The sequence below is a fragment of the Neomonachus schauinslandi genome, chromosome 11 (assembly GCF_002201575.2).
Source record: "Neomonachus schauinslandi chromosome 11, ASM220157v2, whole genome shotgun sequence".
NCBI classification, from domain to species: domain Eukaryota; kingdom Metazoa; phylum Chordata; class Mammalia; order Carnivora; family Phocidae; genus Neomonachus; species Neomonachus schauinslandi.
The window spans coordinates 67496944-67569032 of record NC_058413.1 but is presented as its reverse complement, the minus strand read 5'-3'; the positions used below and the strand labels follow the sequence as shown (position 1 = coordinate 67569032).

The following is a 72089-nucleotide window of genomic DNA, read 5'->3' as shown; positions in this document are numbered from 1 at the left end:
TATCAAGTCTAAAAATCTCTGACTGGGATCTCTTTTAGTTGAGATGTTTGAACTATTTATAATTAATGTAATTATCAATATCTTTAGGTTTAAATGTACTGTCTTTCTGTTTGTTTCATTCCTGGGCCTTCAAGTATTGGGGAATGTATGTAAAAGTGGCTACGGGGATTGCATGTGTAATTTTGCTCTAACATTCTGCGAATGACAGTACACAGAGAGAAAGTTCACCCTGAGAACTTCATTTTGTTGATGCTTTAGAGGGGCAGGATTTTATATTCTTATTTATGTTCCCTGCAGTACCTAGCATAGCATTCTACATATTTGAACAGCTCAGTAATATCTGTTGATTCGATTTGTTAGTTTCCTTTTGATTACACATTGCTGTCTCCCTCTAACCCTTTAAAAAGGGCAAATTACTTTATTTGATATGGTGAATAATAATATTAGAACCTTGAAACAATAAAATGACCACACACTTAAGATAGGAAACTTTGGTTGGGTTCCATTGTGGAGAATATGAGCTAATCATTTCACCTCTTCGGAGCTTAGTTTTGTCCTCAGGAAAACAAGGGGGTTGGTCAAGGTGATCCCATAATCTCATTCAATCATTAAAATGACGCCTTTTTTTTAATCAGCTATTCTGTTACAGGCACTGAGCTAGGTAGTTCCTGCCATTATGAATCTTTATGAAACTAGCTTTACTTATATGTATTTTTATTATTTCAACATTATGTCATCAGAAATCTCATTACCTCGCAATGTAATTAATATAGGCAGAGAGTAAACAGAAATGGTGAAATGTCTCAACATCTGGGAGAAAACAGAAATCTTTCAACATCCATTCTAATCATCGAGTATTGCATAGGCTGGAAAGTTGAAAATGGCATTTTCCAGATTTCCTTGAGGCAAAGACTCTGGATATATTTATGTTTCACCAATCAGATGCACAAGTGTGAAACCTGAATTTAAATTAGATTAAGTGGAGGGAAAGGCCAGGTGTGGCGCATTTATTTTGCTGTTGTTGATCGCAGCAGAGCAGAGTGGTTATGGAATTGTTTTGCAGGTACTGATGCTTTAAGTGGATAAGATCATGATTGAATCAGCTCTTTTAATACTTCTTTTCAAGTAGACTCAGGAGAAATAGGTAGGTTCCAGAACCCACGGTGGGATTATATGTGACTCCCGGGGCCTGGATGAGAAGACTCTACTTACTGCTCAGAGTTATGTGAGTTTTATGCCAGAAAAGAGCAGTTACAGCTTCAGCAAAACAGACCTTTGTGGGGAAGAACTTAAAACTCAATTTTAGGATTTAAATTTAAAAACTGATAGAGGGGCGCCTGGGTGGCTCATTCGTTAAGCGTCTGCCTTTGGCTCAGGTCATGATCCCAGGGTCCTGGGATCGAGCCCCGCATCGGGCTCCCTGCTCGGCGGGAGGCCTGCTTCTCCCTCTCCCTCTCCCCCTGCTTGTGTTCCCTCTCTCGCTGTCTCTCTCTGTCAAATAAATAAATAAAATCTTAAAAAAAAACCTGATAGAAATATATGTCTTCATCATGATGTGTATATGCATAGTGGTAGGGAGACACTGGAGTACTAGACTGTAAGATCTACCCTCTTCATCTCTAAGAGTGCTCCTGGGAAATGGATGGGCTTCCTCATGATTCCTTGTTTGGGGAGATCACAACTAAACATGATTAATGTGATAAATACATATCTACCTCCTGACTAAACCAAAGTTTTACTAAACAGTTTTGCTTTTGAACTCCATGTACCTTCGATGCTCCATACTGACTGTTTCATGAATATCATGCATGGTTATATATACAATAAAATCCCAGCAAAGGGAGTCATACTCATTATAGAACAACTTGGTTCTATAAGGCCTGCTGTCTTCTCACTCATGATGTTTTTCTGAGTTAGTTCCCTTTGTCTGAAATTCTCCCCCATTTTCCCAATCTCCCCCCCTTTTTTTTTTTATGTAATTCTTATCTTTGGTTATCTTATCTTATCTTTGGATATCAACCTAAATATCACTTCCTCAAATAAGTATTTCTTAACTCTTCTGATGAAATTAGAGTCTTTTTTATAAGCATTCCTAATACCCTTTGATTTTCCTACATCACAGATAACAAGTTTTAATTATATAAACTTTTGTTGAATGTTTATATTTTCTGCTAGATGCTGAAGTTTCATGAGGGCAGGAATAATTTTCATTGTATCTACTTCTATATTCCCAGTGCCTAGTAAACTCTCTGGTTCAAATAGGTGTTCAGTACATGTTTCTATAAGAAATGAACAAATTAAATTAAGATATAAAGACAAGGAGAAATATGGTAATCTAAAACCAGGGAAGATCAGAAAATTTTAGGATTCACAGAAGCATAGGTGAGCAATCTAACAGTACTATTTTAACTAGGGTTTAGATGATAGACAACTCATTCAAGTAGTGCTATGAGAAATTCGCTAATTCAAGCAAAATCAACTAAATATGAAATCTGTAATACACATTTGAGGAGGCACTAAGAATATACACAACAAGATAATAACTCCATATATCAGGGGCTTACACTCTGTCAAGTTATGTATGCATTAACTCATACAGAGATGAATGAGACATGCTAGCAGCCTGAGGAATTCATCATTGAGATGGGAAAATGGTAATGAGTAACGCAAATAATTATCTCTAATTTAATATGTAAACATCTCTAATTTAGGATAGAGGTAATTACAGAGAGTTTCAGAAAACAGAGAGCATGAGGGAGATTAGTTCTGCCTAGGGGCATTGAGGAGAGACTCAAAGAGGTGACATTAAGCTAGGTCTTGAGTTCAGCAGGTAGATAAGAACAGAAGGGTATAATTAAGGTTATTACTGAGAAAAATTGCGTGGAAAGGGACATAAAGGTTTGGGTAGCTTATTTCAGGAATGAATGAGTAGTCTGTTGCAAAAGGGAAGAGAATGGGTAAGCAGTTGTATACACACACACACACACACACACACACACTTATACACACACACACTGGAATATTATACCGCCATAAAAAAAAATGAAATCTTACCATTTGCCATGACATGGATGGAGCTAGAGGGTATTATGCTAAGTGAAATAAGTCAGTCAGAGAAAGACAAATACCATATGATCTCATTCATATGTTGAATTTAGGGAACAAAACAAATGAGCAAAGGGAAAAAAGAGAGAGAGATCAACCAAGAAATAGACTCTTAACTATAGAGAACAAACTAATGGTTGGGGGGTGGGGGAAGGTAGGTGGGGGGATGGGTAAAGTAGGTGATGGGGATTAAGGAGTGCACTTGCTGTGATGAAAATAAAATAAAAATACTCATAATAAATTATAAATTATATCTATTCAGCAAAATAATTTTCTAAAGATCCTAGTTTGCCAACACTTGATTAAGAAGCTTGGGATTATGAATAGAAACTAATTAAACTGATTTTCTTGATAAAAAATTAAGCACATCTGGTTCATTTTACATAAGCCCAACTTTATTCCTAGGTTTGCACAGCTAAAGAGGCGTTACTGAATTCAAAGACAGATTGCACAGGTCCTTAAATGTCTGGAAAAGGAACCTACACTAAAGATGATGTTGTAAAATCTTCTCCCTCAAAATATAAGTAAAAATGTATGTCTGTCTGCTTTAGATATAAAAGTATAGAAGAAATCAAAATGTGAATGAGATTTTTTTTTTTTACAAGATTTTATTTATTTATTTGACACAGAGAGACACAGCGAGAGAGGGAACACAAGCAGGGGGAGTGGGAGAGGGAGAAGCAGGCTTCCTGTGGAGCAGGGAGCCCGATGCGGGGCTCGATCCCAGGACCCTGGGATCATGACCTGAGCCGAAGGCAGACGCTTAATGACTGAGCCACCCAGACGCCCCATGAATGAGATTTTTAATGCTTTAGTTTTAATGACTGGAATTTTGTGCTAAGAATTACTAACAGCTGGCCAGAAGACAAGCAATAACATTTTCAACATTTCTATAGCACTTTTTAATTTCCAAAGCATTTTCACATAAATCACTCCTGAGTCAGAAAAAACTAAAGGCAACAGTTAAAGTTTGGGGAAAGCTTGAAAGTATAGAATTAGAAGGTTGAAAGTTTAGCACACAGAAAATAGAAAAACGTTTCTTGGAAACTTATCCTGGCCAATATGCAAGAAATAGAGGCTTGTTCTCATCGGTCCACATTCAACTCAGCAGAGGCACTGCCATCCAGGTGTCAAGGGACAACGAGAAAACAAGGCAGTCTGCAGGCTGGAGAAAGACCAAGAGACCTGGGGTACACCCAAGGAAGTCAGGGAGGTAAGAAATGAGTCAAGGTTTGAGAGAAAAGTCTGAGCCTGGGGACCAGAAAGAATGGACAGTATAAGACAACATGGAAGCTATAAAGGTTTTTAGACCTATAAAATCATGATCGAAACAATGATGATGACAGTGATGATGATGATAGCCATCACCACTAGGTAGCTAAATTTACTCTCCACAATAATCTTATGAAAAACATAACATTGGCTTTGTCATTTTACAAAAACCAGCTCAGAGAGGTGTCATAAATTGCCAAAATCTAGTCAGGAACAGACTGGTCATTCTAATCAAAATTTTTTAACTTGAAGTTTTATGCTCATAACCACAACTCTCCTGACTTTGGGGTAGTAAAATAGCCTGAGGACCTGTCTGTATCCTTAGGCACAACTGAAATGATTGACAAGTCTGTCATTTGAATAAGGGAGTAGCTGCAGTTTGAACTCCAGGATTCGCGTCACTGTGGGGAGGCAGTCTGAGCTCTCTTGGTGGACTGGGAAACACGGGGGTTCTGCAGAAGAGAAAAAGACCACACATTCTAGGCTATGGCCTCCAGCAGGGAGAAACCCTGTCCTTTATCTTATCTTTTCAGAGGCAGAATACGTGATGCTTGTTGTAACAGCAGCAGCTTTTATTTAGAGGTGATCTTATCACCGTGCAATGTCAAGGATACATTTATTTTCAGCCTCTCCGTTAAATCACCTCGCCTTTGCCTTTGCTCCCTGCGCATCAAGTACCTCAGCTGTGCCTGACCCTGCTTTCTTTTCATCCTTCTGATTTCAACCAAAATGGAACGGGAAAATTGGGGACATACTGTGGAAAAAGAATAACTTGAATCTACCTAGGAATAGCTTGAGATGGCCAGTGTTGTGGTAACAACAATTGAGAAAAACTTGGAACAGAGAGTCCCCCTACCCCGCGCCATGCTTGGGATGTGATATGAGAATCTACTCCCACTATGAGATGTCATCACTTACTACTGTTGCTCGACACTCTTACTAGCAGTCTGCCAATTCAGTCCCTGACAAACCGAGGCTTTATTTTTTTTTAATTCCCTCAAATGTAAATTTAAGATAAAGATACATATCTTGCTGGAGTTTTTGGAGGATTAAACATAATTATGTAAGCATTAATCAATATCCTCCTTTGAAAGAGGCAATTTAAAAAGTGTTTTTTAAAGTGGTGGTAGGGGCGCCTGTGTGGTTCAGTCACTTAAGTGACCAGCTTTTGATTTTGGCTCAGGTCATGATCTCAGGGTCATGGGATCAGAGCCCCTAGTCAGGCTCTGTGCTCAGCGGGGAGTCTGCTTGGGATTCTCTCTCCCACTCGCTCTCCCCCTCCTCCCTGCAGTCTTTCTCTCTCTCTCAAATAAATAAATAAATAAATCCTTAAAAATAAATAAAGTGGTGGTAAATCATACCCTCCTCACAAAATCTCTCTGAACTCAATTTTCTCATTGGTAAAATAAAGATACTAATACTATAGTCTTATTGTGAGAATTAAGAGGTGTACAGGAAAGTGCTTGGCTCATAGTAAGTGCACAAGAAGTAAAAGGTATCAACATAATTGTTTCCGCTCTAGGGTCACCCTGTGCAATAAGAATGATACTGGGCAACATCTCTTGGACCCCATCTGTAATTTTCTTCTTAGCACTCTCAAAAATTTATATGTAGATACTAACAACTTATTAGATGGCAGACCCCTTAACTGAGAAAGGGTGTATATATATCCTAAATATCTAATATTAGGAGAATAATTATGTATATTTCAGGGCTTGTGTTTGATGGAATATTCAAAATAATAACTATTGTGTTCAGGAATAGATATAATGTTAAGCAAAATAATAGCAGGCATAACTTCTATGCCACAGTGAAGATAAACATGTATGCACATAGATAAAGTCTGTTAGCTCTGTAAGAACAGGAACCTGAGTGCATGTGTGCATGAACACGTGTAAGTGTGAGCAAGTAGACTGGCATACTCACTATAGTTGTCCATCAAACCACAGGGCACAACGTACTCAAATAACACATGCAGGAGGGCAAAAAGGAACACAGAAACATAAAAACAATTGTCTTCAATAAATTAACGTTGAAATTTGCTTTACAAATTCTATTGAGTTTACAATTAAAAATGTAGGTGACAAAAAATCCTTGCCTCCTAGAATGTTAGAAATAGTCCTCATGGATCACTACAGTGCATATATCTCAGCCCCCTACATATGCACACCTTTCCACCTCAGAGTTCCGATTGCCAAGAATTTTCTGATTATCCCACACAGTTTATTTCTTTGTAAATACAAACATGAAGTTACACATATTCTTTTACCATGTAACTTGTTTTTATACCATGTATTATGGCCATCTTTCCATGTCTATATTGAAAGCTCTATCTTATTCTTTTTCACAGCTCCAAAAATATTCCATACTATGGATTTTCCTTAATTGACTTAGCTCACCACTCCACTTTTATAAACAATGCTATAATGGACCCATATCCCACGGAACTGCAAAGTTAAAGCACTGCATTTTATCGATATTGTCAAATTGCTCTTGAGAAGGGCTATTTCCATTGTTGAGCCCATCAATAATACAGCAAAGTACCTATTTCCCCACATCTTTACCCAAAGTGGGTATTTTTATCACTTCTAGGCAAAAATAACTCAGTTTAATTTGCATATTGAATTAACTGGTAAGAATCTAAATATTTTTATTTCACTTAAACTGCTAATTCATATCCCTGGTCCATTTTTCTATTGGATTTTCTTTCATTATTAATGAAGAATGTATATTTGTTCAAAAGGAAAATTGAAATGCAATCACCAAAGAGCCTTGTTAAATTTATGTCTTTTCCCTGGAAGAAATAAATCATTTACAGCTGTGCAGAGAAGAAAAACCCTGAGGGGAGCAGAAAGAGTGAGTATTCAAACTTGACAATTATAGTGAGAGCTGGTTTTGCCCTTATTCCTTCCCCATAAGCAGGGGAAACTTTCTATTCATGAAGCCCCAAAGCAGGAAGTTGAGGATTAGAAGGGCTCTCAGTTTTCCACTGGGGAGGGAAGCTTCTATGGGTGCTTCACATGCTTCAGCTTGAAGGGATATCAGTTCATCCCTTCGATAGGTGATTGCTAGCTAATGGGGATACAGCAGTATAAAATAGACATGGTCACTGCCCTCACTAAACTGATGGTAAACCTGGAGAGAAAAATAACTCATATTCTTCTTCCTTTTCTTCAGTGGAGGTTGAGGAGTAAGGACAGGGGGATGAATGAGGGGCAAAGGTGGACAGGGATGAGTATACAGGTTGATACATTTGGGGAAACTCTTGTCAGAATGGGGAGAGACAAAAGATGCAGGGTTGGTGAACATGTGTTTGGGCTATTATTTACCGAATATAACAATGAAAAACTCTAACATATTATCATTTACTGAAGTAATTATTTATTATTAATTATTTAGCAAAGTTCACCAAAAACAGTCCCTGTGTTTTTTCTCTCTCATCTGGTTCAGTTTTCTGTGGGTTAAACCTCCCTAGCTCTCCTCACCCCATTCCAGAGGTGTTGATGTTTGCATTCAAGGGAGAGACAGTTCTTATAGCAGTATTCATCTATTTAGCTGTATTAACTTGTCAGAAAAGCCAATAGATCCTTGGTGCTTTCCATGTTTGAAGAATTAAGCCTATTTCTGTCTATCCCTAAAAATGGGAAATGTTTTAAAATGTTTTATAAATCCCCACCTAAAATAAATTTCTAAATTTGAAACTGTGATTTCAGCATGTCAAAACTAAAAGAATAAACTTAGTCGAATTCTCTACTTTTAGAAGCAAGACTCAAAAGATTTAAAACTCTTTTCAATTGAAAATATTCTACACCCTTTCTTTCAAACCTTTTGTTTGAGTAAGATAAAAAATGAAGCAAGGAATAAAAATAGGTAAAGGGGAAATTGGTACAGGGTTTCAATATCATATGTTTTCTTTTTTTGGTTTTTTGTTTTTGTTTGTCTGTTTTTTAGAAAGAGAGAGTGGGGAAGGGGCAGAGGCAGTGGCAGAGAGAATCTCAAGCAGGCTCCAAGCCAAGCGATCAGACACTGCTAATGTTAATCTATGATTTGCCACTTATAAGATGAGAGACCTTGAGTAAGTCTTGTAAATTCTTGGAATCTAATTTGTAAGATGAGCATAATCTTATCTGCCTAATAAGGTTTTTTTTTTTAAGATTTTATTTATTTATTTGACAGAGAGAGACACAGCGAGAGAAGGAACACAGCAGGGGGAATGGGAGAGGGAGAAGCAGGCTTCCCGCTGAGCAGGGAGCCCAATATGGGGCTTGATCCCAGGAGCTGGGATCATGACTTGAGCCGAAGGCAGATGCTTAACGACTGAGCCACCCAGGTGCCCCTAGAAATACTTTTTTGACATTCTTATTTCATATTACCAAAATGCTTTCCAAAAGTTAAATCAATTTATGTTCTCACTAGCCATGTCACGGTGTGTTTTCATAATTATTATCTTTCACTTCTTCCCCATCATTCTTTGTGTTTGCTGTTCTGCACTTTGCACACTTCCTCAAATTCTTCTAGCCTCTATATATGTTCTTCCCTCTACTTAGAATGCTAATAACCTATACAACCCCTACCCTGCACACCTCACCTTAAATGTCATTTTCCTCAAAAAATCTTTCCCTGACTTCCCAAACTACCATACATTGCTGTTACCTCTGATGCTTAACTTCATGGTACTCATCTTCATGTAACTGTGTAATTTTATGCTTGGCTTGAATTTAAGCTCTGTGAAAGCAGGGATCTCATTTGGCATGTTCTTCACTGAACTCCAGATGTTAGAACAGAGCTTGACACACAGTAAACACTTAATAAATACTACTGGAATGAATGCATCTTTTTCTTTCTTTTTTTTTTTTCATCTTTTTCAAAATTCATAACAACAAAGTAAGGTTGGCAGGGCAATTGTTCCTAATTTGACAAGGGAAGAATCACAGGGATAGTTAGAATTGATCTCCTCAAACTCCCCAAGTGAATTAGTGGCAGTGATATAATTATAACCCAGCTTTCCTGGCCCTTGGAAGATACTTTTTTTTTCCTTAAATACTGTCAATGCTTTGGGGGAAATTCTGATTATTTTTATTATTAAAAATAACATTTTCATGCAAATTGGTTTCTCAGGGATAATTATAGTGATTCTCTAAATACATCACTTTCTCTGTCTGTAGAGATATAATACCTCTATATCACTTATTTCCTATTAATGGATTCAGCTGAACCAAATCAGAAATGATATGAAGTTGTTTTTCTGGTCTTTATGGAGCCATGTTGAATTTCACATTGTACAGAAAATGAAATACTTATTTTTGACTTTCAGAGATGTCATGTGAATTATGTGCAGATGAATTTTTTCATTAGCTCTTGCAATAATGCAATAGGTCTGTTGACTAAACTTAAGTTTTTCCAAAAAATATCAATAAAGAAATTGAGACAGGGGCACCTGGGTGGCTCAGTCATCAAGCATCTGCCTTCGGCTCAGGTCATGATCCCAGGGTCCTGGGATCGAGCCCTACATCGGGCTCCCTGCTTGGTGGGAAGCCTGCTTCTCCCTCTTCCACTCCCCCTGCTTGTGTTCCTTCTCTCGCTGTGTCTCTATCAAATAAATAAATAAAATCTTTAAAAAAAAAAAAAAGAAATTGAAACATATCACAATAATTCCTATTTATTCCTATTTATTCAGGTCCTAAGAAACTAGGAAATTCAAATTATGGTAATGTATCTATATCCTTTTATAAGGAGAGGCCAATGATAAATAAGTTCATATGTGAAATTTACTTTTTAAAGCAATTGTCAGTATGTGCCGTATTGCGGTATGATGGTATAATGGAACTGAGCAGGTTCAAGATGCTACTCAATCTGTATATCATAGAACCACAAAATATGAACCAATGCTTTTGGTAATGTCCATCAGGAGTAGCCATGCTACAGTTTCAGGAAGCCTTCCATTTTGTAGAGGATTTTGGGACTATCAACTCCAGGTTTCTGATCAGTTTCCCAAAGAGCTGGGAATCTTTGCCCTGAGTCCAAGAAATGGAGCACCAACTTGGCATATGGTCCTGGAAGAGGAAGACACAGTTGATCATGACTTAGGGATAGCTGAAGCAAAATTCCACTCATTAAAGTTTAGACTCAAAAGTGGTTCTTCCTGACTTTCAAAATATTATTATTTTTCTTGGTCCTCATTCTGATTCTCTTAATTTTTCCTTCATGAATTTTTTTTCTTGAGCTTATCTCTTAAATTGTGGTAATTATTATAACAGCTGTCTTCAGCCTCTCCCTGATCACTATCCCTGCACACCCTGCATTCTATTGACTTGCTTTGAATGATCTTCTCTTCTCCTATTAAGAGTCAACTTTCATTTATTTGGTGATGAGTAATAAAAACTGTGTTCAGTGAATACCTACGGTAGTCTTAACGCCTATAGCTATTCTCATTGCCTACCTATGCCATGAAGAGATTAGATGCCCAATACATATTTGTTGAATGACTGAATGGCCTCTCCCCTGAGTCCTACACCAATATTTCCAGCTTATCAGTAGACATCTCCACTGTGATATTCCACAGATACTTCAAATACATGTTTCCATTTGTCTTTCTTCCCCAAACACCTACTCCACCATCATTTCCTCTTGCTTTTAGTGGCTGCAACACTAGTCCCATGCTGAACAAATATTTACTGGATAAATGTAATTTTTGTGGTTAAGTATTAGACTTCTTCTATTATCTATGGATGACCATTTATTCAGAATATCCTCTTAATCTTCATACAAGTAAGGCAGTTGGTATGGTGGAAGGAAATGGCGTTGAGATTCATACTTTGGGACATACTTTGGGAATCAGCCAAACTTTTCTAGTTCAGCCACTTATTAACTTGCATGGCATTTAGCAAGATACCTGATCTCTCTGTTCTAAAGACTCTTTCATTTCTAAATGAAGTGAATAATGCCTACATTATATTACAGCTATGGGGATTAAACACTGTGCAAGTGTACACAGTGTCTACACATAGTAGACATCCAATAAATGGTAATTGTTATCATAAAAAGGAATTATACCTGGACATTTTTGCCTCTCCCCATGCTCTCACTTTTAATTTGATTTCTCTGTTCCTCTTAGTTTACTACTAATAACTCTTATCAATATTCTGTACCCTACAAGGGTGAGAAGGCCTGTTAAAATCATAAGAGCCAATTAGGAAAAAGTATAAATTAAAACCCCAAAGCATCGAATAGCAGTGTGAATTTGCATCCCAAGCATTCTCTCCCTCTTTGCTCAAAGTTAACTAAGTCTTGGAGCAAGACAACATCCAGGACTGGCAAGCTACCAAGTTTTAGAAGGTACTGTTGAGGCTGCAGGTTTAGGTAGAATTTCCAGAGGTGAGAGCTATTGTGGAACATCTATGAATAGGCAAAAAGTATAGGTTTCAAAGAAGATATAAGATACTTACATGGAAATGTACCAGATAACAAACCAATTAAAATATTAATAATTAGATAACTAAGAACTCTATTAGAATGAAGTTACATTGAGATATTTCAATCACTCTTTCAGAATTGAAAGATGTAAGAGACAATAAATAACAATCATAACCACAGAAAGACTTAATCACTTTGTGTATCAGTTGCCTTGAGTAAAGGAAATGTAATTTTTAATGTTTATTTTATAAATCTCAGCCATAAATTTTGCCACAAAGAAACTAATAAAATTTTAAATGCTGATATTTTACAGAACATAATAAAATAAAATAAAATAAAATAAGTTAAATTTGAACTTAGCTACTTAAAACAAGAGACTCCTAAATAACCTATGGAAGGCACCTGGAAACTAAATCTAAATTACAAGCTTTTTAAATTACAAAGGGAAGAAAAAAAGGACTTCATACTGTAACTTGTGGGATACAGTTAAAGCTTGTCTTAGAAAAAAGTGTGAGCCTAATACACCTTAATTATTAAAGGAAAAGAGTGAAAATGAGCTGCTAAGTACTCATGCTAATAAATTAAGGAAAAAAAGACAAAATGAACCAAATGAAGTTGGAAGGAAAAATTCTTACAAATAAAATATGAAATCAATTCATTAAAAAATGTGACAATTAATCACGGGAAGCCTCACTAAAATGGAGTCAGGAGGTTTTCGCTGTAGCTTGTCTGTCCCAGATGGCAATTTTCTGCTATTTCCCAAAACAACCATTTTTTGCCAGTAAGATAACTGGCAGTTTTATTTGTAAGGTTAATAGTACTTGGTGATCAGAAGTGGGATCCGTAGAAGACCTTCGACAACTCCAAGGCTGGGGAGCAAACAGTTGATGGTACCCACAGAGCCGATTGGACTCACTGCTTTTTCACTGACCCTGGAGTTGGAGGGTAAGTTTTCTCCTGGGGTTCGAGCTCCATGCTTTGTGTTTTAGCTCATCAGGCTTTGTTTGGGGTCTGTTTTAAGGTCTTGGTTTTTGTTTTTGTTTTTATCTCAGAGTAATTGTTTGGCCCAATTCCTTTTCAGAATTGGATTGTTCCTGATGGAACCATGCTGGCCTTTAGTCTGACTCATTTTCAGAATGGGACTGTTCCTGATGGAACTGGGCCAACCTTTGGTTTACTTTCTTCAGAACTGGGCTATTCCTACTGGAACTGGTCTGGTATTTGGTCTGATTTCTTCTGGAACCAGGCTGTTTCTATTGAAACTGGTATTTAGGAATTTTTGTCTTTTCTCCAGAAAAACCTCTAAAAAATGGGATCTCAGTCACCAAGTGCTTTGAGGGTGCCCCCCGCAACTCAGACTTGGGCTGGTTTTATGCTTAAAACTATGGTCCCTCCTCATGTGAATTTCTCACTAAGTGGACTGACTTAGCCAAAAGTAATTTAGAACTTCAATGGCCATTATGGGGAACTTTGGATCTCCCCAAACTTATTCTACTCAAATTAGAAAGTTGTGGTTGGGGGAAGCCCGGGGCAGGGGGGTGGACAACTGAATGGGATGCCTGTTTTTAAATGGTACCTTGAAACTTACAGATGTTTTCAGGATTCTGTTTGTGTTTTTGCAAAATACTATTTCTATATTACTGAGCCAAACCATTGCAATAAGTCAAAATGATTTCTGAGACCTCTTTTTCCTCCCCATCTTCTCTGTCTGCAGACACATGGTGGCCATCTTGTGCTCGGGCTCCACCTCCAGCATTATTTTCCTCTATTCTCTCTGCTGAACTTCCCTTTTCTTCTGAATTTCTCCCACTCACTCCTCTTCTGAACCTACTGAAACTTGCCTCTTTAAAGTTGAGTTTTCTGAAGATCTAAATAAACCTCAATTTTTTTATGTTCCCTGGACTAAGGCTAAATTGTAAGACATAGTTAAGGAGTTTCTTCAAGTGACTGAGAACCCACATAAGTTTGCTGAAGAATTTAGCACAGTTATTGAAATTTATCAATCTAATATCTCAGGTTTATATCAAGCAGTCTGCATACCTGTTGGTGAGAATCAGGCAAGCATTATATGATACTATCCAGAAGGGAACATCCTGAAAAGGAATTAGACAAACGGACTCCTAGCTTTTGGGCAACATGCTAGAAAACTCACTGGAAATCTCCACTGAGCTAATATAATAGCTTTTCCTAAGCCTGTTGATAGGAACAAAATTCAGGCTTACACAGAAGCCTTGTGAACCTGTCTATTCATGACTATTACGATCAATTCCAAATTGTCTTTTAAAAATATTCTGGTATTCTTTTGGATGTTGACTCTACCTGCTAGCATATAATTCTATTTATTAATGAGCTGAACTAGAATCTTTCACTCTTAGTCAAAAGGACCAGGATGGAATGGGAAGCTGCCCTCTCCAGATTTAGTTACTATGGCAAACCAGCTTACTTGCATCCTAGATGAGCCACCTAAAAGAAAGACTGCTAAAATTATTTTTTCAACTTTGGCAAATGGATGCCACTAAATAAACACCCAAACCTTCTAGTTTCTGCTATTATTCCAAAGAGACAGGGCATTGGAAAAAGGATTGTTACAAATTTAAGTGCTCCAGGTACCTTCTAACCAGCCTTTCCTCGTGTCCTCCTAATTCCAAGTGGTGGGGCTTTGAGGAACTGCTCTCAGGAACTCCACTAGGAACTGAGGATTTTTTCCCAATTCTCTCTCTTAATCAGCTTGGAAAAATCACTCCTCAGATTGGGAATGAATCTCTGTCCATATCGGCACTGGGAGCTACACTCCCAGTGCTTAACCCCCCTGCTATAAAGCAGCACCTGCATTAGAGTACTAAAACAGTTCTAATAGTGGGAGTCTAATCAACTTCAACAGGTCCCTGTCTCTGAACCTATTCCCTTTGTCTAGGTCCTTCAAGAGATACTCACTCTTTTTCTCCTTAGTTCCTCTGTCCCTATCCATTTATTGGGCTGAGATTTCTTAAAAAGTATCATACCAGAATTTCTCCCAAAAGGGGAAAATAATTCTATAATTTGAAAGTAGTAATCAAAATAGCCAACCAGGGGAATTAAGTGACCATTTGACATCTTTCTATGCTCTAATGACACTATAGTTGAATCTGGGGACAATAATCATTTGTTCCTATTGAATCAGCTACCATCCTCTTTAAGGGCAAAATCTTCAATTGATGTTGGCAGAATCCACAGTGCACTTCCCATGAATATTCAAATAGATCCCCCAAAATCTCTTTCTATAATTAATCAATACCCTATAAATAAAGAAGATCTTCAGGACGTCAAGCCCATAACAGAAGATTACAAGACCCAGGGCCTCAATATCCCATGCACTAGCCCCTCTATTACCCCTATTTTACCTGTGAGAAAACGAAATGACTGAGGATGAAGATTTGTGCAGGACCTCTGAGCAATAAATAACACTGTTATCCCTAGGCACCCTATCATTCCTAACCCCCACATGCTACTAACATCCATTCCCACTGAAAGCAAATTTGTCTCTGTAATTGATCTAGGCAGTACATTCTTAGTATTCCAGTAGAGGATAGCCAATATCTTTTTTGCTTTCACTTGGGAAAAAGAGAAATACACCTGGACAATAAGTAATGACCTAGGGTTACAGAGAGAGTCCTTATTACTTTTCACAAACCTTAAAAGCTGATTTGGATGATATAAAGTTTCCTATAGGCTCTACCTTGCTTTAATACATAGACGATTTGCTTCCCTACCCCCTTTTTCAAACCTCTTCAAGGAAGACAGCATGTACCTTTTGGCCTTAAAGGGACATAAAGTCTCCAAAGAAAAATTCTAGTTTGCTCAAACTCGGGTTAGATACATAAGGCATCTGATCTCAAAACAAGGACTACATTTGGATTCAGACAAAACCCCTCATGACTGCTTAATACTGACAGATTAACTTTTGACTTTCTAAGACAATTTACAGTGAAACTCCTCTAACTAATGCAGATCTTTCATGCTTTACTGATGCTTCTTATTTAAAGGACAAGAAAGGTAAATATTGTACTGGGTATGCTATTGCAACTCTTTTGATGTCATTGAGACAGCTCCTTTACCTTTGGTACTTCAGCCCAAAAGGCTGAATTATACACCCAAGGGTAAAATAGCAAACATATATACTGGTAGTTGGTATGCCTTTGGGGTAGCTCCTGACACTGCATTATTAGGGAAACAGCAAGATGCCCTTACCTCCATGGAGGATAAAATTCAAAATGGCTCCTATATACAAAATACATTAGATGCCATAATCTTGTTGGCTTCTCTGGTTATTAAGGTTGCCAGGCATTCCCTGGAGACCTAATCCACCTCAGTGATACTTCCAACAGAAATGCTGTTGTCAAGGAAACCAACAGCCAAACTTCTGTCATGGCCCAAAGGGATCTTCTCTCAAATGAGAATTTGGAAAAATTGACAACAGACATTGAACAATAGGCCCCAGAGAGGGAGAAACAATATTGGCAATCTAGTAACTGTTGCCTCAATAAAAAGAGAGAACTCGGGTTTGGACCAAATAATAATCCAGCCCTATCAGAAATTCTAAAATTCTCACTACTTACCACTGTACATACATTAAACCATTATTCTACTGAAAAATGATAGTTCTTATGAACCAGTATTGGTGGAGAAATATTAAGAAGGCCACAAAAAGTGCCTATCTTGCTTGTCCCACTTAATCAGAATATAATACTGGGAACCACTTGTGAACATTTTAAATTAAACAACAGATCAGGGGCACCTGGGTGACTCAGTCAGCTAAACGTCTGCCTTCGGCTCAGGTCATGGTCCCGGGGTCCTGGGATCAATCCCTGCATCAGGCTCCCTGCTTAGCAGGGAGCCTGCTTCTCCCTCTCCCACTCCCCCTGCTTGTGTTCCCTCTCTCGCTGTGTCTCTCTCTGTCAAATAAGTAAATAAAATCTTAAAAAAAAAAAATGGATCATTTTAGGTTTGGTAAATGGATTTCATATACCTTCCCCCATATCGTGAATATAAATATGTTTTAGTCATTGTGGTTTTTTTTTTTTTACTGGACCAAAGCTTTCCCTTGTAGACAGATCAACACTTCCTGTGGCTAAAATTCTGTTTGAAAAGATTATCCTTACCTAGGAAATGCCTCTCAAAACATAGTGAGTGGGGAACCCCCTTTACCAGTCAAGTTCTTCAAGAAATCTGGGCTGTTTGGCAAGTTTTTATAATACTTCATCATGCATAACATCCTTAATCCTCAGAGTTAGGTGTACTCATTAATGACACTATTAAGACTCCATTGGCAACATTCTCTCATTAGTCCTTCTTAGTTTCAGATCCACCCCTTTGGGAACTCATAGACTCCCACCCTTTGAGATAGTCACAGGGCATCCAATGCATTTGGCCCCTGCTTCCTTTGACCCACAGTTGTTAAAAGGAGCTATACTTCCACAGTGCAAAGGCCTCATTGTTTCTATTAGAAACAGCTGTGCTTTGGTTGAGCGGTCTTTTCCCAGTGTACTGCCTGGGGACAATGACTCTAAGCATCACATCTGGCAACCTGGAGATTTCATCTATTGGAATAGACACTTCCAGAAACATTCTCTGCAGCCTCACCGAAAAGGCCCTTATGAGCAACTGCAAACCAACCCCCGTGCTTCCAAACTCCAGGAAATAGACTCTTGGGTTCACGTGGCACATCTAAAGAAAGCACCAAACCCTGATTGGAGCTGCCCACCAGCTCGTGACCTGAAAGTGAAGATTCCCTAGAATCGAAGCAGAGGACATCTGACGAGACGTTTCCCAAAATGTTCAGAGCAGGTCTGGATACCTTCTTCTCATTGTTGCTGCTTCTCTCTGTTTCTTTGAAAGATAAGGCCCTTGTCTGCTTTTCCCAAACCCTTGTGAAAGTGGGGGGAACCTCTTCTTTTCAAATAGCCTCAATCATGATCTCTGGACAAGTTAATTTTTTACTTGCTTTTTATGAAGGGTTAGAAGGTTCAGAATTCACCCAAGTCTTCTTTCATCTGAACTATTAACTGACTTTGGAAGCTTATCCAAATTCATGGTCTCTAAATTTGCAATCTTACAGGCTGTATTATCAATAACACATTTGGTTCCAAACAGTTCTTCTAAGGTAACAATACTGTTTTATTTTTTAAACATTTTATTTATTTATTTACAGCATGAGCAGGGGGAGGGGCAGAGGGCAAGAGAGAGAATCTCAAGCAGACTCTGCAGAGCCTGACACGGGGCTTGATCTCACAACCCTGAGATCATGACCTGAGCTGAAATCAAGAGTCAGACATTTAACTGACTGAGCCACACAGGCACCCCTGAGATAGCAATATTGTTTTAAAAGATTCTTTGAAGTTTTGCTATTTTCCATCAAGGTTTATCAGCTACTGCTTCATGTTTATACCTGCACTGTATCTTCCCAAATACACTCCGTTAATTCTTTCCATGTGCTCCTGCTGTATCTACTCATCTGCTTTTATGGTTGCTTTAAGGAGAGACTTCTAAAAATAGAGACCCCAGGTTTGCCTTTATAAGGAGATCCTTTCTCCTCTAAGTTGGAATAAGTGTCAATAAATACTTGAGCTGGCTACTTTCAGACCATCATACAATTTGGAATTGTTATGTTACTTCTTCTATTTTGTATAATAATTTTAAATTTTGTATTTTGTTGACTGTTGAACTAAAAAAATAAATAAATAAAAAGATGTACCCAACGAGGTGAGGTTGGCTCAAGGCTTCAAGATGATCTCCAACACTTATAACCTTGAGAAGATGTACACTTTAGACTGGAATGCCTCAGAGTTTCTCCCTCCTAACCTTTCTGGTTATTCAAATGTGGCCTTAACTGGTTTTCAGTTACAAATACTTTCCCTCTGACAGAGGATATAACAACCAGAAAAGGTCCTTCCTGGAACTGAGGGGCAAAATCATTAAATAAAAAGAACCCAGCTATTAATCAGCAATGCTTTTAAAGAAAGATCTTGATCAAAAGGGGGAAACATGAAAATTAAGGGAAACCTCATCAAAATGGAGTAGGGAGGTTGGCAGGGAAACTAGCTCTCATGCCCTACCACTCTTCATGAATGGCAAATCTAACAGGAAGATAGGGACCTGGCTCATGAATACTACTACTTTACTATCCCAGCAGGAAGAAGAAAGTCCTACCTCCTCCCCTGGCTGCAGACTTGCCTCTGGTTTTTGCCGTAGCTTGCTTATGTCACATCGCAGTTCTCTTTTAGTCCCAAATAAACCCATCTTTTGCTGGTAAAATAACAGTTTTATTTGAAGGTTAACAAAAGCAAACAAAAATCTTGCCTGGAACAATCTTTTTCTTTTGCTAATAATTTCTTGCCCCACCCTCCTTTATAAGAACCTTCCATTTTGTACAGCTTCTAAGAGCGCACATCTACTGGCTAGATGCGATGCTCCCCAATTTGTATACCATTTAATAAACCAATTAGATCCTCAAATTTAAAAAAATAATAAAAATGAAACCCAAAGAATGTATGGTACAAAGTTAATTCTTTTAAAACTCAAGGTTGCCTGGGTAGCTCAGTCAGTTAAGCATCCACTCTTGATTTAGGCTCAGGTCATGATCTCAGGGTCATGAGATCATGCCCCAAGTTGGGCATGGAGCATGTTTAAGATTCTCTCTCTCCCTACCCCTCTGCACCCCCATCCCCACTCTCTCTCTCTCTAAATAAAAAATGAAATAAAATAATACTCAAAGAGAAAGAGAGAAATCAAGAAGCAGACTCAACTATAGAGAACATACTAATGGTTACTGGGGGCGTGGATAGTGGAAATAGGTGTTGGTGATTAACAAGTGCACTTGTCCTCATGAACACAGGGTGATGTATGGAATTGTTGAATCATGATATTGAGTACCTGAAACTAATATAACACTATATGTTAACTAACTGGAATTAAAATAAAAACTTAAAAAATAAAATAAAACCCATTGAATGCTCATTGCTTAACATTTCTTAATGTTCATTAAGAAAACAAACAAGTAAACCAACAGTGATGGGTAGCAAAACATACAATTTTGAAGGTGATAAAAAATTTTAAGACAAATAAAGTGCCCTTAACATTCATTATGGAGGAAGGAAAATGCCTGAGAAAGCTGAGAAAAATATGAAAAAGAAGAATAAGGATCAAACTTGCTTTAAAGTCAATCAGTAAGACAAAACAAAATAAAGCATTCCATTTTTAATGGGAATTGAATATATTCAAATTTGGTGTTTAAATTTAGAGGGAAATAAGATTTAATAAATGGTGTTGGTACCATTGCCTGAATGAAAAGACAACTGGACCCATCTATCACACAAGATACAAAAACAGACCTTAGATGCCTCAGAGATACAAAGTTAAAATTAAATAATCATTATTTTAAATATTTCAACCAATTTAAAACAGCTTAATATATTTAAATTTAAATAATTTAAAAGATTTGTAACTCAGGGAGAAGAGGAGGTTTGCAAGGAGCGGGCAAGGCAGGGGTGGCGGAGGGTTCCCTGATGTTGCTGGTGTCATTGAATTAATGTGAGTTTGCTCCTTGGTGAGTCACAGAAACTATGCCAGGTGGGATTGTCACACAAAGTAAACTTTATTTGCAGCAAATAAAGAGATCACAGGAATAACTTCCAAAGCCATGACTCCCCATTTATGGGTTCCTTTTATTTAGGATTAGGATGGATATTTAGAATGGGAAGCCTTGTCATCATATGTAGAGGCAGGCATAAAGTGGTACATGCATCTCATCTTAAGGAAACATGGCTATACATGCAGAAGGAAGGAAGGAAGGAAGGAAGGAAGAAAGAAAAAAAGAAAGAAAGAAAGAAAGAAAGAAAGAGAAAAGAAAGAAAGAAAGAAAGAGAAAAGAAAGAAAGAAAGAAAGAAAGAAAGAAAGAAAAGAAAGAAAGAAAGAAAGAAAAAGAAAAGAAAGAAAGAAAGAAAAGCAGCTGTAGGAAGGATATATGTTCAAAAATTCTTATTGCAACATGGCTTGCAGGGGCAAAAAAGGAGTAATGCTAAAATACCTAGAAACAACCCAAATGCCATTTAACTATTAAATAATAGTTAAATAGATTTGTTATATGCCTTAAGTACCATGCACCTATTTTCCTTAAACAAATGCAATTTCTTGATGTGAAGAGATTTCTGTAGTTTAAGAATGAAAAAAATTTTTTTGAAAGCATGTACATGCGTGAGCAAGTGGGAGAAGGGGAGGAGAGAGACTCTTAAGCAGGCTCCACACCCAGCCCAGAGACCAAATCAGGGCTCAAGAATGAAAAATTTTTATTAAAAATGAAATTGGATGGAGGAGAAATGTATAGCATCTGCTCCCATTTCATAAAAATAAACCTCAAAATCCATACCCACATAGCACTTCTATAGTGCTTATTCTGTGACAGCATTATTAAAAGCATTTCACATATTCACTCATTCAACCCTGTGATGTTGGTACTACTATTATCCCAGTTTTACTAGGGTAGAAACTGAGTCAGAGAAGATAGCTTCCCGAAAATCACAGATAGTGAGAGGTGGTGCCAGGATTCAAACCATGGCATTCATGATCTAGAATCTGTGCCTTTATACATCATGTGCCCTGCTTCTTATGCATGTTTGTAAATGGCTGGTAAGTTTAGTAAAATATCTGGAAGTAGATACACCAGGAAGTGAACACAGATTACCTTGCTTGGCAGGGTGCAAATGAGAAGGAAAAGGAAAAGGGGTGTGTGTGTAGGGGGGGGGACTTTGTAGCACAATGGCAAAATGTACTTGGCATAATTTTAAATAAAATTTATTGAATTTTATATCTCATTACATAACAGCATAAGTATGGTTAAGTATAAGGAACAAAAATCAGCAGTAGCAACTGAAGGAGAACAAATTATACCTCCCCAAAATATGCCTCTTTGGCATATTATTTTAAGCTGGTCATTTTTAAGAAACAGGTGAAGCTCTGAAAACCCGGTAGAAGTTAAAAGAGAGCTTAACAAGGGAAATCTCCATAGAAAGCACAATAATTCTTTTTCTAACTTCTTCAGCTCATATTCCATCAAATGCAAGGATGTCCTCCTCCAATTTTCATATCTTAACTGAGTAAACCTAGAATATTACCATCCCTCATATATAAAAATGACACTTATGACCCCCAATCAGTAGGGAACATGGCTTAAGCAGTTTTTCCATTCTTGCAGTTGTGTTTGTGGTCGGAAAACCACACTTTCTGCTCATCTCTATTCACCCCATGACAAAGGACATACATTTTTGAGAGAATCTCAGGGTGTACAATTATTCTAGTGAAGAAGTTCTCAGCACGTGCTCTGAGAACCCATGGGAACCCATGGAACTTTTTCAAGAGTTCATAAGGTTCTTTTTTTCAATATCTGTATAATGCTGGGTGTTCTTCATATTCTTCAACCAAAACAACATATCAATCACAACATATGCAATGTGGGAGCAGATAATACAGCACTTTTCCATTAGCCCAGGCATTCGAGTTTGCAAAATGGTAAAACAATGTTACTCTTATATTTTTTTCTTGTTTTTGAAAATATAGCTACATTTTTTAGAAGTGTGTTACTTTTACTTTATTGTTATTATTCAATAAGTCAATACTTTTTACTTCCAATTTCTAATAGGGTAAATATTGCAGATATAACCCATATACACAAAAGCTCTTTGGAGTCTTCATAATCTTTAAGAATGCAAAGGGGTCCTAAGAACAAAAAGTATGAGAAACACTATAGTGCAATCAGCCAACCTGGGCAGCATTCCTAAGCAACCCTCTTATTTCAGCCAGGGTAAGCTCTAATTAGCTTGTTTTCATGTACAGAAAGCTAATTAATCACTTACTCCTTCTGCTTCCTTCCTGCATAGGATCCGCCCTTTCATAAATTTCATGGAGAGGATGAATGAGTGAATATTGGCCAGGCTCTGTCTCAAACTTTGAGGTACAAAAATAATAGAGGTGGCGCCTGGGTGGCTCAGTCGTTGAACGTCTGCCTTCGGCTCAGGTCATGATCCCGGGGTCCTCGGATTGAGCCTCACATCGGGCTCCCTGCTCCGCGGGAAGCCTGCTTCTCCCTCTCCCTCTCCCCCTGCTTGTGATCCTGCTCTCACTGTGCCTCTCTCTCTGTCAAATAAATAAATAAAATCTTTAAAAAAAAAAAAAAATTAAAAAAAAATGCCACATAACCAGTGTGTTACCTTTTAGGGGCGCCTGGGTGGCTCAGTCGTTAAGCGTCTGCCTTCGGCTCAGGTCATGATCCCAGGGGCCTGGGATCGAGCCCCGCATCGGGCTCCCTGCTCCGCGGGAAGCCTGCTTCTCCCTCTCCCACTCCCCCTGCTTGTGTTCCCTCTCTCACTGTGTCTCTCTCTCTGTCAAATAAATAAACAAAATCTTTAAAAAAAAAAAAAAACAAAAACAAAAACAAAAATAATAGAGTCCTGCTATCAAGGAGCGTGGATCCAGTGGAAAAAGCAGTCAGTCAGATAATTACAATGAATCACGAACATAGGAACATGGGGTGACATAAGAGGGCTTTCTGCCATCTGCCTCGGAGATCAGAAGGACAGAAACAGCACTCGGGACATCACAAGACCTCAACAAATGGTCCAGTGTCCTTTTCATGCTTGTGGATCAAGCCCTACTTCCAGACAGAAGGTCCCCACTGTAGGTGCCAGGGTGCTGCACCGCTCCCATTTCTCTTCAGGAGAGACCCTGCATAGGAGTGCAGCTGGCTGACAACCTCCACCTCTAATGACTTCAGGAACCACCTCAGCTTTCCAGTCAGGGCCAATGACCAAAGGCAGCCCTGGGACGAGGGCCTGGCCATTTCTGCCCGAGTCAAGCTCGTCTCTGCCGTGCCGGCTGAAACGATCTCAGAACTGTATTCCTGAGACTCCTTCTCCTCAACCCTCCTTCCTTCCTTCCTCCTTTAACAGAAGTGAAATCCGAGGCTCCCCCCTCCTATTCCTCTTCCCTCTCCACTTTCTCTTTTATGGGTATTAGTCCCTAATAAATTCCCTGAGTCTCAGTTTTATTTCCAATAAAATAGATAATATCCTCCTCATACAATTGTGTGATAATTAAATGACCTAATATATGTGAATTATCTTGGTACAATGTACAGTCCTAAATAAATAAAATTACTACGATTATTATGATTCCCAGTGACAGAGGTGTACACGCAACCAAATAACATGCTACAATGATATGTCAGGTTCTTTTTTTTCCCCTCTATTTCTAAGATCTTTCATTGCTTTAATATGCATTCCAGAACAGTGGCTTTCAAACTTATGCTCAAGGCAGGGACTTGGAAATCATGATGCTCTTTGCTCTTCACCGTGAGATATAGATACATTCATGTCCATCATATTATTCATTCATTCAACAAATATTTGAGAATTTATTGTGTGCCAGAAATTATTCAGGGTGCTAGGACTACAACAGAGAACAAGATTTGGAGCCTATGGTTTTCTAATAGAAATAAACACAATAATAAATGCAGTCAGATCTCCATAGAGATCTGTATTAATTCATTTTGTCTTCTCAAAACCAGATGAGGCAGAGAGGGAACACAATTATGCACATTTTATAGACGAGAAAACCAAGGCACAAAAAGAAGTAAAAATAACTTCTTCAAGATCAAGCAGCTGATGAGAGGCAGATGCCATGCTCCCCTCTCAAGCAGTGTGACTTGAGTCCTTGCCAATGTTTAAACCAGCGATTCTCAAACAGTAGCTGTATCAGGAACTCTGGAAAGGGGACTGTTAAAGCACACATTGCTGGGACCTACGCGGACATTTTCTGATTCAGTAGGTTATGAGGTAGGGGTCAGGATTTGCTTTTTTTACAAATTCCAAGAAGATGTGGCTGCTGCTGGTCCAACTGGTTCTGGGACCACACTTTGGGAACTACCTCTAAGCCATGTTGCCACTCTACAAACTTACTTGTTATAATGATCTGAGCACCAAATTCCAGTTTACATATAAAATCAACTGTGTTACAGGGGAACCTGGGTGGCTCAGTCAGTTAAGCATCTGCCTTTGGCTCAGGTCGTGATCCCAGGGCCCTGGGATTGAGGCCCATGACAGGCTCCCTGCTCAGCAGGGAATCTGCTTCTCCTTCTCCCTCTGCCCCTTCCCCACTCATGCTCGCTCTCTCTCTCTCTCTTTCTCTCAAATAAATAATCTTTAAAAAAATCAGCTTTGTTTCATATCATTTCAATACATGCCAAATTTTTAGGAATGACACTTCCAGGTAAATCAACAGAAGATTGTAGTTTGTTCTGCTGGGACTTGACAAAGAGTTATCCAGCATCAACACCAAGGTATGATAGTTGAATGACCATCTGATGAGATATTTATGGTTTTGTTTGTTTGTTTATTTGAGGTAGGGTGCAGAGGGAGAGAGAGAAAGAATCTTAAGCAGGCTCCACACCCAGTGCAGAGCCTGATGTGGGGCTCGATCTCACAACCCTGAGATCATGACCTGAGCCAAAATCAAGAGTCTGAGGCTTAACTGACTGAGCCACCCAGGTGCCCTGATATTTGTTTCTAACTCACTGAAATGATTTGTTTTCAGAGAATAGGCACCTTTCACTTTTATCCTGATTCTACAATTTTACATAGAGGTATAAAAAGTATCTGAATGTCTTATTCTGTTTTCCAGTATATTGATCCATGGGCATTTTAGATGATGAAATATGTCTTTGCATTAGAAATTTAATTAAAACATCTTTTTTATTTGTTCTTCATATTAAATTTGGTATATTTTTCTTTTTTTATTAAGTGTGTAACTGGCTTATGTGTACATTTCATTTCAGAATAATAAAGATCTCTATAAAATACTTGTTATAAAAATAAAATTTAGGGCCTGATCAGTTTGAGAATCACTGAGACAGGGCAATATTTTATTTTGAGGGGGAATAGTTTGGGAATTAGCAGATAATTGGAAATAAACTAAATTTAAACTCAAGGTACCTGAGGCTTATTTTTGAATCTCAGTAACTGGCAATGTGACATTGAACAAGTTATTATGATCTCTGGATCTCCATTTTCCAATATTAAAATGAACCCATTAGACTAAAAGGTCTCCAAGATTCCTTTTCAGTTATCATTCACTGAAAAAAGACTATTTCAGGGCACCTGGGTGGCTCAGTGGTTAAGTGCCTGCCTTCAGCTCAGGTCATGATTCTCGGGTCCTGTAATCAAGCCCCATACTCAGTGGGGAGTCTGCTTCTCCCTTTCCCTCTGCCCCTCCCCCTGCTTGTGTGCTCTCTCTCTCAAATAAATAAATAAAATTAAAAAAAGAAAAAAGACTGTTTAAACTTTTTTCACAATTAGGTATGCTACTTTGATTATACCTATCAAAGAAATTTCCAACGGAACTGTTCAACTCTTCAATATTGACAACCTAATAAAAGTTTTAATGTTTTAACAATAACTTGCTTTCCCAGGGACTTAGAAAGGCAGCGCTACTCTGCTAGTTTATCTCTAAGTGTGTTAGCTTAATTACATGATGTCAACTTTTAATCTTAAGTATCGGGCTATAAAATCTAAAAGGCCCCACCGCTGCCTTTGCAGTTTGTGCCTACCTTACACAGTATATCCACTTCTGAGCTTTCAAGAGTAACTCCTCTTGCCAAATTGAAATTGGCTTTCAGGCTTAGAAACCAAAGTAAGGTTGTATCAGGGAGAAGAAAATTTTTTTCTACCCTTCAAAAGTTCTCCTGGCTGGGCTAAGAATTAAACTGACATGGACCAGATTAACAGGAGGAAATAAAATGTGACTTTATCTGTACGGGAACCCCACATACGTGAGCAGTTCAAAGCCAGAAAGGTAAAATGAGGTATATACACCAACTTGAGCTAAGGAAGGGATAGGGGCCTGGTGCCTCAAAGGGGAGGGGTAGTATTCACAGGGTAGTAAGAAGAGCAGCTCTTTGGTAATTAGATGTTTGCCCTGCCATACAGATGGGTCAGTCAGAAAAAACTTATCTCTGGTAATAACTCTCATTCTGACAAAGATCCCCATTTAGATTCTTCTAGGTAGTTGCCGGGCAAAACAATTTCTCTTGACCCTCTAGTCTTGATTGCCTTCAGCCCAAAATAGTCCACATGCGTAAGTGGCACATTTTGAGGAGACCTGCTCTGAACCCCTTCACTTATGTATTTATTTTAACACCCCAAGACAGTTTCTGAGTGAGTCAGAATCTAGGGAGACAAAGGTGAATCATGTGAATAACATGCATATTTACTTGTAACCAGTGTGATAAGGGCAAAATACACGTGCCCTACAGGGCAGGGACACAGAAAAGTCTATTTTGTTCATCACTTGCCCTTGATGCTGACACAAGGCCTGACACACACAATGGGCTCTGTGATCAAAAGGAGCCCCAACTTCCTCGAACAGCCAGGAAAGTCAGAGGAGCTCTCACAGAAAAGGGTGATATTTAAACTAAGCAAAGAGGCACTTGAAAACAGTGCTACCTAATAATTATTGGCAGTCAGACTGGCACACTGGAACCTGCTCATAAGACCAGCTTTCTCCCACCAGCTTCCTTCCTCACTCTGGGCAAGTTACTTCCTCTCTCTGAGCCTCCTGCTTTTCATCCGTAAGAGGAGAAGGGCTTGAGCTACATAATCTCTTACAGCTTTTGTGCATGTGTGTGCGTGTATGTGTTAACCAAATCCTATCAAGTTTGCAGGAGAGGAAAAAAAACAACGAATACACAAAAACTGCAAGTTTGCACTACAAATGAATTCTCTTGTGGATAGCAAACAACATTAACAGGAAACTAGACAAAACCAAGCAAAAAAGGGTTGTGGGAAAAAAAAGTTTTCGAAAACGGAAGGAAGAGCAGTTCTCAAACAGCTAGGGTGACTGGGGGTAGCAAGTAAAATTTTTCCGAGGGGGTGCGGGAAACTGAGTTGGTGAGGACGAAGTGCGGAAGAAAAGCAAGTAAAAGAAAACCTCACTTGTTAGACCTCTCCCACTCTGGGACTCACCTTCTGTCTATTCCCCCCTCCACCCCTCGCCTCCCTACTTCAGTCTCCCTCCGGAGACTCTGTCTCCGCCTCTTTCTTATCTTTGGTCACCTCCCCGCCCACACACATTCCCTCTCTCTCCACGTCCCCCGCCCCCCAACCCCCGCCCGTTACTTTTCAAGGAGCAAAGTCACTGTGGCTCTTAAATCCTATTTTGAGACGTCCCATGGTCATAGAACCTGTGCCCCGCTTCTCTCCGGGCTCAAGGTCCAGCCGCCCCCATGTACGGAGCAGCACGTACTCGGGAGGCCTCACCTGCGGGGCGGGACTGCTCCCTAGCGCCCCTCCCCCCGCCCGCGGCGCCCCCGCCCCGCCCCGCCCCCGCCGGCCGCGGGTTTCCGGCAGCTCCGGCTATTTTAAGGAACGCGGTGCTCGAATCGTCTAGCTTTCGGCCCTCTGCTGTCTGGCTACGGATCTCGCCTTTTCCCCTCCGGAGCCCCCCCAGCATGGGTCCCTGGCCCCGCTTGCTGCTGGCCGCCTTCCTCCTGCTCTTGTCCGGCGTCGGCACCGCGCACTGCGACACACCGGCCAACTGCACCTACCCTGACCTGCTGGGCACATGGGTCTTCCAGGTGGGCGCTGTTGGTTCCCAACGCAACGTCAACTGCTCGGTCATGGGTAAGCCGCCGGCGCCCCGGGACTCTCCCCCTACCCGCTTTAGCCCGGGACTCATACTTTCCGTCCCCGAGCTCTTCTTTCCGCAGCGCCCACGTGGAGCGTCCCCACCCGGGGCCGGTGCCAGTGGGAAGCTGGGTAGACCTAAAGCCCCTTGGGGTGCCCTTTGCCGCTGTAGGTCCAAGAAGGCAAAGTTCAGCAGCTGAGAGCTTCTAATTTCACGTTTCCTTGGTTATTATCGGACCTAAACACTTTCTTCAGGAACTTTTTAACCCCCCTTAGTTTTTGTTTTTTGGTCAATTTAGTTTGGAAAGGAATTGAAACCGTGCAGTCTTCTGATCTCCCTGTCCAATCTTCATTTTTTTTTTAAATTTTGCCCATGGAAAATGAGCTCAAACACTGGAGAGTATAGCAAGAAAAGTTTTTTTTTTTCTTCCTTTTGTTAGCTTGTGGGAAAGAGCCCTTATGCCCAGCGTTTTGTTTTTTTTTTTTTAAAGATTTTATTTATTTGACAGAGAGAGACACAGCGAGAGAGGGAACACAAGCAGGGGGAGTGGGAGAGGGAGAGGGAGAAGCAGGCTTCCCGCCGAGCAGGGAGCCCGACGCGGGACTCGACCCCAGGACCCTGGGATCATGACCTGAGCCGAAGGCAGACGCCCAACCGACTGAGCCACCCAGGCGCCATGCCCAGCGTTTTTGATTTACATGTGTGTTGATGCTACTAGTCCAAGAAAACTTTTGGTATGGCTCCACAGTGTTTCATGTGTTGCCGGGAGATATATAAAAGTTGCCCCCCCCCCCCCGTTTCTTCTGTTTTGTTTTGTTTCGTAAATAACTCTTTAGCCGGTAATTATATTTAGGAATGCCCAGAGACAAGCACAATGTCTAGCTCATGGAAGGCTGTCAATGAATATTTAGTGTTAGAACACCGCTGGGATATCCCATATGCCCTCAGATAACATAGCTACACTGAGGACAAAGAATTTAGTGAAAGGAGAAGAAAAAAAGCAATCCCAGTCAAAAGAGGCACTCTTGTTCTGCCCAAACCCTTACCACACTGTGGCATGTGCAGAGTGAGTGAATCTCTCTGCTGCAATTTACTTGTCAGCAGGAGGAAGATTGCCAGGTCATTTGTTACTAAAACAGACCTATTCAACTGTCTAACTCCAGATGACTGTGTGGCATTTCCTAATCCTGGGCATTATAAACACCTTCTGTTTTAAAAGTGTAATGTGGAGGTCCGAAGGAGAGGGAGATCAGGATTGGCGCTGTTTGTCACATGCAATCTCCTATTTCAGAGCATTAATCTGAAAAAAACTCAAAGTGTGAAACCTCCAGATGGACACAGCAGAACCCTTTCAGGCAGCCTCTGCCTATAAGTCATATCTTTGACTTTAATCTAGTAAAGACACCCACAGATCTGCACCCCATCTTCTGGAAGTTGAAAGCTTAGTTCCTATCAGCACGAGCTAGCTTTATATGATAGAAATCTTGAGTTTGCTGAATACTGTGGAATGATTCAGATTCTGAGGTTCTGAACTGTAGAGCCATTGAGGAAAAAGATACCCCTTTTCTTCTCTGAAGAGATAATTTCCTTTTTCCTTATAATCTGATAGCAGATCCTTTTATATTTTATATTTCCCTTTTTTTTTTTTTGATTAACGTCTTGTATTCTACCCATTTGTGTATCATTTTAAACATCCCTTATTCCTCCTTTTCCTTAGTGGACAAATTTCTTCAGTGTTTGGATGTTCTGGGAAGGTAAGGGCTGTACTTTTCGGGGTCTCTGCCTGCTGGGCTACTTGACATATCTCTACCTGTTGAGCCTTTACATCACAGGCTTGCCTGAGACTCTGTGGGAGTGTGCAGAGGGAAGCAACAGGATGGGGACTGATATCTTCATGGGCCAGACTTGTCCAAATCGGTAGCATGAAAGGAAAGCCGCTTAAAAATAATGGAAATTGTAGAGGAGATTTCCCCTCCCAGTTGAAGTCCAAATAATTTTCCTTTGTTGTGTGTTTTTTTTAGGACCACCAGAAAAAAAAGTAGTGGTGCATCTTGAGAAGCTGGACACAGCACGTGATGATCTTGGCAATACCGGCCATTTCACCATCATTTACAATCAAGGCTTTGAGATTGTGTTGAACGACTACAAGTGGTTTGCCTTTTTTAAGGTTAGTTTTGTTGGAAATGCATTTGTATTTTCAGGGATTTGATATCTGAAGCTTCTTCTAATCAGACCCTCAGAATTTTGATTTTTAGATTAAGAAGATAACCAGAAGTGACAGCACTGGGCACCTGGGTGCCTCAGTCAGTTAAGTGTCCAACTCTTGATCTCAGCTGCGGTCTTGATCGCAGGGTCCTGAGTTCGAGCCCTGCCCTGGGGCTTGGGATCACGGGGCTGACTGATTCCCTGCTGCTGCCCCGCATCACAAGAGAGTGTCTTACTGCATAGTGCTAGCCCAGGAAAAGATCAATATTCAGAGTCTGGTTTCTACTGAATGTGTATAGCTTTCACACCCTCGTAAAGTCCAAGATGGTAAGTTGGACCGTTGTAAAGTCGGGGATTGTCTGTTAGAATGTGCTCGATATGTTAATGTGAAGAACTCCTTTTACTAAGCTGAGACAAAGAGATGGAGAACTTGAGTTACTCCTTGGGCTAAAGTAAAAGGTAGCCCTGCCAGTCCAGCTTGTTTTCTTCTTTCACTGGGGAAGAAGTCTTGTCCATTCTTCTATTCTAATGCATTGCTTCCAATTGCAGATACATTCTAGGATAAAATAGTTTAGCACACATTGCAGTCCATCCCAGATATCCATCTGAAGTTGGAACTTCTCCTGCTAGCAGAGTGTTAACTGGTTTAAGTAAATTGAGGACACAAACCTGAGACTAGCTGTTTCTTGCTTTAATAGAGTACAAACAAACACAGACTTTTTCATGAAGTAGGCTTTACAACCTTTGGAACATCTGCTAAGAGTTAGCCAATTGTAGGATGCATGGGAAAGTGGGGATGAATCTCTTAAAAATGATGAAAAACAAAGCACCAACAAAAGCATAACCTCTAAATTTATTGTGATTTCTCTTGTAATTTAATAACTACAATATGGTGTTACATCTAAGCCAACTATTTTTCTTAGAATAGTAACTCCTTTTTTTTTTTTCCCTCCCCCATGAGAATCCCTTTTTAACATGAAAAAGGGAAAGAGAGAACAAGAGGAAAAATTCTCCTCTCTTGCCTGGATTGGCTGCTCTGATAATCAGCTGGTGGGAGCTGATCGATCCATTCTGGCTGTTGAGGGCAGGCTGCTCATTTTAGTAGTTGGAGCTCATGCTTGACCATTTAAGAAATGTTTTAATATCGGGCACCTGAGTGGCTCAGATGGTTAAGCGTCTGCCTTTGGCCCAGGTCATGATCTCAGGGTCCTGGGATCGAGTCCCGCATCGGGCTTCCTGCTTCTTGGGAGCCTGCTTCTCCCTCTGCCTCTCTCTTTCTCTCTCTCTGTCTCTCATGAATAAATAAATAAAATCTTAAAAAAAAAAAAAAAAAGAAATGTTTTAATATCACTCCTAGATAAAATGTATTTTAAAAAAAAGACAGTATCTATATGAATTTTTAAAGTTGTAATACATTGATGGTAAGTATAATTCATTCCGAATATAATTCTTGGTCTTCATATTGATGAGCCCAGGGCTCTGTAGACCTTGTAGGTACTCTGCTATAACCCTTCGAAAGTTCTTTGCCTTCAGGTTGAGAACAACTTGCCTATGTAATTGATGGACAAGGAGATATTCAAGACAGTTGTTCACTATAGACTCTACCCTCCTTCCCCCTTGTCCTTTTTTGTTTGACACATACTAGGCACTTGGTCGAGAATTTGTTTAAAAAAATGAAAATGAATCATTGAAGTAGAATTCTGTTGAGAAATAGGTTGAATAAAAAATTATGTAAGTGTTAGATGGGAGTTGTATGTAAGTATAGATGAGTAAATAAAATAGTTTTACCCATATGGCTTAGAAAATTTTTCATTCTTCCCTTCTATAGAATGGGACAAACTGTTGGGCAAACTAATAAAGTCACCGTTTAATTCCCTGAGCCATAACCAGAAATAGATCTGGGCGGTTTCCTTATATTAATACCTTTCCATCAGTTTGTCCGCTCTCAGCTTAAAGAAGAGTCCAAAGCTGGTAGAGACAGAGGCAACAGCTGGTGGCTGGAGGAGGAATCCGAATACCTCTTTGTATTTCTCATTAAATCACAGTGTAAGCAGATTTGGTTATTTTTCCGTAGCCTCAGAACGTAAGTCATAGGTCAGTAGAGAGCCACTTTATAAAGTCAAATAAGGTTATCAGTATACTCAGCCACACGGGAGAATCGCTATTATACACTGTTGTAGGCTAGAATCCTACCTAATCACAGGCTCCTGGATGGCATTTTCTGATTAGGAATAAAAATAGGAAGAGTGTTCTTCTGTTAACTGATTTCAGTATATTTCTTCAAGTGCCTATTTAACCAGAACCATTGTCAGGGCTGTTTTTGTGCTGAGAAATCAATCACTCTGACTGGATGATAGTTAGGCCTTGTGATGGGATCATAATTTCAATAAACAGAGTAAAATATATATAAGATACTTGGCTTTAAAATTTCTCTTAACCTAATCAAGTAGTTCTAGGTCAGCATGTTTTGCAGAGTGATAAAAATCTATGTTCTTTTAGCAAATCCAGCTGACAGGGTAATGGGGAACTGAATTTTAAAAAATCTAAGAAAAATGATAGAGTGGAATGGACTTTATTTTTTAAAAAATATTTTATTTTGTGAGAGAAAGAGCACACACGCGTGGAGAGAGAGGGGCAGAGGAAGAGGGAGAAGCAGGCTCCCGCTGAGCAAGGAGCCTGATGTCGGACTTGATCCAGGACCCTGGGATCATGACTGAAGGGATCATGACCGAAGGCAGGCGCTTAACTGACTGAGCCACTCAGGTGCCCCTGGAATTGACTTTAGATACTAGGAAAGGTAAGCATGTTGGATGACCCTGGCTAACACAAACAGCTTGCTGGCTTTAACCAGAAGCATCAGGGCATTTCCTGCAGTGGTGCTGGGGAAACCAAGTTGGGTTCTAACTCAAGAAAAATGCAGACCTGTTGAAATGAGCAAATCACATGTGGCTTTTTCTACAGACTTAGAAAATAGCTTTGAAAATCAAAATTATTTTTATAAGTGAAGAATTACCAAGGCGTAAGCAGTATTTGTTATTTAAAATGTCTCATGTAAACTACAACATCAGCCTACCACTGTTAAAGAAACATCTGACATTTTTGCCATATACATCTATCATCTTTATTTTGTGTACTGTTAGTCTACAAATCAAGTGGATATCCATATCTCTCCATTGACTCATACCAAACCCTACCACTTGTTTCCTTTTGCCCTCTTCAGATTTGCTTTCATTAGATTGCACATTTGCTTTCAATTGTCTGTTGTTGCTGCTAGAGTTTGCCCAGCAGGTGATCTTTGCAGAGTATTCTGTTAGGCTGCTGGTCCACCTTTTCCCCAGACTGTCCTACAGCTCAACAGAGCAGACAGCTTCCACAGCATTCTCCCTGCATGCCAACTTTGGAGCAATTGTGATACCACTACTATTGCTAGGAATTTGCTTTATTAAGTTCTCAGGCCTCACCTGAGGGCAATTTTCATGATTTAAGGTTTGTAAGTTCTTTTTTTTTCCCCCTTAGTTTTATCTGCTTGAGACATTGGGACTGAATGGGGATCATCTTTTTTTGCATATGACTTCAAGCTAGATAAAAGCTTGGAAGGAGATAAATCTTGACACTGAAAGTTTTTGGATAGTTTGAGTTTGGCAGGAAGCACTAGGTATATATTCTTAGAAGGTAAGTTTTTCTACTCAACTTCCACATACATTCAATTATCTGAACGCTTTGAGGGGGTTACAAACTCAAATGCATTTAAGGGCCCACCCAGGCAGATACGTAAGCATTTGAAATGACCCTCATATAAAACAGTAAAGAGTAGGGCGCCTGGGTGGCTCAGTTGGTTAAGCGACTGCCTTCGGCTCAGGTCATGATCCTGGAGTCCCTGGATCGAGTCCCGCATCGGGCTCCCTGCTCGGCAGGGAACCTGCTTCTGCCTCTGACCCTCCCCCCTCTCATGTGCTCTCTCTCTCTCTCATTCTCTCTGTCTCAAATAAATAAATAAAATCTTTAAAAAAAAAAAAAAACAGTAAAGAGTAATTAGACCTATGACAAAATGGAAACTTTCTTAGAAGCATTCGTATTCAATTTTCTTTTAAAACTATGTACTGGCCAAAATAAATGACAGTACTATCTGCAGGCTGGTTTCTAAGAGTCATCAAATTTAATAGCTTTACCATTTGGTTATAATCGGCAAACCCAACAGATCTCCACCGCTTGAGAGTACCTGCAGATTAAAAGCAGCCAGCCTCTTAAATGAAAACCAAATGTAATGAAACGGGATGTTTAATTATGGCTGACTTGGTGTTGGGTGGATAAATGATTTGTTTTATGCTTTTATGTATTTTGTTCATTTTTTATGATGAGTATGTATAAAGCTCCTCTGCACACCATCTAATCTAATTGCACAGAGGAAGAAAGTCATCTGAAAGAGACTTAAGTCCCAAAGAACACCCTCAAGTTGAATAGACTTTTAGCCTTTTCCTGCTTCTCATTTCACTTTCTCCGAGAAAGTGAACTGATTTCATTTTGAAGATTAAGCCACTCAAGGGCTGAAGATGTGTAGAACAGAAACTAGATTCATGGCTGAAAATTTTATCTTATGACCATCAAGCAAATTTTGTTGATTTTTGTTTGGGGCCCACCAGTCTTAGTAGAACTCTAAGCAAAAAATATTTCCATGGGTGTTGCTAAAGCAGGTTGGTACTGAAAATGAGCCGTAATTTGGGAAAAACATACCAGAGGATTTAGAGCCCATCTTGTGTGCTAGTGACTTATAAATTTCCAGCTTGTCGCCAACAGCCAGAAATGTCAATCATGTTTCTACAGTTAAAGATTTGGGAATCTTGTCACATTTTTTTCACTCTGCTTTCTGGGTTCACCTTTCAGAATACTTGTTTTTCGGGTAATTTGCTTGTTTTAATATAGATTCAGTATACTGAGATCCAGATTTTGTCGTTTTTTAAATTTTAACAACTTGGGGTTTTTACTCTTAATAGTGTTTCAATTTAACAGTCCATGCCTAATTTTGTTTTCTTTCATGGTGATGCTTAATCTTAATATGATGACTTAGTTTCCCATTGTGAACTCTTCATAGGATGTCACTGATTTTATCAGTCAGTTGTTCATGCAGCTGGGAACTGTGAGGGTACATGATTTGAGACATCTGAGGAACAAACTGGGTGAGCTCCACTGAAATTTTTAACTTCTTAAAAGCCAGCAATGTTTGTTGATTCATCTGGGAGAGAGAGATGGAGACTGGAAAGATTAGGGTTTTTACACACATTTCTTCTTGAGCCTGCTTATTTGCTATTTCTTACCTGCTGGCACTATTTTACGCGAGTGATCTTTCACTTTATTCTCTTTGCACACATCAAATTGGTTCTCCCAAGTCTGATGCTTCTAACCTAAGCAGACCTGAATCCTAAAAGATCAAGACTTAGTTAAGAAAAGGTCAGCCGAAGGTTGTTTCACTTCCTTGAAGTAGCTGTGCCTCCTGGGGTTGCTTTTTTTTTTTTTTTTTCCCTAAAAGGACTCAAGAAGGAACCACGTGAGGCTCTGACATTTTAGGTCTGTCTGCTGGTGGAGAGGGTGGCTCTTCCAGAGAAATTTGCATACCTGCCACTCTTCCCTGGGAGATTCCCCCGTTTTTTTTCAAACTGGCTGATGCTCAGAACATAGACCACTGATGAAGGAAAGAGGAACTTTTTCACTCTTTACATTCTCCTCACATTTAGAAAAGATGTTTAAATCATTACTCTCATTGGATCCATAAATTTAGAGATCTTAACGTTTTTTGGGCAAAGGGTGGTTAGAGAGTAAAGTTGATAGGGACTTAACCATTCCTTGCATTTTAACACAATATTATTTCCCCTTTCCTTACCTCCTTTACGAACTCCTAAGTACAGAAGGGGGATATAAAAAAGGGAACCGGGAGCAAGTGTGAAAGCTCCATGGCTTTATCCTGTATCAGCGTTTTCCATACTGTTCATGGCCCAACAGTGGCCCACACATCTGCTGAGTAGGAATTGCTCATTGGTTCTGTTCATTTCATCTTGTGAAACTTTGGAGGTGGTTTCAGGCAGCCACTATGAATGGATCAAAGTGGAAATTGGAGCTGAAATTAATAAGCTTTTTTTTTTTTTTTCCTGAATTCCTAGTAGTTGAATAAGTATAGATTGTGTTGAATCATTTCCTTTATTTCAGAACTTCTCAGACTCTTTAATGTATTAGAGAGCGGTTGCTTAGGAAGATAAAATAGGAAACTTTCCCCAAAAAATGAGGTCTTCTCATTTTTTGTGCAGTTTACAAAATTCTGTCTTAAAACTCTCATTCTTCCTTCTAATTAGGGGGATACCTCTATTAGAAGATTACCACCACCCCCACACCCCCAGTATTTGCTCTGTAAATGAGATAAATAGCCTTGTACCTGGAAATATGGATCAAAGCAGCATTAAGCCTCCCTGTAGAATTTGAAAGGTATACGTGTTAATGTATCTGGGTTGCTAGATTAGCCTGTTTCTTCTAAGTACATTTCAAAATTATATTAGATTTATACAGTGGTAGTTAATTTCAAATGCATCTGCATGCGCTTCTTGAGCATGTTGGCTGTGTGCATGACACATGTTGCTTAAGCATTCAGCTTTTGAGAATGGCAAAATAGCATTATTGTGAATGTCTTAAATAGCATTAAAAATTTACCAGCATTTCAAATACTAGTACTGTCTTTATTTATGTATTTTTATTTAAATTAATATGATTAAACAATCGTAAGAGACAGTATGATCCTTGTTGGCTTGTAACTCTAGTTTTTATTGTCTTTTAGTTGTTACATAGAGCATCTGTTGAGGGGCTCTTTCAAAACAACAGCCAAGCACAGTCTTTGGGGCTAAAAGGCAGAGCAGCATTCAGCCATGGACCTGCCTCCCTCTAACAGGTAGCAGAGGCCTCTGGCAGCTACATTCCCTTCTGGAGTCTTTTTGTGCCTGTAAAATGCTGAGCAGTCCTGGTGACCTACCTCCAAGGCAGCTGCCCTCCGGAACATTTCCTTGGAAAGCAGCAACCGCCATTTTGAAATGTGAACAACCAGAGACTACACAGGAAAAAGGAAAGAAAAGTCTGGAAGTCTTAGGTGGCTTCACCATTCAGCCTTTGAATGAAAGGAAAGATACGCAACTCAAGTTTTTCCCTTCGAATATTACTCTATTGAAATGATTTTTTCCAAACTGATTAGGATTTGAATTTTGTGTTTAATTTTGTTCATAGTGCAAATTTTATTCCCAGTTAAATTATCTTCGTGTGTGCCTTCTTTCTCTAATTACCTTGAGGAACCCCAGCACCTACTGTAAGGAGAAAATGCTTCAGGATAACTCGAGATGCAGATATGTTATTGGTGGAAAGATGGTTCTGTGGAGGACTTCGTTGGGGGTACAGGTTTGCTGAGATAAGTCAAACTGCTGAAAGCTATCTTTGCAGATCATAGGCCTGCATTACCCTGGCCAGAAAGATGGGGTGATTAATACTTTTTTTTTTTGCCTATTTTTTGATTAGATGCCAGCTTTGTACTAAGAACTTGATGTGCTTTACCTTACAAGAATCTTTTGAAGTAGATATTACTAGCTTCATTTTCTAGATGGGGAAAATGAGTCTCTTACAGTGCTTAAACTCACATGGCATCTAATTGTAAAATGACAAGGGCTAGTCTCTCAAGCCTAAGGACCTCCTTGGGGCTAAAGAGTAAAAGAAAAGCCATTTCACAAAGAAGTAATGGTACTTGGAGTAGCATTTCAATAGATTTTCTGGTGAATCCCAGTTTGTAAGCATCTTGAAGGCTAGTTTAATAGAATTAATTGCATTGAGTTGACTCCTTTTGAAATTTTAGGAGAACTGGCTTAAAGCTTACATTTCCTTACCAAATTAGGCTATTCCTTTTCTTTCCTAAACCAGGGTCCTTTTCAAAAGGAAAACTTACCTTCTTTCCTTTCTAGTCCTCCAACTTGGAAGGAGAGCTTTGTAAGCTTCAAATTAATTACAAATTAAGTACCCTTGCCAAGTTGACTTCTTGCAGTTACACTATTGTTCACACTGATTGCTATCTTTCAGCTCTTTCCTACTAAACAATGGACTGTTTCCTGCTCAGTTCAGTAAACTGAAAATGTGGGGCTACACCTAGTCCCTATTTTCTGGGAGGGCTTTTCTCCTATATCTTTGCTTCAATGGAGGAATCTCTAGATACCGGATTTTTATCATTATTTTATTGGTTTAGATAACTTTTTATGACCTCTGAGAGGCACTGGTCTGCTATTCTGGGCAGGTCATGTCTTAGAAAGGTGAAGTAACTGTACACGTGACTGCTTCTACCTGGGTACTTTCTTCCATCCTACCTCTGGACCTGATCATTCGTCACTCAGGACCTTGATGCGGCCTCTGTGAGACCCTCCCCAGGGCTCTCCATTTGTGGGAGAGATGCCGTTATTTGATTCACGTTGTGCTTTGCAGTCACCTCTGCTCAGGTAGTACTGTTCTAACTGCTGTAGACATGGAGTGATTTTGATAGCACGTTTTCACCTTCTTCCAGATTGAAAATCTGTCAATCTCCCTGTGTGTCTTCAGAACCCAATTACCCAGGACTTGATAAGTGTTTGGAAAATTGACCACACTTCTCTTGTCTCTTCAAAGGCTTTTCACAAGTATTATCAGCTTGGAAAGAATTAATTCTATAGGATTCTAGAAGCACAAATCAGGAACGATGCTATGTTTATATTTTTGGTTCTGTGTTCTAAAAAATAAGGTTACCCATCTCCAGAGTTCTAAAAGAGTGGTGTATTTTCAACCTAATTTCCAGGATGCGAATACTGACAAAGCAGCTAATGTGTATAAGAATGTATTTCATATTGAATTTAAAATCACCTCTACTAAAGTCTCTTTTTTCTATTTCTCTGAGCAACTTTGCACGTAAATGTTTTGATTATGGAGAAGACTTGGTGGGTACAGAATTATAGATATTTGTGTTAGGCGCCATAATATAATACTACTTAGCATTCTCTGTCATAATTGTTTGTCTTCTCTAGTCTTTAAATTCAGAGGGCAGGAATGTACTCTGTATTATTAACCATTTTGTTCCCTGTATATAGTGTGATACATGATAAATAGACCTTTAATAAATGTCTGTAGAAGAAAGAAAATCGAATAATACTCGTTTGTGTTGTCTTGTTTCATTGATGTGTTTCTGGGAGTATTGTTACCTTTATGTACTTAAAGCCTGTGGTGGACCCTCAGGCCGTATTTGTTGAATGACGTGGTAGAAAACAATTGAGACTTACAGATTTTATTCGGTTTGTTTACATTTTAATTTTTGTGTGAGACTGTTGAGGCCAAGATAGGGCTCAAAGTTGTAACTTTCAGAATTGCTCAAAACTGAGTTAGCTGTCAGGGTAAATAGTGAGCTTTATGACTGCAGTGGTTCCCCAAAGCCTGGAGAAGCAACAATGGGAATGAGTCTGGAGTGCTGTAGATTATGTCCTGCCTTCCCCTGTCTTTAGAACAGTGAGAGGCACGAGCCAAAGGTTAGATTAGGTGAACTCTCAGATTTCTCCCAGTCTCAGTTTGTTTATGAGAGGGGAAGTGAGGAATGAGCCAAGGGATTTTGACTACTTTGTTGAGTGATAAACTGCTGTTTTAACTAGTTCTGGGATGTATATTTTCTTTTAAACTGAATGTCTTTTAAGCACTGGAAACGAATTTATGACTCCATTTCCACATGCAAATCCAGCTGCCAGTTCCTTCAGTAAAATGCTTAAGGGTGTTTGGTTGCAACCACTATAATGATTTCTTTGCAGTTTCAAAATTCTTTGAAATTCAACTTTTTAAACAAATGGTTAAATCTAGTTAGAAAACCAGAGCTAATCCTTGAAACTGACAGAGGGAAGTCTGTTTATGAGGAAAACTGTGGTACTCTTGGGTAAGTTTGGCAAAGTATCAATTTAGTAAAATGTGCCTTGTTTTGTTTTGCTTTACTCACACTCTAGACCTGACAGCAAATGAAAGCAGTTAATCTACATTTACATAGATATATACAAGAAACAAAGGGCAAAACTCCAGTAAACATTTTTTATTAATCAGTATTGCTGGAATGTAATATCTTTATGTATATGGTTTACCATTAAATCATTCAACTTCACGCCAGATATTCTTTTCGGAAATGGTGAATGGTCTTGATGGATAAGATCTGGTTCTCCAAATTTTTTTATTATGTATTCCACAGTGTGTAGAGGTACATTTAAGAAATTATATACATGCAGTACTATACTGATGTTTGCTGTCAAACACATGGCATAATATTAAATGATTAAATATTTGATTCACTTGGATCCTGCCAAAATATATTTCATGATGATATCCTTTGAAAATAATACAAAAGAATGCTTCATTATCATGATAAGAATCTGTTACCCATGATTTTCATACTGAAAATTTTCAACATTTGGAAGCACAGTTTTCTACTGAAAATCTTTAAGAGATTTCGGTAGTTTTGATCCATTTTGTTAAAAGTATGAAAGTGTCAAAGTTTAGTAACGTTTCGAAAAATTGCTGTTTAGTATTAGGGTTGATGACAATTTAATGGGCAGTTTTTTAAATTGAAGTATAATCAACACAATGTTAGGTTAGTGTCAGGTGTACAATATAGTGATTCAACAACTCTATGCATTATGCTATGCTCACCACAAGTGTAGCTGGACAAATTTTAACTGAAACATTTGCTTTATTGATAAATAAGATGAAAAGCTGAATACTGCAGTGATGGAAACATTTCAAAACATCTGATTTCAAAAACTTAGATTTTTATGAGGCTGACAACTCCTACTAGGAATAGGGCAAATGTAAGCTTTGCCCTTTGCTTATGTCTGCTTAAATTTATTTGCAAATTCTGGTTTCTCTGCAAGTATTTTAAGCCATTTGTTCATATTGTGAGAATTAGCTTAATTAAAGCAGGTAAGTACATAAATCAGTTTAGGTAGGCACGTGTAAAAGGGAAGATGCCATGTCCTAACCATCGCATTGGTAAGCATGCTACATGGCAGGTGAACGTCAGACCTTGAAACTGAGTGGCAGTGTCACTGTTGCTTTGGTTATTAAATAACAGTGGAAGAGGGTTTTCAGTTTTATTTATATAATTACAAATGTAAATAAAAATTCTATTTTTCCCAATATTCCAGTGGATCATCTCTTTGTCTCATTTTGGAAGCCACTGGTTGACAGGATAGGACCTGTATCCTATAACACATTGGGCATAGTGTTTAAGTTCTTCCATGGCAAAGATAAAGTCTTAAGACAACTTTGTATCCCCCATGGTAACAGGTAGTAGTATTTATATTGTTGCTTTTTGAGTGTTTCGAAACGTTTTAAACTCTTCACACTTCAATGTTCTCTTTATCCTTCATAGGAATCCAGTGAAGTGTAGGTTTCGTTCCCATTATCAGGTGAAGAAACTGGGGCTTCTTAGTCGTGGCTTACTCAAGTTTACATAAATTATAAGTGGCAGAATAAGATTTAAAGGGCAAAGTCCTTTTTACTAAACTTTTTTTCTCATAGTGCATCACATAAAGTATTCAAATATTTGCCAAGTATATTATTAATCAGGGAAACAGTGGAACAAGTTGATTTGAAACCCCTCAGTGTCAAAAAGCAGTTGGGAGAAAATCAGGGTAAATAACTTAAGTTCTAAAATATCCCAGTCTGGTCTTTTTCAGACGGTTAATATTACTAGGTAAATGTAAATAAAATGAGTGGGAACTTGAGGAGGGGTTTGAGAGTGTTTGGCAATCCAGCAGTAATTTTGAAGAAGCAAGTGGATAGCTATGGAATACTAGTAGTTTCCTAACCTTAAGGGCTGGCATGTGGAATTTCTTTACATTTTATGAAATTATGTATTTGTTGAAATTGGCATAAATGAATAGAATCTTAAATTATACCATCTGTGCAGACTGTATTCAAACACTGATGTTTACATAAATGAAATAAATTAAAACTCTTAAATTTGGCTACATTTCAAGCTGGATAGTGTGGCCAAAACTTCAACTTCTTGATTGGTAATAATGTCAGAAATCACATAAGAAGTATTTAATAAGAGCAGCAAAAAAAGATACCATGAGAACATTCCAGTCAAGAAAATAACAGAGCACAGAGTGTGGTCCTCTCAGGTTGGAAGGTCGTGAGCACTTGGCTTCTGGAGTGGTAAATCCCTCCTTTCTACTGAGTTCAGCACAGTGTTATTAACAACTCTGTCCTACCTTTTATAAGGTAATTTCAGGGTCTTTCTAATATCTTAGAAGCACCACACTTCTCTTACAAACTTCATATCTTCTGAGTTTCTTGTGTTACTGCTAAACGGGACTTGGCATCTGTTGTTCTTTCTATTCTATTCTTCATTCATTTATTCACTCATTCCATAACTGATTGCTTCCTAATGCCAGTTTCCTAGTTCCTGAATAAACAAAAAGTCCTGTTCTCACAGTGTTTGTTTTTGAGGACAGAACAACCTCATAAGCTGCTGTGAAAATTAAATGGATTAGTATATATAAAACAGAATCTATGAGGTGGAATCTTTTATCATCCTGATTTTATGGATGAGGACACAGAAAGGATAAGTAACCTGCTTAGGCTCACATGGCCAGTAAGTGGCAGAGCTGGATACAGTCTAGGCAGTCCAGCCTGAAAAACATGTCCTAGACCTCTACCCACCTCCCATCAAAAATGGTAAAAAGACTTAACAAGCCAAGGCAACATAAATACTTGACCGGTGGGGAGGGACAGCTACCTGTGAGGGCTGCTAGAGAATGTAGGTGGCCCTTAAAGGGCTTGGACAACAATTTGGACCTGACTCGGGAGTCAGTTAATCTTCGCAACTTTTTTTTTTTTGAAGGAAACAATGGATGAAGCAATGATCCAACCACCTGTGAGCCCATATTTGAATTCTCTCTTCTCCATTTACTTTGCGAAGCCACTTTTTTTTTTTTTCGTAAGAGGAATGCCTGTTATCCCAAGGAATCATTTTATGGCTCAAATGATACAGACAGAAACCCTTTGCAAATTGGGATTTTTTTTTTTATTCTTATGTTAATCCCCATACATTACATCATTAGTTTTAGATGAAGTGTTCCATGATTCATTGTTTGTGCATAACAACCAGTGCTCCGTGCAGAATGTGCCCTCAATACCCACCACCAGGCTAACCCATCCTCCCACCCCCCTCCCCTCAAGAACCCTCAGTTTGTTTTTCAGAGTTCATGGTCTCTCATGGTTCGTCTACCCCTCCGATTTCCCCCGCTTCATTCTTCCCCTCCCGCTACCTTCTTCTTCTTCTTTTTTTTTTTTCTTAACATATATTGCATTACTTGTTTCAGAGGTACAGATCTGAGATTCAACCGTCTTGCACAATTCACAGCGCTTACCAGAGCACATACCCTCCCCAGTGTCTATCACCCAGCCACCCCATCCCTCCCACCCCACCCCCCACTCCAGCAACCCTCAGTTTGTTTCCTGAGATTAAGAATTCCTCGTATCAGTGAGGTCATATGATACATGTCTTTCTCTGATTGACTTATTTCGCTTAGCATAACACCCCCCAGTTCCAACCGCATTGTTGCAAATGGCAAGATCCCATTCCTTTTTGATGGCTGCATAATATTCCATTGTGTGTGTGTGTGTGTGTGTGTGTGTGTGTGTGTGTGTGTATACCACATCTTCTTTATCCATTCATCTGTCGATGGACATCTTGGCTCTTTAAACCTTTGCTGCATGGCTTCTAGGTATCTCCTTTCTGTGTTGGGCAATTGACCAGTATGTTTACTTCTCTAGCTCTTTGTGAGAAGAAAAAAGGGTATGAAGAAGTGGTACACAGTATGGGGAAGAACCCTTGGGTCTAGGAGCCCTTGGTTATAAATTCTCATTTGACCACCTTCTTTAGGGCTCTTTTTTTTTTGTCCCCTGAGACTGTATTATCTCTTTGTTTCCTTGAGCCTCTAAGATTGATGAGTGACCTGTGAAGTATTTATAAAGCATGAAGTGACAGGTAAATGTGGAAGTGCTGTTGTGCTGTATGTTAATGAGGAATCTCGAGTCCTTAAACAGATCTGGTAAGAGAATGCAGTGAAACAAGTCATGCTATGGTGAATTTTTTCCCCCTTTCGAAATAACAAGTCAGCCTTCCTGTCACAGGGAAAGTTCATTTGGTGTTAGACACAATGCTTGTAACTATGACTCAGTTGTGTCAACCAGGTGCACAAAACCACACTGATGAAAAACATGGGGCCCAGTTCTTGCAACTTGAATGCCCCTAACTCTTTTGGTATGTAGGGAAAGTTATTTCATCTGTGATCTAAATTTCTGCCTAGATGGGGAAGTATCCCAGGCTTCTCCAGCACGGTTAGCTTGTTGAACCGCATGATGTCATAATGAATTATTTACATCTGCTGCTTTCATCGAATTGTGAGCCTCTTAAGGTCTGGGCTGGGGCCACCTCAGTATATATGTGTGGGCATGCCTAGCACATGCACGATGCCTGAGAAAAATGTGACCAATCAATACTTGATAAATAAGTGAAAGAACTTAGCAAAACACAAAATAGGTTGTATAAATAACAATTTTTTTTTTTCCAGAAAGTGCAATCCTAATTCCAAACAGATGAGCCTTAGTAGCCTCTAACAACACCTGGACTATCCCTCAGGGGTGTCCTCTTCTAGGACTTTGTAGGCTGTGAGTCTCATTCTTAGGAAATAAAAGTATTTTTTTAAAGTGATTTCACAAAATTTATGTAACACTCTTCATTTTATAAACAAGAAAATTCCACCCAGAGACCCATTTCACCTTTTGTTTCCATTTTTTAAAAACCATATTTCAGAAAAGTTTTATGTATTTGTATTCAACTTAAGCACTGTCTTGTAATTTCTTTTTCTTAACATAGGTTTGCTTTTTTTATGGTTCTATAGAGGGGTTGATGCACTTTTTCTTATAAGACCAGATAGTAAATGTTCCAGGCTTTGTGGGCCTGTGTTCTCTGAGGCAGCTGCGCAGTCCTGCTGTTGTAGCGTGACCACAGCCATAGACCGCGCAGACACCAGGGGCCTGGTTGTGCTCAGTAAAACTATATTCACAGAAGCACGCAGGCTTCTCTAGCCCTACTTTACTTACCTCTCTCCTACAGAACTCCTATTTATCATGTAGAATGCTGTATAATACTATTTGAGTTATTAATTTACTAAATTATTTTTATACATGAACATTTGGGCACTTTTGTTCTTGGTTTTGTTTTTAGGTTTTCTGTTCTCTTGCGAGGAGTGTCTTCCTATATTTAGCATTTTTTTTCATTTATGTGTATATGACAGTTTCTATGAGGTACATTTCAAGAACTCTTCAAAGTCTTGTGAGACTGCTTTCTAAAACCTCAAGGGTGAGGGAGCCTTGGCTTAGCCCCACCTGGCCTGTCTGACCAGCTCACAGCCGAGAAGGGAACATGATCGAGAGCCTGTCCCAGTGAGAAACGAATACAATGCTAAGGGGTTTAGGTTACATCATACGAGGTTACCCATATTACTGTGTTTTTGATCTATAAAAATAGCAGTTGAGTGTAGTTTTGAATAATAAATATAAATTTTAGTGACCTTCTCATACAACACACCCTCTAATGTCACAGCTCAGTCATATCCTAGGCCTCTACTCAGTGTTCCTCATCCTGAGTTGGGGCTTTGGCAGGGACAGAAGGAGTGGTGAGCTGAACTCATGCAAGTGAAGATATTCTTAGCCAGAGGTAGATAGACAGGTCTCACAATATCATGAACCACAAATACAGGTGCAAAGTGTAAGTATCTATGAGTAGTCCATAGTAACTTATCCTGTGCTGGAGAGCTTAGTGGATGGTGAATCCCAAGATTCAAATCCAGCTCTTTGGGATTGTAAAGCCAGACATGTTTAACTCCATTCCTAAATAGATGATTTAAATTCAGAGAGTCAGATGCAATAAGGTAATTTTACTTGATGTATAGTTTAGCCTATACATGCCTCTAAACTCAGGGTTTCCAAACCACAGGCCTATTTTTGTTTGTTTTGTTTTTAGATTTTTATTTATTTCAGAGAGAGAGAGAGAACACCAGCTGGGGAGACAGGCAGAGGGAGAGAGGGAGAAACAGACTCCCCACTGAACAGGGAACCCGATGCAGGACTCTATCCCAGGACCCTGAGATCATGACCTGAGCTGAAGGCAGACGCTTAACTGACTGAGCCACCCAGGCACCCCTCACAGGCCTGTTTTTGTAAATAAAATTTTATTGGTACACAGCCTAGTTCATGCATGTCTGTATTCCCTATACATCTTTTATATGGCAGTGGCAGAGTTCAGTGGTTTTGACAGAGGCCTTATAGTTTGCAAGCCTTAAAATATTGATTTTCTGGCTTTTAAAAAATAAGCTTGCCAACCCCTGCACACAGGTAAAGTACTATCCGTCATATTAATTAGGAGTTTGCAAATGATAGCCCATGAACCAAAAATAACCTCCTGTGTACTTATGGAAAGTATTGCAACACAGCTGACCGCTGTGCCAGTTTGTTTATGTGTTGTCTGACTGCTTTGGGCTTTTGTTCCATTAGATTAAGTCAATGCATGAAATTGGCCCAAGTCCCTCCTCATTGAAATTTAGTGTGATTTTTTCCTTTCTTCCTCCCAAAACTCTGTGCTCTCATTCTGGATTATGTGTCCCTCCTCCATGAGGAGATGTTATAATGTGAGTGTTTGTAAGCTCTGGAGCTTAAGTATGAGTTCAGATCCCAGGTCTGTCACTTTGTAGGTGTTTTTCAGTATTAACTTTCAATGAGACAAAGGGCCAGATTCGTGAAATTAAATGGAGAACATATTTAATAATCAGGTTCCTCTTAGCTCCCCCGTAATCAGAATGTCCTACTCAATGGTGAGGTTGACAGAAGAAGGGATTTTGTTGTTGTATGGAAATGTTTCACTCTTTGTTTTGTAGTTTGCCGGAGTCCATCTTCTGTGAATAGAAAAGTATAGTCTGACAGCCTGAGCAGAATTTTGTTTCTGCCACTTCACAGCTGTTTCCTTAGGAGTTCTGTAGCCTCTTTGAGCTGGGCCTCCACTCCTTTGCTGGTAAAAATGGGGTTATGGAAGCCTCATTCCTCATAGGCTTCCTGTGAGGATTGAAGGAGGGAACTTTTGTAAAATGCCTGGAATGTGGCAGATGCTCTAAAAATGTTTCTTTCCCTGCTTTTGATTCCCAGAAGTGTTTTCTTATGTAAATTTTGTTTGGCACTCAGTGATGGTAATCATAGAAAAGTTTATTTCGTATCCTTTTCTAGGCAAATTCTCAGAATGTAACCGCTCAGGGTGAAGTTTTTATTTTGGTTGGCAGGCTGGTTCCCAAGATGAAATGAAAAAGGAGCATCTTGACTGTGAATGGGAGCCAGGGAAATGGACCTGAGAAATGAACATCAATTCACTTGACGTTTCCTTCCCTGTTCTGATTGCAGTATAAAGAAGAGGGTCACACAGTAACCAGTTACTGCAACGAGACCCTGCCCGGATGGGTGCATGACGTGCTGGGCCGGAACTGGGCTTGTTTTACTGGAACCAAGATGGGAGCCATCCCTGAGAAAGTGAAGGTGAACACAGCACACTCTGAGAGGCTCCGGGAAAAGTGAGTCGTCACCAGTGGGAGATACATTTAGTTTTGTTTTAGAGTATGTAGCAGTATGTGTCTAGATTAGTTCTTGGAAAATTTTTTTTGATTATATAAAATTTATTTGACTTACAAACAGAAGCCATGTTCTATAAAAATTCACTGGTGTTGAGTAATGGAACTGAGAGGAGAAAGTATTTTTTTCACAGCACTCCGAAAGTAATGGACCAGTGATGGCTTTAAAGGAAATTTATATGAGAGACTATAGAATTGCAGTGACTAATAAAGAAAAATCATTTTATTATTGCCATGTGATAACATGTTGTAGAACACTTGTAGATACAAGTGTTTATGTTGCAACAAATGTAGGTGATACTAACTGAAATAAATTTTACACAAGGCAGTGAATAACCGAAATAAAAATTTTTAGTATTGATGGAGTGTAGTAGTTTGCTGGGGCTGCCATAAGGAGCCCAGACTGCATGGCTTACGCAATGGAAATGTATTTTCTCACAGTTCTGGAGGCTACAAGTCCAAGATCAGTGTCAGCAGGTTTGGTTTTTTGGGAAGCCTCTCTCCCTGACTTGACATGGCCACCTTCTCCTGGTGTCCTTACACGGCCTCCCTCTGTCTGTGTCTTGCTCTCTTTTTCTCATAAGCACACCCAGTCATATAAGGGTTGGGACCACCCATATGACCTCATTTTACCATAATTTCCTTATTAAAGGTCATATCTCCAAATATAGTCACTTTCAGAGGTACTGGAGGTTAGGACTTAAACCTGTGAATTTTGGAAGGACACAATTCAGCTTACAACATGCAGTTAATGTTTTTGTTAAGTGAGGTTCAGTTTAAGTAACTGAACCACACAAACAAGAGATTTCAGATTTTATTCACTTGGAAGGAAAAGATAAATGGATATTAATGGTAGCAACTTCTTCCTGTTTCATTTAGTTTGTCAAATCCACTTGAAAGGACACATGAATAAATCATCCCAAGCCAGGCCATGCTGGGAGTGAATGATTCTGTAGTAGAGAGGTTGGGGACAAGAGTTTAAAGAGGACAAATTGTGCTTGTCTGGGAAGGTACTCACCAAGATCTAAACTAATACATCCCCTCCATTTTGAATTTACCTTTTAAATTGCTTGGCTTGGCTTGGTCCTTGAACAATACATTTCCTATTAAACTGTTCACTTTTCACCCTACCATTTAGGAGGTACTATGTACTAATGTGTTCTTTTGATTATTTCAAACATGGCCTCATTTAATGAAGAAGCTACCAGCTGGAGTGCTCAGACCTATGTTATTGCACCTATAAAGTGAACATTGGGGACTAAATTACCTTCAAGGTCCCTTTCAGCTCTTAATGATCTGTCATCCCATAGTAAAGTATGTTATTTTTAATTTCCTTGGATCTTAAACACTGAAAATAAGTGTTTAAGACCTACCTTGTCATTATTATAATGCACATGTCAGTGTCTGATATTTGCTAGACGTCAGTGATAAAGCAAGGGAAGTAGGGCTGAGTTACTATTTTTCGAATACTTCAAAATCAATAGTGACTCATCAGTAGAAAATACTTCAAAATATACATTTACAATTTAAAATTTTACCCCCTTGTCTAAAGAGACAAACAACTGTAACTTGTTTTTGTTGTTGTATGAGTGTTGTCAGAAATATGATACAGGCAGTTTTAAAATCTCTTTAGTAAAGGTACTTCTCTGGTTTCATACTTTGCAACAAGAAGGGAAGAACTTTGTTAAAAACATATGAACATTCTGAATATAGTTGCACATCTTTCTTATTATCTTCAGTGCTCCCAGGTTTTTTGACTATATCAAAATACTTCCTCAGTGAACATCTAAATAAAAAGAGAAAGAAAAGTGCACAGTATGGCTAGATATACTCAGATTAGGTGTATCTTGCTTTGCATAATTGAGAAGTCTTGGATAATGAGTCACACTTGAGTGACAGAATCTTCTCTAGTAGAAATAATATGGTGTATTCTGTAATTCCTAGCACCTGGCACATAGGTTTGATACATGTTTGAATTGTGTGACTGATCAACTCCCCCAATCTTTTTGCTTTGTAAACATGTTCTTTGTGTTGGATTTATTTGTATCTGTACCCAAACATTTGATAACAGGGAAACCAGTCCTTCTCAAATTTTAATGTTACTATGACTCAGCTGGGAATCTTGTTAAAATGTAGATTCTGACTTCGGTGGTTTGGATTGGATACTTAGAGGGCTTTCAGGTGCTACTGCTAATACTGGACTCAAGAACCAAATTTGAGTAACGAGGATATAAACCCAGGTCCAATGTGATAATTTTTTGCATCCTATGGTAATAATGTTTGCCATGTTATATGTACATGATACACAGTTCCTGCCATCCTCTCCTTTTATTATTATTATTACAAAGTTAGAAAGGTTGCATTGTAGAAATTGTAGAGGGTGGGGAAAGGTGGTGATCCTGCATTGTCACTCAGATAACCATTTTTGGCATTTAAAAAAGAGTATTTATAATATAAATTTCACAAAATGGTTAATTCTATCTAAACTTCCTTGATATCCTTTTTTTATTATGTTATGTTAATCACCATACATTACATCATTAGTTTTTGATGTAGTGTTCCATGATTCATTGTTTGTGTATAACACCCAGTGCTCCATGCAGAATGTGCCCTCTTTAATACCCATCACCAGGCTAACCCATCCCCCCACCCCCCTCCCCTCTAGAACCCTCAGTTTGTTTTTCAGAGGCCATGGTCTCTCATGGTTCATCTCCCCCTCCGATTTCCCCCCCTTCATTCTTCCACTCCTGCTATCTTCTTCTTCTTCTTTTTTTTTTTTTTTAACATATAATGTATTATTTGTTTCAGAGGTACAGGTCTGTGATTCAACAGTCTTACACAATTCACAGTGCTCACCATAGCACATACCCTCCCCAATGTCTATCACCCAGCCACCCCATCCCTCCTACCCCCCACCACTCCAGCAACCCTCAGTTTGTTTCCTGAGATTAAGAATTCCTCATATCAGTGAGGTCATTATGATACATGTCTTTCTCTGATTGACTTATTTCACTCAGCATAATACTCTCCATTCCATCCACGTGGTTGCAAATGACATAAACTTCTTTGATATCCTGCCTTATTATTTATTTTTTTTTCTGCCTTATTATTTAATGTAGTGTGAACACTCTTCCATATCACTTGTTAACATTAAAAATAAAACTGCCAATTATTTTACCAGCAAAATATGGTTTTATTCGGGAATAGCAGGGAACTGCAACTGGAACAAGCAAGCTAAGGCAAAAACTGTAGGCCAAGCTGCAGAACAAAGGAGAAGCAGACTCTTTTTATAGAGGAAAGGAGGGAGTTGGAAGGCTCTTATAAACAAAAAGTCCATTGGAACCAACTGGGAGTTGGAAGTATAGTGGCTTCTCATTGGCTGAGCTGTGGTGATCTCTCATTGGCCGGACTATGTCCAGGGGAAAGTTGTGACTATCTCTCATTGTCTGGGCTGTTCCTCTTACTGGGATAGCAAAGAAGTATCCACATGCAAGGTCCCTATCTTCCTGTTGGATTTGTAACTGATGAAGAGTGGTAGGACATGAGAGCTAGTTTCCCTGCCAACCTCCCTACTCCATTTTAGTGAGGTTTCCCTTAATTAATAGTCACACACTGAATGATGTTCTGTACATTTTTACTGAATAAACTAGATAGTAAATGAAGTACCATTATTTCTTTAATCGTTCCTTATCTTAAAACATTTATTTAGGTTATTCACAACTTATCACTATTATAAAAGTGTTTCATTGAGCATCCTTATACATACATCTTAGTTAACTTGAATTTTTATTTTTATAGGAGTCATTCCAATTCCAGGCTGTTAGGATACGTGTGCCTCTCCTCAGGCAACAGTGAAGGATGCTTTTTGGACCCTCCTCATAAGTTGTCTCTTCATGTATGAACCAAACCCAAATTTGCTTTGGTGCCAGAAAAACTGACTTTTGTTTGAACAAAAGATGTCAACAGAAACTACTATAAACAACAGTTTGTTTGAAATATGAGGAGCAAGGAGGAGGATGCATTTCAGAAGCCTGATAACTTTAGAGCCAGATTAAGGGGATTTTTCAGATCAAAAATTGATTACATTTATTGCTAGAGAGTCTGATGCAGTTACTCATGGCTCCCAAGGATTCTTGAGCTGGGTTATTGGGGGCATACTCTGAATGCCTCACTACAAAATGACTTGAGTCCAGTGAAGTTTCATGAGGGTTAAGAATATTTCAGGGATCCTTAATAGTTTGGTTTTTGTTTTCTGAAGTTGGATTATTTTATCTGATCATTTCAGTTTATCTAAATTTTGTGTTCCGAACATGTGATGTTTGACTATACCATTGACTGTTATAGAAATTCAGTATTATATGACCCCCCCCCCGCTGATATACTAAAAATGTAGAATAAAGATTATTTTGGAGATTTGAATAAAGTGGTTCAGTTGCATTACCAAAAAGAAAATATATATATATTACCTTCAATTACATCAATAAAGAGGGTAACTGAGGCTACCTTATTTTTGTTGGCAGCTCTTCTAATAAGCTCTACAAATATAACCACGAGTTTGTGAAAGCGATCAATACCATTCAGAAGTCTTGGACTGCAACCAGATACACGGAATATGAGACTCTCACCCTGAGAGACATGATGAGGAGAGGCGGTGGCCAGAGAATCCCAAGGTAATAAAGCATATCCCTTTATCACTTCGCTAATAAAGCTGTTTGTGTTGAATGCCACCCTCCCTTCCAACCTGCTCTCCCTGATTTGCCCACCATTTTATTAGTCATTGCAACCTAAACTTTTTAGGGTATCTTTGTTCTGACTGTCTCCCTCTCCTTTCCATAGATCTCTGGTGCTCTCTGAGTCCTGTTTATGGGTCTTGCTTTCACAGCATCTGCCATTTCCATCATTCCCCGGCCATTTCTATACACCAGTGTAGGGTTTTGTCATTTCTGTGCTGCATTATGGATCAGCCTTCCACAACCTGTCTCTCTAGTCCTGTCTCTTGGGTTTCTTTCCCTTCCAGCCCCCATTCTCAGCCATTCTCTAAAATGCTAGTTTCACCTTCCTGTATCCAGCTATGGCTGTGCGACTACCTATTATCTTGTGAATACATTTAACCTGGTAACCAAAGCCATCTAAATTTGGCCATGCCTATACTAGTACCATGACTTGTTTTCAGGCACGATGACACACAATTACCAAAATCTTTGCTTTCAAGTTACCTCTAGTCATGCTGCTCCTTTTGCTTGAAGTATCCCTCACATTGCCTACAATAACTGTCAGATTTGTCACCTGTAAAAATCTCAAAACCCTCTCTGTTATAAGGTCCAGCAAAAAAATTGCTTCTTATATATCAATGTACCTCTACTACCCTCAGCCAGAATTGACACTTCCCATCTTTAGCTTACATACCCCATGGCATACTTCTTACTTTAGGAGATGGGGTCAAAAATACTTTGAATTTATATAGTCAGGAATTTGGCAGGTTTTTAAAAATTTCCTCCAAACTATAGCTGGATCTATCAGAATATATGGTCCCTTAACATGGGTTAAGTGGCCAAGGATAGTCCTGTTCTGGGAGAAATTGGTATAACCAAAGGGCAGAGAACTGGAAACCAATAAGGAGTCACTGGGACTCAATAAGGTGGTTAGGCAGGTTATTTTCCCTCTTTTTTTTTTTTTTTTTAACAATTTTATTTATTTATGCATGAGAGACAGAGAGAGAGAGTGAGAGGCAGAGGGAGAAGCAGGCTCCCAAGGAGCAGGGAGCCTGATGTGGGACTCGATCCCAGGACCCTGGGATCATGACCTGAGCCGAAGGCAGACGCTTAACCATCTGAGCCACCCAGGCGCCCTGTTTTCCCTCTTAATACATTGAAACATTTTCCAGTTTCCAGAGAATACAATGATTATTTCTTAATATCTATAGAGTTTTTGGTTCAGATTTTGTTTGAACAGGCCACTAATTGATTAATTAACTAAAATACATTTCTTTTACATTTGCAGACTAATAATCCTAACGTTCTGACATTTTTTAACTACGAGGCTGTATGGGGAATTTTCCTATCTCAACTGATAGCATTCTCTCATTATTCTGCCCCTTTCTCAAAAGAATCTCATACAGTATTTCTCAAAGTGTATTCTAAGGAATTTCTAGTCCATGGGACGCTCTGGTTAATGGAAATTAGGAAAGGGAGCATGTTGTGTCTCTTCTCAGGTTTGCTAAAGTGATGGAGTTATACTGTGCATGTGTGAGACAGAAAGTCAAGAACTGTTCAGTGAAAATCCAAAGGAGTGTGAGAGGAAGAGGTGTCAACATTTGGTCCTGGAGCTCCCGCCTGAAAGATCTGAGCCTTAGACACGATTGCTTGGCAATGCATCATGGGCCATGCTGCTTGTACCTTTGACGCCCTCCACCCAACCACTTTTGTTTTAGGGAAGGGCTAGCTTTATGAAGGGCTGTTTTTAAGGCTAAGGCTCCATAGAAATTTAAAGATCGAAGATAGAATTGAGTGAAATGGGAAGTACCGAAGCAAACATTGTGGTCTGGCTGCCTGGTTTTCATTAGCATTTTTGTATATGAATTAGTCCTCTTAGAAGAATCCAGTGACATTATAGAATCTCTCAAAGATTCTTAACGTGAGGTTTAGGGAGTCATTGAGACTGCCAGAAGTGTAGAAAAATGTATTGGGTATGGTCATCTCCCTGAGTTCAGGGCTTTCATCAGATTCTTAAAGAATCTAGACCCAAATGATTAAGAGCCTATATATAGTGTACCGGTAATGTTTGCAGTCTTGTCTGTCTCACCAGTTCCTCTTTCACTCTTCATTTTCACATCGAGATTGATTGTTTTGTGATGTTAAACTCTTTGACAAATGTCACACAACTAGTAAGTGGTGAAACCACTTGTAGGAGGTCAGTATGACCCTAAGATACCTGCTCTGAAATTACATTTTGCTACCAAACTTCAATTCCTTCTTTATCTTTCAAATTACTTAGTGTATTCTTAAGTATATACAAGACAATTGGTTAATATCTGTTGATTGATCAAATCTTTGGGCCTCTCAGTGTGAGATCGCAGAAACTCTTTATTCAGTTCTAAAATTGTTCATACCCTAATTTTTACTTATAAATCTTAAAGGAAGTATCCAAGATTTGTTTCTTGGTTTGATTTTTCCCTTGCCCTATGTATACAGTTTTCATGGTGCATAGCTTTTTTATGTACCTTGGTTATTCCATGGGTATTATCCAAGTTGTATGTTTTATAACATTACAACTTCTTTTTATTTGTGATTCTAATTGTTATTTCGTGTCTCTTAATGCTGTCCTTCATATGGTCAAATATCACCGCCAAATATCACCTCACGTTCATCTCTGTGTCACATACAGCTTCTAGCAATGTCCCTGACTTAGTTAATATTTTAGTGAAAGTTGACATTTCTGTATGGAATGTGCTATTTTTATAATTCTCAAGGTTATGATGGCTATTAATATGTGATTCTTTTTTCTCTCCCTCTATTTTAGCTCCCTTCCATTGTGTCCTAGCCTTGACTTACAGCCTCTCTAAAGCATGTGCGGAAGGGAGCTCCTTGGGAGTAGTTGCAGAGGACACAAAGAAGTCCAGAATCTTTACCAGTGACTAAATTGGAACCTGATATAAATCACAGGATAACCACTGAAAAGTTAGAACAGTGCAGTCTGGCTATTGCCAAGTTGAATGAGAAATCCAAGTAGTTACAGGATCAGAAAGATACACATTATCAGGGTATAATAGTAGTGTCCTAACTACAGAGTTGATGGAGCCTAGGAGTGAGTTTTCCTTGGGGGTTGGTGAGCCCAGGCTGCTGTGGGAGCAGTCCTTAAATTAAGAGGGAAAAACTCCTGAAGGGATTTCTTCTAAACAGGGGCAACAGGCAGTTTCGATAAAGGGAGCAGCACAAAGACCTGGAACACTGAAGTCATGTAGCCGACTTGGGAAGCGCCCAAGAAGTCTAGTGTGTCTAGAGCTGGAATGCTGTTTGTTTTTCATTGCTAATATGGAGAAGCTTGTAGAACAATTTTCTCATTTCCAGACAATGTGTCTATCCATCGTTCCAGGCAACTCTGCTTTTCATGTCTTACTTTGCAACCATATCGTGTAGGCTGCAGGTCGATAATGATGAAGCATTTTTGTCTGTTGTTGATGGAGCTGGTCAGTCTACTTTATACTTAGACCTCTAATTTCTGTGCCTGCTTCCCTTCTTTTCCAGCTGCCGCATCATCACTACCAACCATCTCCTGAGTCAAACCTCGGTAGTTCCTCTCTTTTCCCTCATAGGCCATCTTTAACTTCCCATGTGTCTACTTTCTTGGCCAAAATCTGTTTAAGAAAATGCAGCTATTTAAGCATACTTAAAATAGCATCTCTGTGATGGACAGAACCAGTGTCATTTCATAGAAGAAAGTTAATAGATCCTGAAAAAGACACAGATAATGAAAGCCATTGACAAAACTTAGTTGTATAATTGACACATTGCATAATGGACATGTTGTGTAATGGAAACTCTGATGAGACAAGTGCTCTTTGGGCCTGAATCTAGATTCTAGGCAGCCACATAGCTGAAGTCACAGAATTAAAGGTGAGGAAGTCATCCTCAATGGAAAGACTCTATATTGAAGTCAGATGTGTATTTCCATCCCAGGCCCAAACCCGCACCCCTGACCACTGACTTACAGGAAAAGATGTTACGTTTGCCAGCGTCGTGGGATTGGAGAAACGTTCATGGTACCAATTTTGTTAGTCCTGTTCGAAACCAAGGTAAAAAAAGTCTGATTTTTAATTTATTCATTCTGAAATGTTTATTGAACATTTACTATGTGCCAGGCTCTTGGGTAGATTCTGGGGATACAGAGATGCAACAGGCATGATCCACTTTAGTAAAGAAACGGAATATATATGGCCAACGGCCACCTCTTCCTTTTTGTATCCATCATAGACTTGGATAATAGATAATCTCTCCAGCTGAGCCCAGCATTCTTGAGTATCCTTTTCAAAATACGTTCTAGCTAGCTAATGAAATTAATCAGTAATAGGTAAGACAAACTCCTCTGCCCTCCCCAGTAGGAGAGACTCATGTAGAAACAAAGGATTGCATAGAATTAAAATTGGTCTTCCTTCTACAAGTGGTTTGGTGGAATCCTTCTTTGCTACTTGTCCGCCCACTCTCCACCTCCCCCTGCCCCCCATCATTTAGTTTTTAGTTACTGTAAGAGCCCAGAAAAATGGATCCTTTAAATTTTTTTTTCTGGTAAAGCAAATTTTTTGAGCTGTGTAAGGACCTTTTTAATTCACTTTATGTCAGAACATGACATACAATGCTAAGTATTAACTCCGCTTCCTGAATGGTGGCCTTGCACAGCCCAGATTTACCAAAAGTATCACTCTAATTGCATTTTACCTGTTATTTTTGGAAATTTGATCCAGTATGAGTAGATTTAATAACTCTTCTTCTAATAGTACTCGATAGCAAATTATCTTGTTATCCTAAATTTTAGCCAACAATGACTTGGAGAATCATTTATACCATACTCAGGTTTATTCTAAGCTCATTTAGTATACATGACTTATTTGTTACTATAAAATAGGTGTAGTATTTGCTGTCTGGAAGCATTCTGATTAGTGTCTCCTGAGAGGATTATAAATTAATAACACCCAAAGATAAATTGTCCTTCCCCTTTCCTAGAAACTCAGTGATAATCAGTCCCTCTGACTGCTCAGCGTTCACCACCAGCCCTTCAGTTCCATGCTCACTGAATTCTTGCCAAGTGTTCTGAGCATGTGGAGCTTTGAGCAGGTCTTGGAGCAGCCAGCGAGCTGCATTTCTGTCCTACAGATGACATCAGAGATCTCATCTTTTTGTCTTTGTTTTTACAAGTTCTTCTGGGACTCTTCAGCTCTAGAGAAATTATGGATCCTGAAAATTCTCGCCTGCCTTTCCTTTCCTGGGGAGAGCTTCTTTGGAAAGGAGGGTTAGGAAGTGAGAGAACTTTGAAGGTAATTGAGGAATGAATGGGAAGTGAAATTAAAGGGTTGATGTTAAGAGAGGATTAAAATTTACTCTGTCATCAAACAGATTCCCTGTACCTATCTGACAGGATTAAGTAAATAATGCATGTCAAGCATTGATTATTGAGAGCCTGGCACGTGGCTGCTTTTGCTATATGACAGAGTGTTTATAGAGCATCTAACATGTGTTAAGATTTTTTTTAATGGCTGGGGATACAAAGACGACTGTGGCATGGCTCTTGGCCTAGGGACTTGCAGTTTAGCAAGATCTGCAAGCAAATATTAAAATACCATAGGGTAAATACTTAATAAAATGTTTTTTTTAAATTCATCAGGAGCATGGGAGAAGGTCAAAAGAGAAGTTTAGTTCCACTCACTTCCCGAAAGATACAATTGACTGGTGACAAGACAGTAATTCAGGGGGCAGAAATTAGACTTTTTAAAGCCAAATTCTTTGACATTGGTTTTCCTGTAGCTTGGCAAAAGCTATTGTCTCTGATGTTCCATATTGTTTGAGTGCTATAAATATGATTTGTACAGACATGGGGCAATTTTTAAAGGTTCCTCTTTTGACTTCCTTTTGTTTTTTTTTACTTTAGGTTGGGGAAAAATTAGTTATTTTCTCTTCTTAAATATGGGGCTACTTGGAAATTTCCACTCACTTTAGGAACACCAGCATTCTAGAAAACCCAGAATTCAGAATTACCCAACTTAAGGGAATTCACAACTTTTCTGTATTCAGAGAGCAAATCAAGATTAAGGAAAAAAAGAAATATTGGGAGGACAAATGAGGTTTTACCTTTACACTTGAAAGCAGCTTTAAGCACCAGCCATGTAGCTAGATCTCTTCCAAGTGTGAGAGGGAGGAGAAGCTAGGAAATTGGAAGACTCGGGCTTTCTGGGTTCTTCTCCCCACTATGCTGTCTGTATTTATGATTGTATCTTCAGGAGAGAGGGGGAGTGTCTCTCAGGTCACATTAGTTAGGAAGTGCAGTGTTTTCCTACTGCCTAAACTCTAGTTCATTTAAGCCTTGTTCTAAATACCATCTGTACCCTTAGAGCTGGAATGCAGAGACCTCACACTCTGTTCCACGCTGTTCATGTTACAGACAAGATAAAAAGAGATGCCAGGAAGGTCCAGTGACGTGCCCCAGGGTCCCACGGCCAAGTGACGGGCTGAGGATGAAGACTCCCAATTCCTTACTCTTAGCTCAGCATGCTCTCCCCTGTGGGGAGCTGCAGCCGAACATTGTTAAACCACGTGAGAATCATGTTTACCTATTGGGGATTGTGGAAATGTATTTACTGCAGACCTCTGTCTTGGTCAGATTCCCTTATTTATTACACTGTAGTCTTCTTAAGGGATAATAGTCCTTTTACAATCTACGTTCTGGCCTTGACTGTTTGAAAAGAGGCATTAATTTCCTTGGCACCTGACACCTTCTGGGAACATTAGTGGCTTGAGGAGGGTCATCTCTTTACCTCATTCCCCTGGTTTCTCTGTTCACAGCACATTCTGAGTCCTTGGATGTACATGTGGCCTCGCCCTCCCACAGTGCTGGACGGTCAGATGAGGAGGGTTCCATGCTTAGTAGCAAGAGCGATTATTTCTGTGGCTGCCGTGGTCCAGGAATGCTGGATGACCAAAATGGGGCCATTTCCAGATACCTGGGAGGTTATTTATTAGAAGACACATGAAAGGAACACTGGCTTTGTCAGTTTACTATTGCTGATCTAGTTCTTTGACACTCTATCATTTGAAAGAGGGGTTCCCAAGGATAGTGTTACTTGGATGGTTCCAAAAACAAAATGTGCCAGTTAACTTTGGCATGTTTAGTGACTAGATGATGGGGAAGAAAATTTGAAAATTCTTTAAAGTAGATGCAGACCTATGAACTGAAAAAAGCACAAGCTGCATTAGGAGACACTTAGCCACTAGCACCTGCCATCTGTTAGTTTTGGGACTTTGGACAAGTCATTGCTTCTTTCTGAGTCTCCGTGTATACATTATCAAGTCAGTAGTACACTAGATGAATTCAAGATCCTCTCCCAAGCGTTTGTTCTAATCTTCATAATTTAGGTGATCTCTTGGCAGCAAAAGCAGTAGAAGGTATGGATAAGTCTGAGTTATTTATAGGGGGAAGTTTGGGGAACATCTGAAATGGGAGAGTTGAAGGGTAATTGAACTCTGATAGACCCTAGTCCAGGACCTGTGGTAGTGTTGAACGTCGCCAGAGGGCTCCCAGTAGGTTCTGCCTCCCTGATAGCTTAGAAACAAGGAAAGGTTGACTGCTTCCAATGAAGTCACTCTTTTTCCTGGATGTAAATATGTGTTTACTTGTTCATAATTTGAGTCTTCTTTCTATAAACATACATGGAGTTTCTTCATTGCATCAGGCACGTAGATGAAGAAGGCACATGTCCTATGTACGCTCAAGGAAATTCACAGTTTAGTTTGAGGAAAACAATATAAGTAATTTAGGAAGAGTTTAGGATGTTGGAGGCTGAGCATACAGTGTCCTGGCTTTCGTTTGCACTCAGGGAGAAGCATGAATCGACATTACCTAGGGGAAGGGAAAAACAGTGCCCTGATGGTATTCTAATGCATTGTGTTCTTTTGAATACTTCTCTCTCTAAGGAAGGCAGTACTAAATTACTAAATTCAGATTTATTAAAGAGAACAAAGGCAACACACTCTTTACGTAGGATGATTTTTTTTCATGTAATGCTGTCTATTAATCTTATTGTATGTGCATAAGGGAGTGCTCACCATTCAAATTTGGTAAATAATATATTAGTACATTGAATAACATCAATTGTGTATAACTACATTTAATACCAATGTTTGGATTTGGTACAAGCATATCTCCATGTAGAATTTATATCAGTGGTAGAGGTAAAAGAGGCTCTATAGTAATAGAGATATTAAAATTATGTTCATTTTTTTTCTAGAATTATAACAAGTTGAAATCCCAGCTTTGTTACATGCATGCCATATTTTCTTAAATGTATGTATGTATTTACCCACATCTGTTGAGGAAACACAGAAAGATAATATTGTCCATATATAAATTACCTCATAATAAAACATTCTTCCTTCTCTTGAAATAGCAACTATATTCCTAGCATGTGCTTCTTAAGTACATTTATTTTGTCTTCAACAGAGCATCCAGGTATTAAAGCAGTTCTCTTTTCCCTGCTCCCCGACCTCCATGCAGCTACTCTTCATGTTCTTCTTTACTCCGGGGGACACTTTTCAGGGAACCACAGCTGCACTGCTCTTCCCCTTTTTCCCTTAGCACCAGTCTGTTTTCAGTTTCACTACCTCCATCCTTAGTTTTACTTCCTCATTGGCCACCTTAAATACCATATCCATCATTATAATTTTAATCTCACCATTTATAATTATAATATCTTACCTTTCTTGGACTTTGTTATATTTTGCCTCCTGGACCGTGGGTAAATTGAACTTTTTCTAATATGCCCATACCTGAGCCATTCTTCAGGTTCGTTCCCCCCAACAAGTAGCTTTAGAAAATAGTGCTCTTGAGGGGCGCCTGGGTGGCTCAGTCAGTTGAGCATCCGACTCTCAACTTTAGCTCAGGTCATGATCCCAGAGTCCTGGGATAGAGCCCCGAATCCTGGCTCTGCACTCAGCAGGGAGTCCGCTTCTCTCTCTCCCTCTGCCCCTCCCTGCCATGTGTGTGTGCTCGCTCACTTGCTCTCTCAAATAAATAAATCTTTAAAAAAGGAAAAGAAAAGAGAAAGAAAATGCTGCTTTTGAGATACTGAAAAGCTCAGCTCACATTATTCCTCCATAGTTGTCTCTGAACTGAAAGGCTCCACGTGCTGTGGACCTATATTATTTCTTCATTATCAAGAATACTATCAAATGCTTTACAGAGACCAGAGGAGTTTTTTGGGTTTTGTTTTGTTTTGTTTTGCCTCCTAAAATAGTCTCAAGGAAAGCCCCATGTAGTAACATTTGTCTTCTGGTGAAAAAGCTGACATCTTTGTTTGCCTATAAGGTTAACAGTATTTGTCCATTGAATCTTCTGTATTGGGCTGATCCTCCTGAACAACAACAGCAACACTCAATGTAAATATATTACTGTATCTCTCCACTCAGATTTGTCTGTGTTTCTTTGCAAGTGCTTCAAAGTTCCCTTCGGTTACATATCTTTCCTTTCAATCACCAGCATCGTGTGGAAGCTGCTACTCGTTTGCTTCTATGGGTATGCTGGAAGCGAGACTCCGTATACTAACCAACAACACGCACACCCCAATCCTGAGTCCTCAGGAGGTGGTCTCTTGCAGCCAGTATGCTCAAGGTGAGTGTTATATTTCAGGCACTGTTCACCCGGGTGCAGTTGGCCTTTGTCGGCAAAGGTAAAAGGATGGTGTAGTACAAAGCGTTGTGTCTAGAGTCGGAGCACGTGGGTGCAAGTTCTGGAATTCAAGCTTTATCACTTACTAATGAGTGGTTCTCATGGAATTCACTGCACCATTCAGCAAAATGTCAGTAGTTACTATGTATTGAATGAGCACTAGCTCTTTGGAGCCTTTTATGTACATTATCCAACAACGCCCCAAACCCTGAGAAGTAGATATCCCTGTTTATTAACAGGGGACAGACATGAAGTTGTTCTATAATATTTTGAAGGCCACATAGCTTCTAAACATTAGAGTTTCAGTTCCAACTAAAGTTTCACTCCAAAACCAAATTCATATTAAAACCACACTCACACTGGTTTCCCTCTATGAGAAAGTGACAATTCTGTCCTTGGGCTTTCAGAACAGGCCCTGTGTAATGATGCAGAAAGCCCAGCTGCAATTGATTTAGAGCAAAACATTCTCATTTTAAAGTTTTCTGCTGTCATCCCCAGATTTGGCCACTAGAAAGTGAAACTGCTTAGGAATGATTATTTGTCATTGGGCCTTTTAATCTTTCTGAAATATTTATTAAACACCAACAGTTTGACTTCTAGGCCCTGGGGATTGAGTATCAAAGACAGTCCTTACCCTCATGAAGCTTAGACTGAAGTGAGGAAAGGAGAAATTAATTAAAGGAACGTTGAAGAAAAAATACAGGATTATGAACGTGTATAATACGGCAAGGACTGGAGGAGGGTGATGGGGACCGGATTTAGACCTTGTTCATAGGAGGTGGTCAAAGAAGACTTCCTTCAGGAAGAGCCATGTTGTGGTGTCTGGCTATTTAATAATGATTATAGTAGCCAACTTTTACTGCTTTTACATGAAGTAACTAATTTAATCCTACAAGGAAGGGTCTAGTCCTATCTATATTTTACAGATAAGTGAACAGAGGTGCAGAGAAGTTAAATTCTTTCCACAGTTTAGGATTTGAACCTACATGGTCAGGCTTCAGAGCCTCCCCATGTAACCACTATGCTATAGTTACCTACCACACCAGGTGCCAAATAACTGTCCGTTCATGAGATGGGGATGAGAGGATAGTTGGCCAGAGGGCTATGGATGAATGAACGAAGTAGCATTTAAGTTAAGAACAACTCCTGAGTATAACAAAGAATTAATGGAGTAGAAAAGAAAAAAAAAAAAAGAAAAACGGGACCATTTCTTCTGTGCCCCTTTCTAATAGAGGGGTAATAATAACTGTGTGTGTTATTCCTCCTCAGGCTGTGAAGGTGGCTTCCCGTACCTCATCGCAGGAAAATATGCCCAAGATTTTGGGCTGGTGGAAGAGGCCTGCTTCCCCTACACGGGCACTGATTCTCCGTGCAAACCGAAGAAGGACTGCCTCCGTTATTACTCCTCCGAGTACCACTATGTGGGAGGTTTCTATGGGGGCTGCAATGAGGCCCTGATGAAGCTCGAGCTGGTCCATCACGGGCCCATGGCTGTTGCTTTTCAAGTCTATGATGACTTCTTCCACTACCGCACAGGGATCTATTACCACACGGGCCTGCGAGACCCTTTCAATCCCTTTGAGCTGACGAATCATGCCGTTTTGCTGGTGGGCTATGGCACTGATGCAGCCTCTGGGATGGATTACTGGATTGTTAAAAACAGCTGGGGCACCAGTTGGGGTGAGAATGGTTACTTCCGGATCCGCAGAGGAACCGATGAGTGTGCCATTGAGAGCATAGCCATGGCAGCCACACCAGTTCCTCAATTGTAGGGAGCAGTTCCCAGCCTTTTAAATTGTAAAAGTCACAAGAGGAGGGCACCTGGGTCACTCAGTCGGTTGAGTATCTGCCTTTGGTTCAGGTCATGATCTCAGGGTCTGGGGATCAAGCCCCAGGTCGGGTCCCATACTCAGCGGGGAGTCTGCTTCTCCCTCTACCTCCCCGGCACCTGCCTTCCCGCTCATGAGTGCACGCACACTCTCTGTCTCTCTCAAATAAATAAAATCTTTAAAATAAAAAAAAAAAATCGCAAGAAAATATGGCAATGATTATTACATTTTTAAAGTTTTTTATAAGTGTTCAGGTGATAGAGATTATAGAATTCATGTGTGCTTAACAAGTTTCTCCACTGACCCTTTCAGTTAGACTTATGGTTATTATTTATGTAATAAGTATTTTGAAAACAAAGAATTTGAGTGTATTTCAATTAAAAAAACAAACTATGAACCTTTATGATAAGGGGTATACTCAATGACTAGTTAACCCTAAAATTATTCCATGGATATTTGATGAGCTAGAGGCCAAAAACAGAAATCAGTTTTGATAAAGATCTGGATATTGATTAAACTTTCTTTTGGTGTATCTTGCATCTGGAAGTATTGGTCAGCCTTCACTGGGTGAGCATTTGTAACTTAATTAGTGGGAAGTTAGCAGTTTAGATTTGGGCTGATCTTGGATCTCCAAGGGATATTTCACAGTGATACAAAATCTCTTTGCAGAGTTAAACAGATGGCATCTATTAGAAATGATGTGACAATCAGGCAGATTAGGTGGTCAGAGTTCTAAAACATAAGCAAAATCCACAGGCCTCTTGGAGCTGGTAGGGACCGTAGAGCTCATGGGATATATTCCTCTCTTTGCACCAAAAGAATGATTAGCTTGGAAAAGGGCACGTGACTCGGGTCAGGTCACACAGGTGGTAAATGACTGGGTCCGGGTAGAACCGAGATCTTCTAAGTCCAGTTCTCCTTGAGTGCCTTAGAGACTGAGTCTCAGCCCTTTCCACCAAAAAAATTAAAAATGACTGGAGATACTAGGTGTATCCTTGGAAATTTCACGTGTTAAGCGTCAGTTTTGTCTGTTGAAGCCTCGTGGACTTTTTGTATTGCAGTTCACTACAATGACGTCTTTTCTCTCCTTGTTGGAATATGCCCCATGTGTAAGGTGTGGCTTCTTGGGTGTCCTGGCGCACTGCCACATACCTTTGACTCTCTCACCACATGGTGACTCAGAAGCAGACGCACTGAATGGCAGGCAGAGCCAGGGCGCTTGTCATGTGGAAGGCCTCCAAGGAGCTATGAATGCCGTCTGAGTCTTACTTTATTTCTCGCTTTCCTTGCTGCTATTGTGAGAGTGTAAATAGACTTTGAAATCAAGCATGAATTTACTTTTCACTAGAACTTCTAGAGATATTACCTGTCAGCTTAACCAATAAGCTATTATTTAACAGGAGAGCAGAAGCTCAACCCTGGTTTTCCACCTGCATGGCTGTATGCTCACCCCGTTGGGAGTAAGTCATGAAGATGCAGGGCGCCCGACCTTGTGCACAATTTCATGAGAACCCTGGCTGAGCTCGTAAGGAGAACCATTGCTGATATCATTCATAAAACACTTTGGGAAATATTGAAAGACTGCCTAGCGGTGTGAACCTAACTGGTGATGGGAAACAATTCTCACAAGCATGATTAGTTGACAAGCAATGGTTCGAGGAGACCCTAAATTTCCTGACATTACAAGAGGGATTACCCAGAATGAGAGCTCAGGTTCCACTGCACTTCAACCTGAATTTATCTGCTATGGGAGTCTGCTTTTCCTGTTTCTAGATGACAGATCACTGCTTCATCCCCAGTGGCAGAATTCATTAAAGATGGCGACTAAATGGAACATCACGTTCCTCAAGCTGTGTGATTAAACTCTTAATCTGTAGAAAAAACAAGTTTCGTAATCTAAAACTTTCTATTGGGGCTAATAGAACATAGAATCAGAGTGTGTTGACGGGTTGAGCTCTGCAAAAAATGGAATGGGAACTCTGGCTAAGCTCCCCAAAGACCTATCCAGGAGAACAACAGTGTTGTATGTGTGGAGACACCACCACCCACAAAGGAAAATAAAGTTTTAGTTGGGCAGTCAAGCGCAAGCATGGCATTGACTTGGGTGCCTGGTGCCTGGATCAGCTTTCTGGCTCTGCCTCATATTAGCCATAAAGCCTGAGGCAGTTTCCTTAACCCACATGTGCTTCAGGTGCCTGAACTGCAGGATAGATAACCCTCCCTGTGTGAGCTCTCCCTCTAAATCCTTGCTGTTGCAATGACGGAACCAAATAGATTTGCACTTTCGGACGCCATTGTTTGCCTTACTTAAGCTCAAGCCTTTCACCATCCCAAGTGGGGAAACCGAAGTAGATTCAGATAATGCAGTTTCCCAGCCAGGCATACTTGCTCACTGACCTCTAATTGACCTCTAACCACCAAAGCCAAGAACTGGATAAATCTGAATAGTAAGAGATATACATGTACCTACTTCATAGAGTTTTCTGAAGGTTAAATGCCTTTCTAATACATAGAGCATGTAAACAGTGCTTGGAAGATAGAAGGGAGTATGTAAATATTAGTTATTACTCAAGTCTTCCTTTTCTAAATTCAAATTATAAAATAATTGTTTGCTATGAGGAGGCAGCTAAGACATGTTCTATTAATAAACAAGCTCTATGAGAGTAGAGGAGGGGCTTATGAGATTTATTCTTTTAAGGAAGAAGAATCTACAGAAGAACACTAGCATAAAGAAAGAAAAACCTTCAAAAACTTGAGGGAGATCATTTTGAATTTTTTGGTACAGAGGTTTTTTTGTTTGCTTGTTTTTAAGATTTATTTATTTGAGAAAGAGAGAGCATGAGCGGGAGGGGCAGAGGGAGAGGGAGAGTCCCAAGCAGACTCCGTGTTCAGCGGGGCTTGATCTCACACCCCTGAGATCATGACCTGAGCTGAAAGCAAAAGTCGGACGCTTAACCAACTGAGCCACCCAGGCGCCTCTTGGTACCGAGGTTTTTACATCCTTCACCACATGATTGCCTCTGTTGCTACCTCTGTGGAGAGAAAAACAGTGAGAGGCCATCAAGTTTGGAAGGCTATGGCTGAGAGAAAAGTCACTGCAATTTTGAAGCAAAAAAGACTAAGGTTAATCTAAGGTTGTAATATGTTTATTTTCCTATTTTGGATTTTCCAGTAAAGATAAGGTAAGCATAACAGAATCACAAAACTTTAGTGCTGGAAGATCATCTGGTTCATCTCTCGTTAAAATAAAAATGGGCTTACAGAGGGGAAGTAGCATACCTGGGGCTCTAGTTAATAACGCTAAGTCTAGATTCCACTGAACCCAGAACGTTCTACTGTTCCTGCTGCCTCCCAATTACAAAAGGAGAAAGAAATCTGTATGTTGTGAGACACATAAACTCACCTTGTTCTGTAAAATCATTTCTAAGTTGTTTTCTAGCTTTCAGAAATCCTATTATCTCTCAGGGGCAAGTACTCTAAGATTCAGCCCACGTGTGGTGGTTTGGAAGGCTTAATTTAACAGTTGTCCTCTAAATACAGCGATATTAATATTTTTTTTTTAGATATTAAATTTTTTTTTAAAGATTTTATTTATTTGACAGAGAGAGAGATAGCGAGAACAGGAGCACAAGCGGGGGAGTGGGAGAGGGAGAAGCAGGCTTCCCGCTGAGCAGGGAGCCCGATGTGGGACTTGATCCCAGGACCCGGGGATCATGACCTGAGCCGAAGGCAGACGCTTAACGACTGAGCCACCCAGGCGCCCCGATATTAATATTTCTATGTCTTAACTGTAATAAAGATTTATTTTTGACCTAAAGTTAAGCGGAAACTTCCTGACCATGACTGGAAAGATTTAAATGTATCAAAGTCTTTTGCTCTGACAGGAATTGGGTGGACTTGAAATTGAATATTGGTAGTGGGTCAATTAGCCACTGGGCCTTCGTTTCATCAGCTGTAAAACATTGGCCTCATTGAACCGTAGTTGTGATTGAAAGTGTGAAATCACCTGGACTGTAAAATAATTGAAACCTCAGCAGACCCGCCTGTGCTATAGAATGTCCTCATGCTGACAGCTGACCAAAATCTCAGGAGAGAAACTAGCCTTTGGACAGAAAATGCAACCTGTGCCTTTGCTGGTTTCCTCCTTTTTCCCTTCAGAAGTCTGTTTCTCAAGATTGCTTTTCTTTAAATGCTTTTTAAGAGTTGGCAGAAGTGAGAAATTTAACCTCTACTCTTCCAAATTTGAGGATGTGATGCGGATCCAAAACGTTGAGTTGTAGCTTTCTGTCCTAAAAGGCATATTTGTTTTTTGAAATTCAGTTCTACTGATTGTGAAAAGGGGAAAGAATATGATAAACTCCAAACCCCTCAAGTTGAGAAAAATGAAAAGCAGACTTGTTACCTTCCTCTAATGCAAGGGTAAGTCTAAAGAGATTGAAATCCTAGCAATCAAAGGAAAAGAATTAAGCGGGAGAAATAGCCTTCCCCTGCGGAAATGAGGGAAATGCCACAAGGCTAGGGTTGTGCTTTAAAGTAATAATTGAGATGATTTATTTTTTTTCCTGAAATGTATTTTCTGACCCTTCAAAAGTATTGAATAGTTTCAGTATAGTTTAAGTGTTAGAAAATGAATGCCCTTAATACCAGATTTTTATACCCTTGTTCTCTTTTGTGGGGTTCTGGAGAACTTAAAAAAAAGAAAGTTAGATTTTTCCTTTAAATTAACTATTCCTATGGCATCTTAAGAAATGCACAGTATTCCCAAGAGGCAGTAGACATGATCCCAGTTCTGCAGGCTGAAATACAGTTGAGCAGTAACAAGAATGAGTCTATGGAGAGAAAGTAACGAAAGTAGCATTGTGCTCTGAAAATACTGTGAACTTTGGAAGCACACAGTCCTGACTTTGAGTCTTTGCTGCTTTAGTAGTTGTTATTTAGACCTTAGTTCAGTTAGTGCACAGAGATTTCTAGCCTTCAGTGTTTATGTGCTCAAAGGCAATGGTAATATTCACCTGTCTGGTCTATGTGCAACAAAGCATAAAAGAAGCAATAAGTGTTTGTTTATATATTACCTGCCCTGCAAAGAGTTTAAAGTGCTTTGTAAAGGTAAAGGTGCACTACAAAATAAGTTCAAAAGAAATGAGCAAATGGAAGTAAAGGAAGATAAAGGTAGGAGAGTAGGGTATGACCATGAATAAAGTCTGTACAGAGTCTAACACATTGCCTGATACATGAAGATCACGCTTCAACAGTGGTTCTCAACCAGAGGTGATTTGTCCCTCAGGGGACATTTGACAATGTTAGCAGACACTGGGGTTGTCATGCTGGGAGAGGAGATGCAATCTGCAATGAAGAACCATCTGGCCCAAAAATGTGAGTGGTGCCAAGGTGGAGAAAGCCTGCTCTACAACACACTCACTGCCTGACACATTTTTCCCAGCACCTAATGGTAGTATAGACTTTGGAGAAGGGAGAGAGTTCCGGGGGGGTAAGTTATCCCAGAAGCTTCCAGAGAGTATATGAAATTTGAGCTGAGCTGTGAAGAATCAAGAGGGGGGAGTAAAAGACATGCAAGGCCCAGGCAGTGGGGAAGATTGAAGAAATGGGAGAAGGTAGGGCATTTCTCAGTTTCAGGACGACAGACCAGGGCCATTTTATGGTAGCCTCCACCCTATAGGAACCTGCAGCCATGATTTGAAGAAGATATTAGACTTATTAAACACATAGCCATGTAGTAAGAATGGAGCTCCTTAGTAGACCAGAAGTTGTTGAATCTGTATTTTGAAAATGGAGGGAGCAAACGGAAAGATAGAATGATAATCGGAGGCCCAGGTATATGAGAAAATTCCGCCATAGAAGGTGAACACCCTGTCTCAACTCACCAGACTTTTGACCAAGAAAAGAAGTAGATTGTGGTATTTGTGCTTAAAAAGAGCATTTCTTTAAAGCATTGATCCTTTGCCCTTGCAAGATCAAGGACCATGGACCCTTCTGAGACTGATAAAATGATGGATTCTTTCCCCCTCAAAGCAGCACACACTTATCCTAAATTTTGCATAAAATTTCAGCAGCCTCTTGGAGACCTATAAGCCCCAGCATAGTGAAGTATACTTCTGTGTATATAGGTGCTTTTTCTCTCAGCAAGTAGTCATCCCACAGTGCAAATATTATCCATTTTCTTCCAGCTATAGCCTGGGAGGAACTCTAAAAGGCTCAGCAGGTGGGGTGTGGGGGCCTGTATCCGGTGGGTAACTCAGCTTGCAGTCATAACCCCCTTCTCAGTCAGACGCTGTTTGGACACTGAGCTCCCCATTTGTTCTCCGAGCCCTAGTGGTTCTTTTGGTTCCAGCCCCTTGTCTTGGTTTCTCTGGGGTTGGGACCGAGTCTTACTCCTACTATCGGTGTCTTGAGAGCAGGACTCTGACAGCAAAACCCCACCTGGCAACTACAGTCCTTCCACCAATGGAGAGACTCTTCGATTGCTTGCTGCCTGCTTTCAAGAATTCTTCATTTTGTGCAGCGCTGGATGCCCTGTGTCTGTGCCCCTGCCATCCACATGAGCAGCACCATTACTTCCTTTCCCCCTGAACCCACTGCTGCCCCCTGCCCCCCCGACAGCAGCTTCACCTAGGAGATATCTTGGTGGTTCACAAACTGGTCCCCCGTATACACAAAGGGCAAGGAAAGACTGAGGAAAGAGGAAGGCCTCTCCGGACTGGTCAGGGGCAGGTTTAATAAGCAAGAGAACTTACAAGGCTTGTCTGGGGCAGCCACAGGATGAGTAGATCTCTACACCTCCCTGCCGGCATCTTAAGAGGCCTTACCTGGGTTTGGGCATGTATACCATCCAGGTGGTCTCAACGACACTTTACTCAAGGCTAAGGCATTAGAAGAGCTCCCAGGCAGAATGCACATTCCAATGACAGGGGAGGAGGTGAGGAGATTCTAATTGCCCGGGTCTAGCTTGAGGGTCAAACAGTGGTCACCTCCTCGCCATTGTCTCTTCCAACTTAACTCTAACTGCCAGATGTCCTTGATTTTTGCACCCAGTTAAGTTGGTTTTTTTATTGTTAATAATAGCTACCATTTATCAAAGTCTTATTTTGTGCCAGGTAGTGTGGTAAGCCCCTTAACAAAAAGACAAGAGAGAGGGCCCCTGGGTGGCTCAGTCATTAAGTGTCTGCCTTCGGCTCAGGTCATGATCGCAGGGTCCTGGGATCGAGCCCCACATCGGGCTCCCTGCTCCGTGGGAAGCCTGCTTCTCCCTCTCCCACTCCCCCTGCTTGTGTTCCCTCTCTCGCTGTCTCTCTCTCTGTCAAATAAATAAATAAGATCTTAAAAAAAAAAAAAAAAAAGACAAGGGAGAGTAATAGGGACCATTTC

At 39.7% G+C, this 72089-nt stretch overlaps 1 protein-coding gene across 3 annotated transcripts; it reads left to right on the top strand.

Moving 5' to 3' along the window:
- Positions 1–28201: 28201 nt before the first annotated feature.
- CTSC (cathepsin C) lies at positions 28202–65199 on the top strand. 3 transcript variants are annotated; one of them, XM_021691813.1, is made up of 7 exons: positions 28202–28491; positions 30517–30662; positions 48227–48393; positions 52971–53120; positions 57126–57241; positions 62689–62820; positions 64147–65199. In XM_021691813.1, exons 1-7 carry the CDS (start codon positions 28320–28322, stop codon positions 64647–64649), a joined length of 1386 nt encoding a protein of 461 aa, XP_021547488.1. In that variant the 5' UTR covers positions 28202–28319; the 3' UTR covers positions 64650–65199. The 3 variants fall into 3 exon arrangements, with proteins under 3 accessions (XP_021547488.1, XP_021547492.1, XP_021547489.1); XM_021691814.2 differs by having other exon boundaries at positions 28432–28445; XM_021691817.1 differs by lacking the exons at positions 48227–48393; positions 52971–53120; positions 57126–57241; positions 62689–62820; positions 64147–65199 and adding exons at positions 35790–35874; positions 37518–39856.
- The last annotated feature ends 6890 nt before the right edge of the window (positions 65200–72089 follow it).

What these genes read in the sequence shown, in the direction of transcription:
- CTSC (XM_021691813.1), top strand. Translation starts at nt 28,320, where the DNA reads ATGGGTCCCTGGCCCCGCTTGCTGCTGGCCGCCTTCCTCCTGCTCTTG. An exon ending in AGTGGTTTGCCTTTTTTAAG is followed by an intron (nt 30,663 to 48,226) that starts GTTAGTTTTGTT and finishes TTCTGATTGCAG; the next exon opens with TATAAAGAAGAGGGTCACAC. An exon ending in TAGTCCTGTTCGAAACCAAG is followed by an intron (nt 57,242 to 62,688) that starts GTAAAAAAAGTC and finishes TTCAATCACCAG; the next exon opens with CATCGTGTGGAAGCTGCTAC.